General features: G+C 38.4%; 1 protein-coding gene across 1 annotated transcript; it reads left to right on the top strand.

Moving 5' to 3' along the window:
• Positions 1-2,371: 2,371 nt before the first annotated feature.
• FBXO15 (F-box protein 15) lies at positions 2,372-25,134 on the top strand. Its single transcript, XM_009885863.1, has 9 exons — positions 2,372-2,412; positions 5,449-5,553; positions 9,351-9,593; positions 9,861-10,070; positions 11,511-11,640; positions 14,460-14,542; positions 15,734-15,879; positions 21,467-21,591; positions 24,865-25,134. The coding sequence occupies exons 1-9, from the start codon at positions 2,372-2,374 to the stop codon at positions 25,132-25,134; spliced, it is 1,353 nt and encodes a 450-aa protein (XP_009884165.1).
• The last annotated feature ends 37,147 nt before the right edge of the window (positions 25,135-62,281 follow it).

The following is a 62,281-nucleotide window of genomic DNA, read 5'->3' as shown; positions in this document are numbered from 1 at the left end:
GTAAATGGAATGGAAAATTTAACCTTTTTAAAAGACTTTGTAATTGTTAGCTAAGGGGAAGAAAAAACGATGTGAAGACAATACTGTCATTTCTGTTTATCCCCAGGTATGCTTTAACATTTGGAGGAGACAGGTTTTATCACTATTTACAACTTTCTATACCTTCTTTGAAAAGATTTGTTCCCTGACCAGCAAAAAGACCAATAGTCAAGTTGCAAGTACTGCAGGGTATGAAAGTGAAAATACTGGAACAAACCAGAGTCCCACAAATTGAAAGCTAATGAAATAGCAATTGAGGTGGTTGTGCCTCTAAGCCAGAGCATCTCAGTTGGTACTAGAAGTCTCTAAAGAGGGGGAGTAACAGCTGTCATCAATTTTTAACTCGGGCAGGCAAGCTTTGTCACTGTGGTGTAAAAGCATTTTGTTAATACTGTTTTCAAATCTTAGCACATACAATATGTGATTTTTTTTTTTTTTTTTGCAATGGATTTAGTGTTGTTTCTTCATACCTTGAGAATATTTTTGTTTCGGAAGATGCAAAAATCCAGTGCTTTTTTTGAAGTGAAGCTTACAAAGTGGTAGATATTATGTCAAAGTTTCCAAGGCATGTGTAGGCAGCGTTTCTCTTGCTTCAGAAGTTCCTTCCTGGAGTGAAGAAGAGGGGAATGCAAGGAGTGGTTAAAAAGAGAGCAAGAGAGACTGAATACAGGCAATGCAGGTTATGGTTGTACCAGGGAAAGTGTGTTGCAAAATCCAGGAGCCAGTTCCTGATCAGAACTACTCCTGTACGTGGAGTCTGAGTAGGTATTTCACTGTAGAGTATGCCCAAACTAGGTATCTTTGTGCTTTCAGCATAGATGGAGTGCAGAATAGCCTGGGATGTGCTGCCCAGAAAGGTACAGAAGTGGTAGCTCTGCTGCTGTTGAACAGGACTTGTGTCTCTAAGTCCCTTTAATGGCCTTTGAAAAATGCGGTTTGTTTCAGCCTCATCTTGTCATCTAAGTGCACTACTTGATAATAATACATAAGTAAGACATTTGCTTGACCTTAACAGTGTATTTGATACACAGTTACTTTTTTGTAGTTGTTAATTTTGTTAGTCTGTCCGAGATTGGCACCCAAGCTGAAATGTGCGTGGCTCTGGCTTATAACGATTACCGGTAAAACTTCAGGATTTTTTTTTTTTTTACATAGTACAATTGACAATCTAGGTCAGAGCTGTTCTTTTCTTCTGATTTTTATTTTTCTTTGAGCATAAACCAATCTTAAATAAAGAACAGCGTGATTAAAGGTATATGCTACCCATGTACTTCAAAATTAGATATTTTTTTTTCCCCCAACATTGATTGGTTGCTTAGAAACCCAGAGTTGGATTGAACAGGTGTTGGAAAGTCAGCTGGCAATACAAACCATCACTAATAGAGTGTATGGGGAGCTCGGCCTGCTTTGTGGCATCAGTCGGTATGAAGTGCAAGGATTTGATTAACACTGAAATTCCATCTGAATATTTCTATGTGGTTTAATGATAGTATTTGTAATTACAGTTTAAAAGTTCTTACTATCAGAAAGCTTTGAAAAAATGCATGGTCAGTTGGATTGTCAGAATTTATTTGTGTGAGAAATATGCAAAGTTGCTTTCTTTAGTAAGAGAAAGTAATTTGTGTCCAAATTGTTATGTGTTAAGGAGCAATAAAAACATTGATACCCATCTTGCCTGTTGAACTAACATTTATCTGCAGAGTTGCTAGTGTAAGTTTGTTTCAAATATGATTGTGTTGCGTAGTCAAGGGAATTCTTTTTGAGCTGTGTCAGTTTTTGAGAACGTTTCAAAGTGTTGTTTTATTTGATAGCATTTAATAGCTTAGCAAAGTTGGATGGCTCAAAAATGCCTCTGGAGTAATGTTGCAAAACAGAAGATTAATCAGTGAGTCTGACTTACAGCAGGAGCCTATCTGGGGCTGGATTATGGTGGGCACAGTGGTGCAGCTGTCTAACATTAATAGATCTCTACTGGATTGAAACTGGTTTCGTGGTGTGGCACTGTTTCCTTCTGACTACGGTGAGAAATTAATCATAGGAGAGGTGCCTATGAGTTTAAATCTGACATCTTTCTGATGTCAGGTATTTTAACTTTGTGATAATTTGTTCGAATTTGTGAGCTGATAATAATGAGTTACCATGTGATGTGTTCCCTGAATCCTGTCTCAGTTGAGATGTGGTGTCTAGGTGTGCACAATATGTGTATTTCTTCATTTTTTGATGATGTGACTCCTAACAGCTTTTCCTTTTCAGAAATAGATCAAGGAGCTTTGCTGCCAGGCCTGGGGAACGTTCTGAAACTGTAAAAACTGGAATTAAAAATCTGTATTTGATGCCTTCCGTGAAACCAAAACCTAGTTTGTGCATTGAGAGGTGAGTGTGTCTTTAGTTTGGGAGTAAGAGTGCACACTGTAAGCCATCTTTTGACTGCTTACAGTTATTGTGTTCATACCTTGGAGATTTCCATGTGACATGTTCTGAGTTGAAAAGAAAAGATTGCTTTCCTGTCTTGTGATCCTATGTTGACCTTCTAATGTTTTCAAGCATGGTTTTCCCTCGCCTCCTTCTCTAAGTTCACATGAAGTATGTAGGTTTTCCAAGTCATATAAAGCCTTCAACAACTCCTTTGCACATCATGGGCTCTGAAGTTCCTTAAGAATAAAAATTGCTACTGTGTTACTTCAGCAAAAGCCAGTTTGGAGTTAAACTTCTGATGTTTCTCTTGATGCTTTGTTGCTTTGTCTCGCCGAGGAGACCAACTCCAGTGCAGGCAGGTCTCCAGTGGGGAAAGGAATCACAGCCGCGAGGGCCGACAAAGGGTGCTTTTTGGGGCTTTTCGAAGTTTCTGGAAGGCGGGAGGAGGGGCAGGCCTGGGCCAGAGCTGGCAGCGCGTGAGCGGGGCTGTGACGTGGCAGGGGTGGAGCCACACACCCCCGGCGGTACTTATAAACGAGCTGCGAAAGAGTGCTGCTGTGTTGGCCACTCGGAGGGGCATGGGGGAGCATTCAGGAGAGAGCCCGCAGAGCCGCAGCGGCCAACAGGCGTCTGTTCTGTAGAAGGGCGTGCGGGCGGGGGGCTGAGAGCACCGCCAGCTCAAGAGGTAAGATCACTTGGTAGTACCCGGTCCCCCTCCCGTTTCAAGAGGCAAACCAGTAGTCATTGCCCTCCCGGAAGAGGACCCAACCATGGTTACCACTCAGCCAAAAGCTGTTGCTAGAAGGCATGTTGTGACTCAAACGCAGCTCCCACACAAACCTGCAGCCGTGCAGGTCTCTGGCTGCAGAGAGTGCTTGAGCCTGTCCATCATACTGGAGGGCAGCAAAGACAACACCTTTGTGCGCTCTGAGCAGGGGAATGGTCTGTTCCGCATGGTGGCAGAACTGAAAGAGGAGGTGGAAAGGTTAAGGACTATCAGGGAGTGTGAGAGAGAGATTGGTGGAGCCACCCCCTGAGGCCAAGGGAGCAGACTGAGGCTCCACAAGTAGCAGAGGATCCCCTCCCTTCTTGCCATCAGGCAGAAGGAAGTGACCTAAGAGAAGGAGAGGAATGGAAATAGGTCTCTACATAGGGAGGCAGATAAAACCCTCCCCAGCCTTCGTCACCTTCCCAGTTGCCCTTATGTAACAGGCATGAGGGTCTGGAACTTGAGGAGCAGATGCATGAGGACACAGGAAGACCCGTCCAGGGGGTTGTGAAGGGAGAGCCAGCCAGCCCCGTGCACTAGGACTTCTAATATTAAAAAGAAAAGAAGGGTAATTGTTGTGCGTGATCTCCTTCTAAGGGGAACAGAGGGCCCCATATGCTGACCAAATCCATCCCACAGGGAGGTCTGCTGCCTCCCTGGCGCCCGTGTCAGGGACGTCACCAGGAAACAGTGGTGGAGTCCCCATCCCTGGAGGTATTTAAGGGTCATGTAGATATAGTGCTCAGGGACATGGTTTAGTGGTGGGCTTGTCAGTGTTAGGGTAATGATTGGACTAGATGATCTTACAGGTCTTTTCCAGTCTAGGAGATTCTGTGATTCTATAGAGAGGCTTAGGATGGTGGAGTTGGGATAAGAAGGAAAGAATAAAGTGGCTGCTGCATATTTGCGGCTACGTTTTGTAGCTTCCTGTGTAGTCATTTCTTTGTTTTCCATTGTATGGCCAGTTCAATCCCATATGCTGTTAGTTTGGTGTGAAAGACAAGAGGAAAAAGAAAAACCAATGCTTTCTATCACCTTCCTTCACAGAAAAAATAATATGGTTGTAAAAATGACTGTTGAGAATTATAGATCAAGCATATTATTTTAACTAATTTGCAGCTTCTTGAAGGATCATTTCTAAATTCCCTCTGGAATAAATGCACTAACTGCTTTCACCTTAGACTGTGAGTTATTTCACATAATAATGGCAAATTTTGTCACAGTTGCCTCTCTGTTAGTGCAACTAAAATTCTGAGTGTTAATAAAAAATTTGGAGTATTGTTATTATCATTCTATGCTTGAAAGCTATATGCTTCTGGAATAAAGCATTATGAATCAGCAAGTCTTGTTAATGACACAGTAGTAAATTGACAAGAGACACAGCTGAGGAGTTGACTTTCACAGCAACTTGTATTTTCTATGGTGACTTTGATGTTACCATACTATCATGCTCCAAAAAGTTAGAGTATAAAATATATATATATGTATTTTTAAACTCTATGCAGTTACCAGATACTATTTGAAGGGTATGAGCTTTCTATCTGTTAATACAAAAATCATCGTGGCTCATGTCCAGGTTATGTTGTGCTTGTACTTAGGCTGGCACCTGTGTTTCGGGCAGCCTTACAGATGCACAGAAACATGAACGTTCTCAAGATGCCACTCAGCTCTTATTTTGAAGTTCAAATCTTTCTGTTGGCATAAATGAAAACTGTATGAGACCCCTGAGCCCATGTGATTTGAAGATTTTGATGAGGTAGAGTGTGATCTCACTTTTTGACCAGGACATTTCTGTCCTGGTACCTCCTGAGACCTGACACCAGAGTCAGGAGGAGAGTGAGTATTGGCGTTTCTGGCAAATGCTGGTGGTTATGGAATGTTAAAATCATGGTACAAGCAGTGAGAAATTGAAGTTGAATGAGATAGTTTGATGTCAAACTGAGTTAAAGTTAACAAAGTTTAATGAAAATGCAAACCCGTAACTTCTTATGTAATTGTGTGGGTTGAATAGGTTGTGGTGAATAGTTGTAAGGAAATGTTTTAGCTCAGAGAGACAAATCAGAACCGAAACTGCACATTAACTCTTCAGGTGAGTTTTGATTTGTGTATTTACAAACTGGTACTTTTCATCTCTCATTTTGCTCTGGTTTGGGATTAAAATTCTTCGCCATTGTCATTTCTGGAGTTTGCAGGCGAGCCTAATGGTTATTTCTCTTGTTTTCCAGCATGCCATCGGAAATGCTGATGAAGATATTTTCCTATTTGGATGCTGTGTCCCTGTTGTGTGTTGGTTGTGTGAATAAGCACTTTTATCATCTGGCCAATGACAAGTAAGGAAATGGGAAGCATAAATGCTAGTCTTAATTGTGCAGCAGATGATTTTACCTGAGTTATGAGTCTTTCTAATTTAGTTTCACTGGTGCCAGAGCACTGATGCATGTACCTACTCGCAATTACTCTGCTGAAAATGTACTGCATAGCTCACAGCACAATGTGTTGTATAGAATTCTAGCTGTGCAAGCCCTGTTAAGTTTAATGGAAGTTATGGAGTGAAAACTAAATACAGTGTTTTGAAATGTTGCTGTTAGCATTTATTTTGTTGTAAAATTTGCATATATTTGTTTGTATTCATATGCACCTGCACAGGCTTTTTGGTTCAGACAATCCTTAGTGGTGTGTAGCCAGTAGCTTTGTAGAATTGTCATAGCTCTTTCATCAGGTTTTTGCAGACGGCTTGATTTAGTCAAGTGATTTACTAGTGGGTTTTATCTGTTGCTCTTTCTGTCAAATTTTGGTGACTTCTAAATGAAAACAAAAGGGGCAAAGATAAATACTGACACATTTTTGTAAGTGGTTGATTATACAGAGTTCACAAATTGCTCCTACCAGTGTCATGATAATTTTGTGAAATGATGGAGGGGAGAGACTGTAGTTGGTACATGATAACTAGGATGTCTGAGAGTATGGTTTTTTTTTTTTCCTAGGATTCTGCTGCATTAGTGTTATTTAAATGAGAAAATTTCTCCCTATATAGGAAGTTGCTGCATCTGGTATTCATAGGTTTCTCCCTTATTTGCCAAAACTTGTACAGTGATTTGGTTAACATTAGCATTGACACCTTTAGAACTGATGAATTTAAAGGGAAGACCATAATCCAGATTTATTTTGTGAGGCTGTCAGCAGGTGCATGTAGATAAAAATTGTGTAGTTGACACAAGTTATATATCTTAATATGTGTTTTCCACTTCAGGATAGTGAGGTAGGATAAAATCATTGTGGCTCTTCAAGGGAAGCTGATTCATCTGTCTTCATCTCAACAATGTCTGTTTCCATTTTCTAATCTTGGCAGAGATTACTTTATGTGCACAAACCGGATTCAAGGAGGAGATATTTTCCCTTATCTAGGAGACTGACTGGTTCAGGGGGACCAGGTCACTTCTTCCTGCTGGATTTCCATGGACCTTCTCTGAATCTTTTGGTGAATTAACAGAAGTTAAGTCCATGTGACAAATGTGATCTTGGTTTTTTTTAGGCAGATTATCTTTTTGAAGATATTTCTACTGTCCTGGATGTACAGGATGCTGTCCTTGATGCAACGGGACCATCAGCCTTTCATTGTGATATATCTGTGCTGCCTAATGGTATGCTTTGTCAAAGCAAATTCATGCTTCTCTGTTGGATGCCTTTTTGATTTGTCTACCCTGAATTCTCCAGAAATTGAGGATGAAGGGGCAGCAATACCTCCCTAAGCGCTTGTGATTCAAAGTCCCCCTTTTTCTCTCCTCTGCCTCCCTGCTCTGACTGAATTTTTGAGCTTCTTGAACTGATTTCTCATCTGCTTGCACAATGCTGTTTTGGAAAAGGAAGGAGCAATGTGTAACAGAGTGAGGAGAAGGGTGGTAGGTATTGGTGTCGAGTCTGTCTTCATTCAACTTACATTGCCTGAGACTGTACCTGCAAAGCGCAGGAAATGCCTGCTACTGCCTTGTCTTTTCAGCATCATGCAACCAGATGCTGAGTATCTCTCCCCATGAGAGAAAGGATGTCTGTCTTGGGAAGGGGGTTTCTACTTAACAGGTGAGGGTCATATGAGGACGTCTTACTGGACTTTTTAGGGTCAGTAAGACCAGTTGGATAAAACACAGCTCAATTTCCCCAGATGATAATGTGTCAAGGACACCTCTCCTCTGTTTTCATCATCCCACGATTCTTAGCTGCTTTGGAGTTCAATAAGAATTTCCTCCCTCCATCAGAAATGTTTTATACTATCTGATAACTGGGTTATCTTTTATTTTCTGGTCTCAAAATTAACTCTTAAATCTTTGTTTTACTATTCCATATCCCAATTTTGGTGAAAGGAAAGTTGGAAGCCCATGTTGACTGTGAACCCCTCTTTACCAGTCATAGAAGCTTGTGGGTTTGTGTGGTTTAAACAGCTTTGACTGAAAAAATGGCTGTGGGAGATTGTGCATATACCTGCAGAGCAGCAGGCTGGAAGGTTTTTGCAAAATTCCTGAGTATGTTTGCATCAGTAACAAAGAGCCTGGCTCTTGGCATGCGGGGACTTACTCTCAGCAGGTGATAAAGTGAGAACAGTTTTCATGGGTAGTAAGCAGTGTGGGATGGATTCAGTCCTTGAGTGCTTTAATGGCTTAAGGAGGAGAAAAACACGTTACAAAGCGCGTTAGTATAAGTTTGCCTGGGGATAAGTGAGGACTGGTAAAGGTAATCTTGCTGATAAATGGTAGAGAATTTCTCTTGAGAATTTGTTTCTGTTGCTGTTAATTTTCTTTAGTGCAGTTATGTAGACTGTGTGGCTGGCACTTTAAAATGAGAAAACTTATCGGAAACTTTTATTCACAGATTGTTGTTTAAATTCTTGTAACTTCTTGTACTCAATATTTCCTGGACTGTCCTAGAGATACTGGGGTGTGGGGGGGGTGGAAATGTGACCTCATCTTTTTTTCTAACAGGAAAGAGATGAACCCATCATTCCTGTTGCATGTGTCTTTGAGCTCTTAAAAAAGACATATTGTCTCTGAGCTTTTCAAAAGAGAGTGCAGAAGGGATTAAAATGACAGTGATACCACCACCAAACATAGGTGATTCTAATTGTCTTCCTCCACCCTGCTTTCAGTTGGATCTGTGTGTGAGACTTGAGGGGTCCAGATTGTCTTAGTTGAGTAAGAGGTATTAAAACACTGTTCCAATAGCTGATTTTGTGTGAGGAAGATGCATCATTATTTTGGGGTGGAATTTTAAAAAGTAACTGCTTAACTGTAGTTTTCACTTAAGTCACTGAGTACGGCTTGGCTGTCTCTGAGCTTCATCCTGCATCCCATATTTTCAGGCAGACAGACAAGACTTACCTTTTCTTTGTTTCCTCATGATAGCTTTCTCTCAGATATGTACTGTTTTGTTGGTGTGGTTTTTGGTTGTTTTTTTTTTTTTTAAATCTGCTTCAGTGTCTGTGAAGGAAGTAGCAGCATAAAGAGAAGGAAGGCATTTTACAAACCACGTACTCTAGTGTGTTATTGAGAGGCATAAATGCTGGGAGATGCCCATTAGCTGATGATCCTACTTTCCAGAGTGCTAGTCAAACATTTTCTGTGTATGTAGTTGAGATGTTTATCAACCTTACTGGCATATTGTCAGATTTAATTGAATAACTTTTTTTTTTACTTCTTTTTTCCCCCCTGCGGTAGAGCAGAAAGTCTTAAGTGGATCTCATTTGGTATGTATAATCCACAACAAGAAATGTGTTCAGAGATTCCATGTTCTTTGAGAACCTCATGAACCCATGAGAAATGCTGACATCTAGCATCTTTTGGTTCCTGACCCTTCATGTTTGCACCAGGGAAACTGACCTCATATGAGTTGTTGGAAGGTCCAAATGGGGAAAGTGTAGAACTCTGCCTTTGTGTTTTTTGACTAGTACCGAGGAGGCTACAGTTTCTGGTCTTCTATAAACTTAGATTTAGATTAAACCCAGTTTGCTAATAATCTAGGACTTTATATTTTTTTTCTGCTAACATTATGCTCAATGGTAGCTGAGACATGCTTATAAGAATAATTAAGTAACTACTCTTGAAATTTATGTGTTTTTCCTCTTTATTTTTATTTTCAGTGGAATCTGGCTGAAAATCTATTCCAGTTGTTTTAAGCCAAAAAGGGCAATTTGGAAAATGAAGTCTGAACAAACTGAAACTGTTTCCTTGGGCTGTGCTGCTCTACATGATAGAAAGCCTGGATACTGGAAGAAAGAATACATCTTCAAACAAGTAACTGCTGTCAAAACTAGAGTAATGCGACTTGTTAAAGCTGTAGATCCTTATACAGGTCTTCCATGTAAAAACAAAGAAGCTATGAAGTAAGCAATGCCTTGTCACAGAAAATGTTTACTTGAGAACAATGTACAGAATATTAATGGCTTTGGAAATGCTGGGGGGATATGAAAATAGAGCTATAAATGTATATCATAATGGGAAGATACGACAATAACCTTTAAATGACCTAACCTGAGAAAGATAAGTAGCAGTTAGTAGAAATGTAAAAATTCTGTTGGAAGCATAGTTTAAGTTTTGTCACTTTGAGAATCTTTTTTTTTTTAACACCCCTCTCAATTCCTAAATAACAGAGCCTCTGGCTTGAGTTGGATAGTTGTTCTACAGGACAAAAATGGAAAGGAACATGTAATGGAGAAGGCAAACCTATCGTTTAAGGACACATCTGTTACTATACTTTGGGATAGTACAAATTGGCCATGCTTAGACATCCTGTCAACCCTGAAACTATTTGGAGTTACGCCATTGCTTCCTGACCAAAGCAGAGCACCCAGCAAGAATGGGTGAGTTTCAACATAGGAGTTTTGAGGGGTTTCTGGTGTAATTGGTTGATTATGTGTCTGTAGGAGCTATCTGACCTTGGTTTAACTTCAAGTTAATTCTTTCTTGGAAAGGCTCTCTGTAATATGTCTTCCAAAGCCTATGTCCTTCCCTTTATTGGTAGAGCTTTTAGCAAGAAGTAGATATAATCTGGGAAGCTATGGCATTATTTCATAGGTTTATGTAGCTACTGGCATGCAAGATACAAACTGATAGGTCCTGCCTTGGGGAGCTGAATCTAAGGCATAGGTACAAATGAGCATGAAACAAATATGTAAATCTAGGAAAATGTAATGTGAGCTATTTAGATTGGAGCAGTTCATAAACGTCTATGTGGCTACAGTCAGGTAATCTATGTCACTAACATTTATTTTTTCTATTAGATGTGTATGTGAATTTAGGGAACATGGTGTTTGGCAGCGTCTACATGCCAAAAAAAAAAAAAATAAAATCAAGAGAAGCCTAAAGTCAGCTAAACAAGTCTTGCAGTCAAATTATGGGGGAAATGTAGTTGTTTCACCAAAATGATGATTCATACATAGAAAATAGTAAAAGAAAGCTTGCAGGCAATTAGTATATTTATTTCACAAGGGTTGATGTCCCATCCCTGCCCCAAATCTTGTAGTTCAAGGTAATATGATGAAGTTCTTGTCAGTGGCTGCCTCCCGAGCAATGTGTAATGGTAGGTGATACTACTGTGATACTATTGTGAGATCTAGGAAAATATAATAAGAGCCTAAGTCTGTGAAAGGTTTTAGAAAGAGTTATTTCTCCATTCTGAATAGGTAATGCAGACTCTGCTTTCTGCTCTTTTTTTATGCGTTGGTAGCCAATAAGAACGCCTGTGAAGTATGAACTTTAGTAGAAAGGTGTTACAGAGGTAAATCACTTTAATTACAGGCAAAATCGAGAAATCATTTTCTAAAATATGAAAGCTTCTTTTAACAGAAGCTTTTAATTTATTATATATACAGTTTGATCCTTTCCTTGGAATTTTGCTTCTGTGGAGGAAGAATTTACCTTTTCAGTAGCTTGCTTCATACTGACAAATGTTCAGTGCTTCCATCTAGTAGCAACATAGTATTTAGAACAAATTATAAAGTAATTCTTTGGGTATTTTGAAATACTGGGCAAACGTAACTTTTTATTGTTTTTTTTTAAGTAGTATATTAGGCCATCCTATGGTGGCTTTTGTTTCTTTTCTTGTTGGTTGTTGAGATCCTGCTAGTATGCTGTAGTTGTTCAGAAGTAAAGTTTGTAGCTGTGCATGCTGAATGCTTTCAAAACTGTTTTCATCATGTGCTGTTGGTCAGGCGTCAGAGTTAAAAATGAAATTAGGCTAAACTTTCACAGAAATAAGGAGATGTAGTCGTCTTGTTACATTCTGTATGTTCTTTTCAAAGACCTCGTCGGCGTTCCTTAATTGCTGAATACCATCTCGCTAACCTGACTGAAAGTAGTGTAGCAGTTGGTGCTGATAAGCTTGTCCAGCTCTTCCGTCTGAATCCAGGGCTCTTAGTAGGACTTTGGAAGGTAAGATAACATTTTGTTTCAATGCTTTATTATGACTTGAAGAAACAGATTCTTTTGCCTTGTAGTTTGGGATTTGGGGAGTTTTGGGGATTTTGGTTTGTTAGGTTTTTTTTCCATCTTCCTTCTTTTTCTTTGTATTTTGAAAGATCTTGTCTAAACTAACAACAAGAAAATACAGGTAGGGATCACTATTTGACTCTTTATTGTATTCTAAAGAGCTGTTGCAGGAGTATCTGTACTTCTCAAAAAAAAATCCACTACAAATTAAGAGAACAGTTATGTATCATAGTATATTAGATACTGTACTGATCTTATTTCAGTGTTCAATTATATTTATTTTGCAGTCTTCACATGCCAAAGTTCAATATCCTAAAGACATTTTAAATAGAACGTTTTGAGGAGAGATGTGTTTTTTTCCCCTGACTCATGCCTTGCCCTGTCCCCATCACTCAAAGTGATGAATTCCCACAAGGCATCTTTGCTAGTTGTTTAATCTGCATCACCAGGTAGTCGCATCCTGCTCCAGCAGTAGGAACGCTGGAGCCTTTTGGGGATATTCCATTCTTGGTATTAAATGTCTAAGTTACGGGGTTAGTCTCTGTAGGCTGTGTGTAGAGATGCATGTCTTTGGAGAGCAGTGCAGAACATCTGAAGTAGACTTCTGCTCTAAAGGAATCTGTGTCTTTGCACTGAATACACTGGGACCTAGGTGTCTGCCTGAATTTGCATACGGTTAGGTGCTATGGAAGCCTATCTCAGGGGTTCTGCTCTTGGATTGAATTCAGAGGTGGCAGCCCTCCTCCAGCCATGTAAATGTGGTAGACTTACATTATTTGGCAGTGGCAAAGAACTTCCCTCGGGGAGCACGTGAACAGTTGCTCCAAGTTGTGTCTCATTTCCAGCTGGAAACTCTTGCGACCTCAAATGTGCAAAACCACCAAAGGAATGGTTTAAAACCACAGAAGGGATATTTGTTTCACTCTTACTTAAAGGTGTCAATTTCCTAGAAAACTTGAGACTGGCTGACCTGCATGAGCCTATCACAGGTTGTCTCAATCTATGAAAAGCTCCAATAAGTGAACAGCCATTTCTTTTGTATCTTCAGAGGTTTAGCAGATTGGTGTCCCTGTGTTGCTGTTCCTATGGTCTTGCTAGCGCATTACCTCTTCCCATGCTTGGAAAGAGAACTCTTTCAGCACCTGGAAAACGGTTCAACCATAACTAAGTTCCACAAAGTTGTTAAGCATCTAGTGGCTCGCTCTAGTATATTTTTTGTGCTTACTTTTCTGAACAGCTGTTCTTATTCTCTACGTAGGCAGAGTAGCATTAGGCAGTTAACTGTAGATGGGTGTAATAATTGTAAATGGCATGACTTGGTTTTTTACACATAGCTTAGCTGTGTAACAGAAATTGTTGATGCTAGTAGTTTTGTCAGCCAAGGACAGGTTACGTGGGCCTTCTGGTATTGGATAGAGAAAGGCTGAGAGACTGTGATTGATAAATCTCTGTCATTATATCTTTTGTAGCTGTAATTTTGCACTAAAAAAGTACAGGAGTAGCTAAAAAAAAAGTTTGAGTAGGGCATGTAACTTTCTGTTTGGTAACCCAGAGATGAAAACAATAGCTGCCTGGTTTTAAGGACAGTAACAGACCGCTGACAGTGAATAATTTTGCTATTGACTTGTGTGTTTGCAAATGTAGGAGTTCAAAATGCTGAAATCCTAGCATTCTGTGTTCTTGAAGTAAGTAGATACCTTTGGCTCTGTTTAGTTCTCACATTGAGCTCTGAAGTTTTCTTTGAGCTATATAGGCCTATAGAAGGTATGTAGTTTTCTCAGGAGTACATAATCTGGTCAAGCCATGTGGGGTTTTACTTTGAAATTCACTATTTCTATTGAATTGCTCTGTATTCCTCAATGATGATTCCCTCTTTGCAAAAAATTCCTTACACATGAAAATAAGCTTGATGCTTAGGTATTTCGTAGCTGAGAGTAAGGCCTGTTTGACTCTTTTTAGGTGTCTGGTTTAAAGTGGCAAGTAGAAGCTAGAGAAGTACAACTAATGGATTGCTGTTGGTCACTTTGCATTGGCATAGCTGGTTTCTCTCCCTTTCCCCATAGTATAGAAATGTTGTGATCTTTTACATATATTCTGTACTCTTAGAATCATAGAATCATAGAACGGTTTAGGTTGGAAAGGACCTTGAAGATCGAGTTCCAACCCCCCTGACATGGGCAGGGATACCTCCCACTAGACCAGGTTGCCCAAGGCCATGTCCAGCCTGGCCTTGAACACCTCCAGAGATGGGGCCTCAACAACCTCTCTGGGCAACCTGTTCCAGTGCCTGACCACCCTCACAGTGAAAAATTTCTTCCTAATGTTTAATCTAAACCTGCCCTCTTCCAGTTTACAGCCATTCCCCCTTGTCCTGTCACTACATGCCCTAGTAAAAAGTCCTTCCCCAGCTCTCCTGTAGGCCCCCTTTAGGTACTGGAAGGCCACAATAAGGTCTTCCCGCAGTCTTCTCTTCTCCAGGCTGAACAGCCGCAACTCTCTCAGCCTCTCCTCATAGGAGAGGTGCTCCAGCCCTCAGATCATCCTCGTGGCTCTCCTCTGGACACGCTCCAGCAGGTCCATGTGAAAAAGACAGTAGCAGTTATATGAGTCCAAGTGTTAAAGCAAGCCATTATTAAACATTATTACAGTAACTGGCAGAGTAATAAGTAGCAGCATTTATCTATGAATTTTAATGCTCAGGAAGACCCTGTGAAAAAAAGTATTTCCAGATGAAAATACATCTACTTTAATTAACTTTTCAGGAGAAAAATGAAATTGCTTTTGTTATGGCGAGTCTTCATTATCATCAACTTCTTGAGAGAAGCACTTTGGGTTCTGCTACTGTGTAAGTTTTGTTTTCTCCTTTGTGGGTAATAAAGATAACCTTTTGAATAAAGCTTTGAGTTTTACAGTTAAAATTGGCTGCCGGTAAGAGGTTTATATTTAGGCAGTAATTAACTATTCTTGTTTAATATAAACATCAGTTACAGGAACTATATACAAAGCTGTAGAAGTATTTTCATACTAAAATGTTGCCATTGTTATGCTATTAAGGAGAGAATTTAGTCATACAAGTGTGCTAGTATTTGCTGTCTTGAGAAAGTTAGAAATACACTGCTCATACTTTCTCCCTTTTCACAAGCAGTCTTTTTATACCCTCTTCCTATTTGAAAGACCTAGACATTTTAGGAAGTAGGAAAATAATCTTTAGCTGTATAATAGGGGAGAAAAAAATAATCTAGTAAACTGATAAGGTGCCTACATTTATCTTTCAGTGTTATTGAAAAACTAGTTGGATTTCCTATGAATTATTTGTTTATATGTGTATATTGCAGTGTATAATACAATACCTGTTTATACACTGTAAACTGTTTAAAAAGATGGAGTTTTTTAGTTTTAGAGGATGATTTTGGTGATTTATTTTACACCCAGCCCACCCCCTCAGCTTTCTGCTCAGATACTATTGTATCTACTGGTAGTCTTATGTGACCACTATAACTTAGTACGGCTCTTTTCACACAGAAGGTAAGATTTAACATCTCCATTACTACCAGGTAGGATCCTATGTAGGAGCTGCTCAGTTGCCTCTGGGAATTGGGCTTTTCTGGTCATTTGTATGCAGTAGTTTCTCTTTTAGGTTAGGCACGGACAAAATTATTCAGTAACTGCTATTCCAGAGAATTCTGTAGCTAGTTGGCTGATGGGGTTTTTTTTGTTTGGTTTGGTTTGTTGTTTTTTTTTTGCGTAAACAAATCCATATTTTGGAGTTTAATGGCTGTACCTTTTAAAGTCAGCTACCATAGTTTCTGCCTTTGGCTAGGCTGGACAGCTGATTAGAAGTGTTAGATACTGTATTAGACAGCTGAAAAGTATGATAAACTAGAGATGTTTGATTTTCAAAAGCATTAATAAAGAGGAAAAGTTGTATCTTCTAATAATTTTTTCCCTTCTTAAAACCTTTCCTAAGATGATAGTCACAGTGTCCTACTAAGTCATTCCCCCTTACTTAATTCTATTATTATTATTAATTTTAAAGTCAATATGCCCTTCCACCTAATAAACCTGTATTGGATGATATTGACCCAGAATATGGACTGCATGACTACAATCTACATCTTGATATGCACGGTGGAAGCTGCACCTACCTGTGTGGAACATTCAAGAGCCTCTTCTGCAGAAAAGGTAGAGTTTACAGAACAGTAATGTCTGATTTTTAAAATTATTCCTGCGGTTACGTTTTCCCTCTTATATCCAATATCTCTGTTTTAAGAGGAGATTTGGATTTTTAGGAGTAAGCTGTGTTTTTGTTCATTGTAGGATTTCTTTATATATCTGCATGGTGCGTTGTGTGGTGTCGTAAGCTTGCTCTGTATGAAGGCTGCATGCTATTTCATCGACATAGTGTCAGAGATCAGTTCTGCAGATTGTCAAGATACTTCTGTTTGGTTCAGTGCTGAGTTGATAATGAGGTGGCACAGTTTTTGGTGCAGATTGATGTTCCTTCCACTTGTATACTGTAAGGGAGAGTGAGTTTGTCCTCGTATGTTTTGGAGACCTGGTTCTGTAGAATTCTTCTCAAGTATACTTTAGGTGCATTGACAGATTAAATATTTAAATATATTTGTAGAAGATACCGTGAACTTCAAGATTTATAGCTTTTGTTTCAGTAAACTTAAATTTTCCTATTCTGACATCCTTTCATTGTGTAATAAACAATTTCAGTGATTGTTTTTAACTCTGCTGCTTTTTTTCATTTCTTAGCATTTCTTTTAATGAGACATAATTGGCTATTCTTGTTGTTCAGGTACTGCTCGTCTTAATAATTCTAGTGGGGTTTTGCAAAATATATGGGTGAACTTCAACAGAACCCTGCCTGCAGCTACACAGCTGTCTTTCTGTCAGCAGAGACAGATTAAAATATTAAACTTAAAGTTAAACAATTAAAATTAAACACTGTAAATTAATTATAGCTGCCTAGTATTTTTCTGCTAACAGTATTAATGAGCATTGTGTTGATTTCAGAACATACTTTTTTAGGTGAAGACAGTAGAGGGCACTGTTATCAGGCTTGAGTGCTTTTACAGTGTTAGAACAATTTCCTCATGACTTTTTTTTTTTTTAAATTTGTATTTGATGACTCCAAGAACTGTCACTTAGACTGTAGCCTTGTGCACAGTGTGGAGTGTTGTAGTTCTTTGAATTTGAAATATACCTGTTTTCAGATTCCCGAAAAGCTCCCAGCTTGAAATAAAGGAGTACTCATAAGGGTAAAACTTCAGTGAAATTCTATCCATGTATCAATAGAAATCTCTCCTGAGGTGTTGTTCAATACAGGACTCCTCTTTATATCCTAAAAAAAAAATAATAAATTCTTCTGTAAATTGGCCGGAGGGTTAGGGTTTTGGTTTGGGTTGTTTTTTTTTTTTTTTGTTGGTTTGTGAGTTTGATTTTTTTTTTTAGGTGAATGTTATGTTTTGTTTTCTAAAATGAAAATTGTATGCTCCTAGCAATACAGTTGTACAAAAGAAGGCAGTATGTGGCACACTTTCTTTGTTGGTATCACTTTTTTGCCACTTAGAAGCTACTTCTGTAATACATTAAGCTGATGTTTATGCATATTGTAGCGAATGTCCAGGAGCTACAGTTGTGATGCCGTCTCACTTTGCTAGTTAGAGAATCTGTTTTATGATTGCGATTGTTTTCTGAATTGTTTCAGCTTTGTGTCCTTTAGCTCTGTGACAGCCGCTTGATTCTGCTCTCACAGGACATCAGCCAACTGAAGCCATGGTTCTGCAGGCAATAAGCTCATTTGTCATTTACTCCCTTCCATGTACTTGCACAATAATTCCTTTTCGAAAATGCTTGATTTCCTCCATAATTTGTGGTCAAAAATGATGTAGTGAGGCAGCTTATGGCTATCTGCTGTCACATCTTCATGGTAATTTGTTGTTCACTTTACTCTTGCTGGTAAACATGGTGTTTCTGAATGTGGCCAACAGTGTAGGATTGTCCAAGCTAGTTGTAATTGATGGTTTACGCTTTGTTTTTAGGCTCCATTCTAATGAGTCTTTGTCTCATTCTCTGGGAGGGCTCTGAAGCATGGATGTCTCCGAGATAGTGAGAAGTCTTGCTGTTTCTTAAAATTCTCCACCCAATCCAGATCTATTTTAAATTATGGATGTAACACGACAATGGCAGTTTGCACAACCTGGGACACAGATCAGCTATTATACTGGGGTTTTACTTATTTCTTTGTTTCCATTAGGAAGTTGAAGACACTCATAGGTTACCAGGGAATGCCCATTTGTTATTCTGCAGGATAACTGATTTATTTGTTAATGTTTAGTTTTATTTTTATCTGATTTTTGTTAGTGTTCATTAATGTTATGATTCATTTTGCTACTCTATTTTAAATTCTTCCTGCAAAATTCTTAACATTAAATTAAAAAAGTTATATCACAGGTCATTGAACCGAGTGGATGGAGTATATATGGCTTCAGATCTTTCTGTGGAATTAATACTTACACTGCAGTAACTAGCTGTTTTGCCACTCTGTTTTGGCTGTTTTTTAGCATTTTATTTTATGCTTCCTTCCATTTAAACAGAATTGGTGATATGGTCTTGTTGACAGATACTGTAGAGTGAATATGCTAAATACTTTCAAATTGAATTGGAAGTATTAGAAAACTTTTCTTGTTGTCAGGAAGCGGTGACAGGCTTTTCATATGACTCATAGAAGCCATGAATACACCTAGCTTTTTAATAAGCATTCTTGAAATGTATTTACCTAGGCTTTCAACTTTTTAAGCATAGCTTTGTAGCCATATGGTAGTCTAAGCTTGGCTTTTCAATGGTATTCCTTGTTGATGTGAGCTGTGCTTGCAAAATGTGATGAGGTGATTTTTGTGTGTTTAGAGAGCTTTTAAGATTTATTTGTAAAATACCGCATCATGTATTTGAAATGCTTTTGCTTGACCTTGAAGATTGATTCGCAAGTTTAAATGACCGTTTCAGCATGGTAAGGCTGGTTGTTGCTACCAGTATTAGTGTTAGGCACAGCCTTTCCCAGGAAAATAACAATCAAATTACAACTTGCAACAAAGGCTTGGTTAGCAAAACCACCTTTGAACTATTGGGCTATTTGTTTCTTTCCTCTGAAGTTTGTCTACATGATACATGTTCTCTATATTGGTACTCCCTTTATTTGGAAATATTTTTTCCCTGTAACCTATACTGATTCAAGGGCTGCTTTGCTGCTATACGTGCATAAACGCTGGACATACGGGGCAATGAAACAAATTCTAGATCAGGCTGAAGAAAGCCTTGTCCAATTTGCTTCCTCTGTCTCTCCCTTGCTGTGTTTAACATAGCTTGCTCTGCCCTATAATTTCCTTTTCTCGTCTGACTGGGATGAGGAAGGGGAGATTTCGCTTCTTGGCACTTGCTGACTTTTAGGCATAATTTTTCTTTCTTCTGGATATGAGGACTGCAATAGATTTCTTATATTTTAAAAAAAAACCACCCGTAACACTGGATTAACTAATGCATGAATAATTAGCCTTCAGATTCCTGATCTGCGTCTACTATTTCCATTTTGGCTTAAAGTTAAGAAGTAGCTGCAATAGGCGACCCATCTAGCAATGCAGCAGTTCATATTATTAATGTAATGCAATAGTAGTGATGTCCTGGGCTTCATTAATTTATTAGTAGTATGTTTTTTTAAAATCTGTTTTTAGTCCAAGAAAATTACCTTTTTTTTTTAATTTTTGAATGAGTGAGAGGAATTGCTGCTTCCATTCAAACCTGAATTGCAGGTAACTGAATAGTCCTTTGGAAAAAGTGCTTGTTGACTGATGTTGTTTAAAATGTCTTAGATAAAAGCTCGACTTCAAATGCGGGCTTTCAATGTTCACTCAGTAAAGCTTGACTATTTATCTCAAATATTTTTATCTTCAATGAAATCTCGTGATTGGATTTGATTTACTGAGGTTTGGGGATGGAACCATTCAGGTAGGTATCAACTTGATAGCCTTTCTTGCACTTTGAACTGGATCCTGAAGGTGAATTCTGCTTACATTTTCCTCACTGAGTTCTCTGGGACATCACTGCAAGAACAGTGGGTATCACTGTTTGGAGCGATGCATTTTCCTTCACCCATACGAAATATTTCCTGGGCATAGTCATGTTGGTTTCACTGTACTTACGCTCCTATTCCAGACAGTGTCTGTACTGAAAAACCTGCTGCTTCTGTCCTCTGTCATGTATTGGGCAGCCTCCACCACACAGTAAGTATTCTTTGGACTCCCTGCTTGTGAGTGATGTCTTCCCAGCATTGGTTTATGGCCAAGCGATCTCTTGGGAGTTGCTTGGCCCCACAGTACCAATTCAGAGTAGTTTTCTGGCTTCTGTGGTAAACTGGGGGCTCTCTTTCTGTGTCAGTATGCCTCTAGCTATCTGCTTTCAGCAGCCACTAGGCAAAGGCTTTGGCCGCTCCTGCACACAGGCTTTAGCTTTTTAACTCAAAGACAGCCTTTCTGATGTTGCTTCTTCTGTCTTCAGCCTCATGCTGCTGCTTGGGCTTGATTGAAGGAGGACCACAGGCAAAACGCTCCTCTTTTTTTCACTTTTGCCACTTGCATCTTAAACCTCTACAAGCCCCTTCAGAGTTCTCATCTTACCATCCAGGGCCTGCTACTGGATCCTGACAAGCAGTATTTTTCTGGGAATTCCTTCTCTCCCTTCCTATCTGTCTCTGGCAAGTGGTAGACGCTTAGTTCCATTCTTTTAATTTTTTTTTGAGGTCTCTAGGGCTTTTGTTTGCTCTTTTAAGAGAGTATCTCTTGTTCAAAGAATTTTTTTTTTAAGGGATGTCCTAATAAGAAATCTGCTTGTGTCACTCTGTGGTGCTTTTTTTTTTTTTTTTTTTTTTTTGTACTTGGATATCTTGTTTGTTATGATGTACCCCAAATTATAATTAGACCATTGTACTCCCTGGTTAACTTTCCTCCTATGACTGCAAGGGAAAAAAGAACAATTAAAAAAAGTTCATCTCTTCTGAGGGGACAGGAAGACATACCAAAGAAATATGATTATGTGTAGTAATAAAATAAAGAAAAAAATAAAATCACAAAGAGATCTTAATAATTCTGTCAAAAAATGAAACAGCCTTTGTAAAGCTATTTTAAAAATAAACAAAGCCATAATTTAAAAGCTTGATATAGGCATACTGCTTGTCAGTTTAAATGTTACAATATCCTTTCCAGGGAGGACTGATAGTTATACCCTGTTGCGTAGGGTTATTTGAGTTACCAGACAGACAAAAGAGATTTTTTTTTTTTTAAAAAAAAAAAAAAGGGGGGGGGTGTGAGGTGGTATCTCATAATTTATTTCATATGTTTTGTGTTGAGCTTGACTTTTTGGGAGTGGGTAGTGATGGAGGCACTGGTGGCATAAAATTTAAATACTGCATGTGGAATTTACTGCTTGTATCCTTACAGAAATCCTTTAGGTGGCATTCAGATTTTTGTAATCAAATATACCAATTTTTTTTTAGCTGCTGCTTCTGCTGTGGGTTACAGAATCAATGCCCTAAACTGCGATTTAAATTCTGTATGTGCTTGATATCTAGCTGTTGGTGAATGTCAGTGTTCCTTATTGTTGAGTGGGAAGAAACTAAAGACATGGAGAGAAGCAGAAGGAACACTTACAGTGTACTTGGGCTTAGTTTGATTTGTAGTAATATAATGTTATATATTGTTAATATTTTCAGGTGACATTGCAAACGGATATTTGAGGCTCACAGTTGTAAGCTTAAAGGATAATACAAAGCACTTGCCTCTTATTGGGACACTTGGCTTATCCTGGGAAACAGATGTGTTTAAAGGCAATGTAAAGGTTGGTCAGAAATATTTTTTGATTCTGTAAATGCTTATCTCAAAACAGAATTATGTTTATGCATCCTAAATATGCTAATTTAAAAAAAAGTAAAGTTTTTATTTGTGGAAGGTGTCTGTAACTAGAAAAAAAACCCTCAACTCAAATATTGCAAAAAATGATGTGAATTTTGAGGAAAAGAAGTTTTATCTTTCTGTTTTACAGTCTAGATTACATGATAGACCCATTCTGCATGTGTGATGACGTCAGTGCTTTCCACTCAGCAAAAATGCTGTGACTGACCAACACTGTGTGTAAATGCCGGACAGAAAATGTACCGCAGATGTGCTTTCGGGGAGGGGAGAGGGTGTTGTTTGTTGGTTTGTTGAGGTTTTTTTTGAATACAATAAGTCTTGAACCCACAGGGAAACACTCCACAGTTCTGTTGTAGCATGTATGTGCAATGAAAGTTAGAAAGTGCTGGAGAATGTTAAAATGCCAAGCGACACAGGCAGAAACTGCAGTCCACGTTGATGCAGTCAGCACCTAGCTCTTGAGTCATGTACATGGGTCAGCTGGATTAACTGTTTGTCTTTTAGAGGAATTCTCACTTATTCTCTTGTATAAAATTCCTATAATAGTTATTTTAAAGAAAGTTTGAGAGTCGTTCTGTAGATTTTGCAATAGTGGTGAAAGCATATGTTTTTCAATGTATTTCAGCTGCATGAATATATCAGAAGTACCAAAAATTCTGATAAACGTAACTTAAGCACTACTGAAAGATAATATGGTTCAATACTTGATTTCAATTTTGGCACTTACTTTGAAAAAAGTAAAAAATAAAACTGTCATTTCTGCTCATCCTGCATAAGTGCAGAATGGAATACTGTTTGATAACAATATTTTGCTCATAGACAGTCACATACTTATTTTATAGTTTATAGTGTCAGCCAGCTTTCCTGTGAAGTGACAAATATAAAACTTATTTTAAACTTTGTAATCTACTAGGATCTGTTGGGAACATCAACTATAGTTGAACTTAGATTACAATTTCCATTCAGTCTTCCCTCTCTAATTGCTCACAGCGTTGTTTTATTTTTTTTTCTTTAGATTCCTTGTTTGCATAGTAATGAGTTTGTTGACTTGTATTTTTTCTCAGTTTGTACTAAACTTTGAGTTCAGTGTTTTTTTTTCTGAAAGAACAACAAATCCTTCCCCTATGTGTTTTAATAAAAATATTGTATGTTGGTAATTAGAAGGAATTCAAGCCAACAAGAAAATTCTTTTATAGCAATTGTTTGTTGTCTTTCTTTAATTGCTGTAAATATTCATTGAGACCCATAATGCAGAATAGGTGCTTTTTTGAGCCTTCTGAAAAAATTTATTTCCAAATTTTCAATAAAATTTTATTTTCATTTTATTTTTATTGTGTATCCCATTAATTTCATTAGAACTATTTGCATGCTGAAAGTTAGTGGGATGTTAGCACATAATTGCAAGCTATGCATCATTTGCTTGAAAAGCATACGGTTGGTTGCCGTGTTGGGCAGATATCAGAAAATTAAGGCTCAGGGGAGACCTTATAGTGGCCTTTCAATATATAAAGGGGGCTTAAAGGGAGACTGAGGGAGACTTTTTACCAAGGCCTGTAGTGACAGGACAAGGGACAATGGTTTTGCACTGAAAGAGGGTAGATTTAAACTGGACAGTAGGAAGAAATTTTTTATGATGAGGATGGTGAGACACTGGCACAGGTTGCCCGGAGAAGTTGTGGGTGCCCCTTTACTGGAAATGTTCAAGGTCAGGTGGGATGGGGCTTCAAGAACCTGATCTAGTGGACGATGTCCCTGTCCATGGCAAGGGGGTTGGACTAGATGATCTTTAAAGGTCTTTTCCAGCCATTCTGTGATTCTATACGATTTACAGCAGCTTGGCAGAATTTTTTCTTCCATTAAAATAATCATGAGTAGCACATAAAAATCTGGGAAATTAACTGTCAGAGGAAACGGAGAGCTATGGCTGTAGTCTTCAGTTTAGCTCTATCCTATGTCCTTATAGCGTAAGTTGTACTGATTATTTGTTTCTAGGAAAAAATAATAACCTTTTTTTTTTTTTTTAAAAGCCCTTATTTTGTGGTGAGAGATTACACGTGTGAACACATAGCTGTGGGTAGGTTTCAGTTTGGCTTTTTACATAAAACTCTAAAACTCTTAAGTGCAGGCTACATCAAATCAGCCACGGCAGTAGAACATGCCACTACTTTTATTTGAATTTTATTATTTTATTTGAATTTTTTCATTTTTATTTGAGTTTTTTCCGATACTCTAAGGAAAAAAAAAAAGCTTTTTTAGGCACTTCCAGGTATTTTTAATAAAAATTAATTGCTGAACTACAGATAGTTGGAAATACATGGGAAGAAAAAAACCCCAACGCTCAAGGCCACCCTGCTTTACTTTTCATAATTGGCCTTTGATATGCAAGATGTCAGACAGGAAAATAGTAATTCTTTCTTGTTTCAAGTAAATTTATAGCTTGTATAAGCTATTAAATGATCATCAGATTTGGTTTGAATTTTTTATTTTCAGCATAGTCTACAGTAACAAACTTGGGAAAACTTTGTGTTTCACATTAGCTTTTATGTTTGTGCCATCTACTCTGTATTCTTTGATTGAAGTCAGTAACAGTGAAAGAAATGTTAAAGCAACAGAAGCACAACTATGTAGTACTGTGAAATAAAGCATTCCAAATTAATTTTTGGGCATGGAATATGTGATGTTGCTTTGTTTATGCTTTTAGAGCATATGATGCTCCTGGAAGTGATGCAAGTATACAACATAATTAAGATAATCCACCTTGGGGGTGGTCTTCTTGGGTATCTTTGCAAACATTGTTGCATTCACACAAGTTTAGCACCTGAGTTTAAACTTAGGTTTCTTTCTCATATTGAAAGGACTGTCATTATTTGAATGGTCAGATAACCAGTAATTGAGAAACACAGATGTTAAAGGCTTAAAAAATGTTCAAGAGATAATGTCTGATTTAGGTTGGCAGTGCTACCTTCTGTAGCACAGTTTTTGATGTCTGTATGTTCCAATTTTGGTTTCTGTAGGAAACCTTTAAATAAGTATTTGTTGCTTTGCAGTAGTACTGCAGCACTATCAATTACATTTTGAGTTTTTAGCCTTCATACCAAAAATTGAATTCTAAACCCTGGATATTTCTCCTAAAATCACGGACAAATCTACGTACGGCCCCATGGCATAGGGACATGATGTCTTCTGCTTGTGTTTGTAGGACTGCTACGTGATGGATGTTACTCTCTTGGATGAAACTGGAAAGCCGTTCTGGTGTTTCAGTGCCCCAGTTTACATGGAACTATCTTCCAAGGCATCCAGCCTTTATGACTACATGGGTCATATCTATACAACAGACTATGCAGACTCGGAGGGTAAAGTCTGTGTTGAGTTGGTATGGTTGGAAGAAACCAAAGAGTATTTTATAGTTAATTTGGTGCTTTATATAAGCACCAAAAAGGTAAATAACTGGTACGGAACAAATTACTAACTTAATTTGGTCACTAATTTCCTTGCTTCAAAAAAACACAAAACAGCATAAAACACACGAAATTCTTGATGCTTAAAATTGATACTAATGAGCAAGACTGTTCCTGCGAGTTTTTCAGTAGCACATGCAATTGCATAATTGTTTTTATTATTGGCATTGGAGAGATTGAAGAGACTTGTTGATATACATTAATGTTTTTTTTCTCTGTTGAATGTCACATGGTTAGTTTGTTTCTGGTACTGGGTATATTGAAATTATTTTTAGGAATATTTTTCGTTATAGATACTTGTTACTATGGTTAATAAATTGCTTCTTTTGAGAGCCATACAGTGAAGATGCCTTACCTTACAGAAGCTACACTGTTTTTGAGAACATGGACTTTTATACCTAGCAGTAAAACAGCATGTGAGCTGTTCTTTCAGATTTGTTAGTGTTATTGGTAAACAGCAGTTTTTGACAGGTTTTGTTAAATGCAGAAATACTTTTTTTTTTTTTTTTTTTCCCAGAAAATACTTCACTTAAATGTATTCTAGTAGGGGATTTAAAAAGGTAGCAGGGAGTCACAGATCTGAACGATGTGGCAGTTAAGGCATTTGTTAAGAAAATCACATATAATGTCTATTATGAAATTTCTTTAAATTCCTCTTTGTTCTGTTTTCCCATGTTCTAACCTTCTGATTTGAGCCTAATACTTGTGTCATATATTGCCCTATGAATAAGTGTCCCAATTATCAGCACAGCTGAGCTGATGTGTGCTCTTACTGGATGTACATAACATTCAGTTGTTTTGGAAACAACGCATATCTGATACCGTCTATCTAACAATAATTATTCATATAAAATTCGAATGTATGTGCCTGATCTTTCAGGTTCCTTGAAGTAACTTTAGGACCAAATCTTCTACTCCCTGTATAAAAAAAAAAAAAAAAAAAAAAAAGACACGATATGGGGACTCCAGTGTCATTACATAGTGTGTAGTTTCACAGTACTCCATTAAGAAAAAAGCACAACTGTATTGTTGACTTCTGTGACTTTATTATGGTAGTGATTTCCTTAAAAATAGTTTCTCTCTTTTCTTTATTTAAGTTCATTAATTGGTTCATGCAAGCAATGTTCATGTGAAAGCACTTGTGCTCTATACTACAGAGACGCTAGGAGATCTATGCTGCAGTGATAGGGTTGTTTCTTAATGTAACTTTTAATGATAATAAAGTTAAGGCTGATTCAGTTCTAGTGTGACTTGTATAACTTTGCCTAATGAATAATGGAAACATTTCTGTGTTTGGTGGTTAACCGGTGTAACAAGCATCATCAGCTGCATTCTGTCTCCTTTCTTATTGACTGTTGATGGTGATTGGGATCTCTTGAAGTAATATAAGTGTTTTTAACAAGTGGACTGGGTGCGATGAATGCTGGAACAACAGATGCTAAAATTTATGCTGCACAGACACGTGGACAGTCAACATTTTCTTTTGCCTGAAGTTAGACTTTGAGGCACCACCTTTAGTAAGGAAATGGTAGCTCAGTCCCAAAGTCCTCTCGGTCTTTGGCTTCACTGCTAAGCCTGTAAATGAAGATGTAGAATTATTCTGGCTGCATTGATCATTTGAGATGTGCAAGTATGTTCTCTGACTTGCGGTGAAGCTGCCAAAGTCAGTGGGTACTCAGCAGCTGTAAAATGGCAATGGCAGTTCTGTCAGTGCTCATTATAGCTGAATTTTTGTTGCATTTCCAATGTTTGGGTTTGTTTTTTTTTGTTTGGTGGTTGCTTTTTTTTTAAAGTAAAGTATTTCCTTTTCTTTAAAATGCAATTTCTAAAGCATTTGACTGTTTTGTACAATGGAATGTTTTATAGCAAATCTGGTGTCACTATTGGAGATGAAACAAGTGTGTTGTCCCTTCCCTCAATACTCCAATCTAGTAGCTTGAAAATTTACTAGCTAAATTAATGAGGAAGAAGGTAAGTCTTTAGCAGCACCGTCAACCTAAAAAGTGATACAAGGCATAGCAGACTTTCCTCAGGCTATTGCTAACTTGTTTCTAGTGTTTTTAAGCCAGAATGTGTCTATTCAGCAGACCCAAGCACATGGTGGTTCCGAGATCTTCAAAAATGGACATAACTGTTGTGGAGCTGTTCTCGCGCATCTTCACTGAAGTGATGGGACCATAATCTTGTCCTTTCTGAAGATATGAAGACTAAGAATCCATTTTTGCCTGTTCAGATAGGCCTGAGATGGACCTAAACCTGCTGTTGTATTATGCCATGTGTGCACTGCTTTAATTTCCGCTGACAGTTGCTTTTAACTTGCACAGCAGAAGCAAATTCAGTAGCTACCACCTGTATGATCAATCCTGGAAAGTTACATGTGGCTTCACTCAAACTTCCACCGCTTCAACTCCCACCTTCCTTTCTTTGTATAAGTGAGAACATACACTGAACCTCCATAAAGACAAAGGATGACATTAGCTAACTAGGCCTTTTCATGGCGGGGAGTCATCTGTTCAAAAAACCTACATGTTTTGCTAAAATCTTTGGGTAATCTTCTGCTAAGTCCCTTTTTGTATACCTGGTGCAGAAGGTGACAGGATGAGTTGCATGTCTCTTTCTGCGTTAAAAGATTCTTGCTGTATAAAAGACAATTGTTAGAACGAACAGGAAAAATACACAACTGGTCGTGACACTAAACCTTACATCACTTTTTTTCTCTTAATGCCTCAGGATTTCTTGCAGCAGCTTTTAATAATCTTGTTAGCATTCCATGCTGAAGACAGGACAGTGTCTTTGTTGTAATTGCATCATTCATGCAAGTAGTAGGACAATTTCTGTGAGAGAAAGTATAAGCACTTGTAAGTGGAAAAACATTAAAAAGTTAAAGATTTTACTCTTATTTTTGTGCTTTTCAGGGACCAACTTATCCAACCAAAAAGAAGTAACCACCACCAACTTTTAAATGTGTATGTTTAAGTACTCTGCAACAGATAGAATTGTAATATTTTTAAAAGGGTGATTTACCTGGTAAGCAAGCATAAAAACAGTACTTATGTTTATTTTATTGCAAATATAATAGTGCTCATTTAACATAATGAGTTTAAATTGCACTGAAAAGGAATCAGTTAGTATAAAAGAGTGATTTAATGAAAGAGCTTTTATGAGATTATTCTAACAGTGGAGGAGTTGTCTTTTTAATGGAACTATGTCTAAATGTTAATCCTGCCATTTGTCATTGTTTTGCCAGATGTCTGCTGTGTACCTAAATGCTTCCATGCTCTCTGTTCTCTCTCTCTCTCACAAAAAAAGTGAGTTGTTAGTGGAAGATGTCTTCAATGAACAATTCACTAATATTCTTGGGCACTTAATGTGATCTTCTGTTGATACAAGCTGGAGCTGTGTTGGTTTATGAAGAACTGTCCTTAATTTTAACGCTGCCACTGTGGAGTCACTGTTCTTCACTGCATTTGACTTCCTTTAGTGGGAAGCTAACAGCAGCTATGTATTTCTGAAGTCTTTGTAGTGTAAGCCAGTAATCAAACTGGCCTTTCAGTTGTTTTGGGTTTTCTTCCCATCTTTTCGCAATTGCTTTTAGAGAACCAGCTCTACTTTCATAATACATTTCTGTTCCACTGTGCTTTTCGATACATGTGATTTAATACAGAAAGCAGTTGTATGGTGGATAGCCTCATCACAGATATTTTTCTTTCCCTGCCTGGTCTCTCTCTCCCTATTTAGCAGGCATGTTTTGATTTGCATTCATCCGTTGTATATTTAAGTATGGACTTAATTTTGTTGAAACTGTTCTCATTGTCATATGCTTGCTTTTTGAGACAAGTCGTCCCCCCCGCATTCAGCTACATGGCTATCTGATGCTACTGATTACTGTACATGTATTTTTGCTAAGTACTCATAATAAGGTGTCCTGGTTTGAGATACAACAGAACCAATTTTCTTTTCAGTAATTTTACTTTTCAGTTAAGTCTCTTCTAACTAACTGCACTCTCTGAAATTAATGGCATGTTTTTCAGACAGTATCTGCTCCTGGCAGTGATAAGGCCTGATGTTTATACTTAATGCCAAGGAATGGTATGCAGAGAGGCTCCTGCTTATACTTCTTGCTATAACAACCAAGGCCAGCTAACTTTGTTATATGCTGTTGTGGAATGATTACTAAAAATGATCGATAATACAGCATTGGTCACAGCTTCTGCCATAGATCAGCATGGGAAATGGTGGCAACAAGGGTAACTAGTGAGTTGTGTGTGGTGAGAAAAGATTAATTGTACTGAATATCAAAGCATTTCTTATTCTGTTCTTACTTCAAATTTTAAACCATTTGGGAGTCTTTCTCATGCTGTGCCTCTTGAAATGTCTGTGAGAAAGGAGTAATATTATTTTGTATTAATGCTATTACAGTTGTAGAAGTGTTCATTATAAAAATGGAAACTGCATGGCTTTTAAACACCAAAGAAAACTGAAATGTGAGTTATTCTTTCTAGGTTTAAGTTGTTTATCTCCTTTTGAAGAGAGGTGAACCTTTTGAAGAAAAATGCGCTTATGAGTGAGATACTGATCGAATATTAGTAGGTAGGATTACTTTTGTACTGCATACGGACCGCTTGGAATGCATGTTAATAACTTTTTCTGTCCTGAATCAGGCATGCAGAGAAAGTTAAATTCAGCTGTGTTGATGAGATCTTATAAAAAAAAAAAAAAGCAAGGTAGAGAAGAATGTGTAATAGCTGAGTAATGTCTTGTTTATTCAGTGAAATACTATGAATCAGTTTCATCTGCAGGGTTTGGAAAGCATTTAACAATTAAACAGAAAAACACCACCACCACCACCACCAAACCCCTCAAGGTAAGGTAAATGCTTAGCTTATCAGAGTTCAGTATCATCAGTATTTCTTCCTTGCCGAAGATAAAAGCAACATTTTTACAAATATGCTGAAAAAAACCTCTTGATATTCAGAAAAATCTGGAAATAATGACTGAAGATAATGGTCCAAACCACGACAGATAAAAAAATGTGTATTTAGAAATATACTGAAAGCTCTCAGTGTTCAGAAAAATCTGGGAATAATGAATAAAGTCGGTATTTTTATTCATGATTATCAGTGGTTCTTTGTTCATTGTTATCTCGTTTGTTTTATAACACTTCGATTTACAACTTTCCCTTATTTTTTTTCTGTTAGAAATGTGCAGAGAGAGGTGTCTGTGTGTACGTAGTGAATAGGTTTAATAAAATCCTTGAAAGAGAGGTAACACACTCTGAAACTAAATCATTCTATTCCAAGTTGGCTACCTGTATGATATGGTAAGTAAAAGAATGTTTTTTGAGGGGGAAAAAAAAAGTGTCAGAGTAATTAAAACCCGTGTCTTGTTCCAATTTACACGTCTATAAGGAACTTAAAATTTCAGTTTTAACTGTATTGTAGAGTAGATTTGCAAGAGTGGAATATTTGCGCATGAGGAAAGACAGACGTTTGTAACACTGATGTTATGCTATCCTGAAAGGACATTTAATGTATAAGTAATGGAATAATGCAATTACTTAGGGTTTAATGTTTTGCATCTGCTTTCACATGTTGTAGGACGTATGGTGAAGACTGAATTGGAACTACATTGTCTGTAGGAAGTAGTAGAAGTAAGTGACATCCTGCTCCTTTTTTTAATCTTAGCATTTCAATATTACAGCTTATATATACGTTCTTAAAAAAACCCGATGGCACAAATATGCTTGCATGGACAGGTCATTAAGTTTCTGAACACGATCTCTGTTTTGCTCTGGGACCAGCAGATTTATGTTTGAGTCCTACCTCCTGTTGTGTTTTAAGCAGGTGATATTCTAGTGTCAACAGTCCATTTTCTGCTTCACTTCTCCCTCCATGGTGTCCTGAAGAAATCAATTATGTACATATTTTCAAAGTCCCAAACCCAATCAAAGATTTGCAACACTTTGCAGAGTAAAGATTCATCTGATGTGAAATGATTGGTTAAGGTAATTGAAATTAGGCATGTGACCATTATGAAACTGCTGGAAGTGAAGCTTGAGGTTAGGATAGTATAACAAATCTAGCAAGATGTGGGACTGGGGAGGAGTGACATAGTAGTAGTTAGTTTCCCCCAGATAAATTTATGTAAACAGACTTCGATATGTACAAAGCATGAGCAGAAAGTAGTTATTTTGGCCTTCAATTTTCACTGACTTTTTTATCTGTCTAGGAATTTGTGGAGCACAAGGATTCTTGCCCAATTTACTCAGTATTCCTGAAGGATCAAAGCTCAAGTATTGCACTCCAATTTTTTGCAGCTGGAGACCTATACATGTTGGTTGGTTGGTTTAGAATACTCTTTGGAACTGAAGTGCTAGTTTACCTCGCTGTTGCTGAACTGTGTATGAAAAAGTTTGCATTGTTTTATGCAGCTGTATTTCATTAAAAGCCAGGCTACAACAGCGGGTTCTTTCTCAAAAGCATGAATTCAAAAATTTATCCATTACTGATGACTACATTCATACTCATTCTCATGAACTAGCAAACAAAACTGGAAAAAACACAGTGCCATAAAGTTTATCGCTTTTGAGAGACATGAGGCTTTTTTCCTGGCATCTCCCCACAATGACTGTTTGCAAGGACAGTGTGATCTCTAATGTACTAGGGGCCTTCCATTTAAGTTACTAGATTCTTACATGTGGAATTTTAATTTACTGTCCCAGAGCACGCTCCGAGACTCTTCTGATGTGCCTTGATCCCTCATTTTGCACCTGCAGTAATTTTGTGCAAATTGTGTACAGTAATATTTCAGTGCAAAGAGGAAGATGTCTGCAAATTTTAAAGTCCAAAGAGAGGCCCATCTGCAAATCAGACTGCACATCCATATTTGTGTTACATGGGACATTTATTCCAGGATTTATTAAAATTGGAGTTTTCAGTCAGTGCTTTAGCTCAGCTCTTGATGTTTATTTCTACTAATTCAGCAGTAAGGATTTCCAGTGTAAATGTCCTTTATAATCTCATAACTCTGAGACCTGAAATAAATCATCTAGCAGTGAAACTGGGCAGAATTACATTTAGTATAAAGAAGAAAATTTACATTTTCTGATTTGTTTTGGTAGTTTCGCCTTGACTGTTAAAAATCTGATTTAAGGAAATTACCTGTTTCGAACTAATACTCGGGTATTAGCATACAACCAGTCTTGATTCCTGCTTTTTTTTGCCAGAATTTTTATAGAAACTAATTCTCAGATGTTAGCAGACTCCCCACATTTATGACTGGTTGATCCAACTGAAAATAATGCACACTGTTTGACTGTTGTAGCAGCTACTTGTTCCTCTGAGATTCTTCTCTGAAAATGTAATTTTTTCTCTTTTACAGATAAGAATATCAGAAGTTGATTTACCCCTTTTGTCCTGCATTAATATTTTTTGCTGAGTTTTTATCACATTTATGTTCTCATACTATAGACATGCTTACCTAGGTAGAGAGTACGGGTGTATCTGTGTGTGAAAACTTATTTATAACTCCAGGTAATCATAATACATTTTCTAGCTGTGAATAATTTGCTGCCTCCTTTAAATCTGCAATTTGAATCTTTTTCCAAGGACTGAGTTTTTGGAAAACTGTTTTTCAAGATCCAGAGACGATTTTAAGACACTGGATCTCTCCCTCTCTGCCCACCCCCCTACCACCTCCCCCGGCTTTTTTTTTTTTTTTTTTTCTTTCTAGAGGCCTATGTCACATTATTGCAGCAAATATCAGACAGGGTACTTTCTCATTTTACTCCTTTTACTGCTTGTTTTTCTAGCCTTATGGAGGCACCCACCACCTTTTACTAACCTTGTTGTGTATTTGGCATTCCAAGCAGCTCCTGTGTAGAGCAGTATCGTTCCTTTCATTTCCTTTTCTTGTTTCAATGTGATATATAAAATACACACACTAAATTGCACACCCAGTCTTGTTGATGGAGAATGGCCCATGACGGTTCTCTCTGTTTTTCACATGGGCAGCAGCTGGCATCTGTGCAAGGTGACCTGCAGTTAAGCATTCATTTGTCCTACTATTAGGGTGCTTCTTCTCAAGGCACCAAAATAGCTGGTAGTCTGGCTGTCCTTGTAATCTGTTTTCATTGAAGGATTCTGGCTTGCATATGCTTACCTGCTCTCTCCTTCCCTCTCCTGCTGTATTTATTTCTTGTAAAGCTGTTTGTGTGAGGAAGCAAAGACCTCCTTTACTACTAAGAGGGTGTAAGATAGGCAACAACTGATAACTTCTAGTTACTGGTCACTACCAATGTTTCCCATGTAGCAGGCTAAGACTTGAGCTGGAGAGCAGCACTGAATTCTGCTATCTTAGTGGAAAATGAATGCTTCCCTCCCTCGGCTTCACCCATGTACCTCTTTCTTTCCCATGAAGGTAGTAAAAGACTGTAGTAGCAAGATTCCTACCCTAGGTAAGTCACTAAGGTGCATAGAAGCAGGTAAGATAAATCTAAGGCCTTTGAGTCCATAAACTTTCTCGCACCAAGGTAGAGACAAGAGCTTGTTGAAGAGTTCGTCATGAGACAAGTCCAGAAAGAGAGATGGAGTTTGGATGGAAGCAGAAAGTCGATGTGGATGGCCCATGGAACACATTGGTTTGTTGTAATCCTTATGGAGACGTAAATTTCTTTTATTTCCAGATGTCTCTCAGAATGCACGAGCTGGCAATTTACTGCTCAGTGTTTTACTTGAGTTTTGGACTAGCCTTTCTGTGATTTAATTGTGTTACTGACAATACCAGTCTCCTGTGCTATGGATCACTGTTGAGGGTTCAGGAGATGCGATGTAAGGCTAGTACAACAAATGTAGCCAACAAATGGTAATCTTGGCAACTCCTCCTTGGAGAGTGCAAGAAAAAGGTCACTGTATGTAATGACACATACAAGGGTTGCAGCTAAAGGTGGAAAAAAGTGCTATGCTTCAGGCTTCAGCCTCTACCTCTCTTTCTTATTTTATTCCCTGTTGCTTTTGCTTCTTTACCTCTTTCTTCCCGCCCACACTTTTTTACATCAGATACTGCCTCTATCTTGTCTTAATTCAAGTGGTATCCATAGAGGGGATCAAGGGGATGTCCCTCGTTCATTTATCTGCCGAATATTTGGCAGGTTTGCTGCTGGGAGCTGCCAGGACCTTTATTAGCTTCATTAGTGTCAGGCAAATGGTCTGGCCACATAGTAACTACAATAAATCTGGTCTGATCTCTTCCCAATAAGATATTCTCTGAATATCTTATAAAAGCGTGGGGAGATTCCTGATGTCGTTGATGAAAACAACCATAGCTGCCCGGTGTATTAAAGCAACCGAGAGGCAGAAGATTCCAGTACAATCTAAACTTGTAATCCAGCAAAGTTTATAGAGAGTATGTCACACTGGTACCATCTGCTTACTACTGGCAGAATTGGACAGTTTATAGAAAAGATTTCAGCCATTTGTGAGGAAAATGTGAACTGAAGCATGAACTTAATATGTATGGTAGCTGCAATCTGGCAACAGGGACTTAGTGAACTTTCTAGCCTTCTATTCTGTATGGGACATAAATCATAAACCGGCACTTTTCCCTGCCATTTTTACTAACGCTTATTTTCACGTTACACTTTATAACTTTGTGACAGACAGCAAGAGAAGTCACACAGGAATGTGAGATTTGGCTCAGCTGGTACAATTTTCAGGCTGTAAAACATGGAGTGGGGGACAGAGAGGGTCCTTTTGTGAAAATGTTTAGGTTGACTTCTGTTGCAGCTTACAGATTCAGTAGAAGAAATTCCATTTAGCTTTAAGAACCTTAACACATAAAGGAGTTTAATGAGTTAGTTTAAACTGAAAGGAATTTTCTAATTTACACTGAAATTGGTTAATGTTATTCATGGGGTTTAAAAAACTCTTGTTGATATTAAAAGTGATTCTTTTCCTAGTTTGCATTTTAAGTGAATTTTAGGCTGTGGAAAGTGCTTCCTTCAGGCAGACATGTTTTAAATAGATCAAGAATGGTGCATTGTGGATGGTTCGTCAGCAGCTTCACCCTGGGAATGTCACCTCTGGATGTACACAAGTAGCTCAGCAGTCATGTCCTTTCAGCTTTGCTACCTCTGGAGATACTAAAGGTGATGCAGCAAGTTAGCATCATCGGAATATAGAAATTCCACCCTGCAGTAGCATAAACTTGCAGTTTGGTTACAATCCTCAGCTAACTGTGGGGAGAAACAGGTTTTGACATGCAAGCAGTTTATATCTGCGTTACCTGCTTTTCAGATATGTGGTTAATCTTATCCTGCTGCCTTGAAGTAACTATAAAGTAGCATATCTTATCTGGTAATGAAATGTGGCTATGTTGAATTTCTTTGACAGGATTTTAACTGGTGACTTGAAAGGTACCATCTACTACAAAATCTCACTTTGAGTATCTATGCGTACATCTAGTTTGACGTTTTGGGAATAAAATCACCACCTGTTTCTCCCGTAGTCCCAGATGTTTTTCAGTGAGAATATTGACAGAAGCATATCTGTGGGAAAGGGTTTGATCCCAGCAGGACTTATGTGATAAGTGTATTTAAACGTGTGAGCATACATTTGAAAAGACTAAAGTTCTGTCAATACATAATTTTCTTTTTGTATTCACATTTCTCTCATTGCCTTTATGAGAAGGTTTATTCAAGTGATTATTGGAAAATTTCCTTCTCTGTCTTTCCAGCATTACATAGGAAGCACTGTTCTTGTGTTGAAGCACCTGCAGTCATGTAATGAATGGTAAAATGCATCTCCTTGTAATGGTTTCTAATTAGGTTACTGTGAGAAAGATAATTTTTGGGGGTTTTTTTGTTTGTTTTTTTTTTTTCCACCCTGAGAAGTGAAGGTTAACAATTGAAAATGGATGCTTGAAAATAATTCTAAAAGTAGCTGGGGCCAGTTTTGCTTGGCTGAGGAAAATGAAGTTCGTGTCCTTTCCCCTTCCCCCTTCCAGCTAGCGTATCTTGAAACTGGCAGTAAATCTAGGGATAGTCACGCAAATATCCTTTCTTAGTAACTGCTCTCCCCATGTGGTTACACTAATGAGCAATCTTTAGTTTGTAGGTCAGGATTCATTTGATTATATGTGTTTGTTTATCACTGCCCTAGAGTCACTCATTGAAGAGCTAGTTACCGAGTGTGCAGTTCTAGTTTGTGCTCATTGTGACCTTTGGGCTTCTGCACGTTGTGTCTTTAATGATGTTTTTTCAATAGCATTCTAGCTACCATCTAGCAGTTCCTGTCTCCTCAGTGAATTCTGTTCCAGGCTCCCTTTTTTCATCATGCCTGGGTCAATCCCAGCATTTCCTGCTGCATTAATTTCTATAGTATATATGAAGTCACTTTCTTTGGGTGGAAGAGTCAGAATGGTTCCACTGTAAAATGTGCAAGAGGCTCAGAGTTGGACTTTGCTGGTAAGGTTTGCGTAAAAAATGGGTTGTATTTTGCTTCCTCTCAGTTAATTTGTATGGTTGAAACATAATTGTTCATCTAAGCTGAAGCAGGAGATTGCTTTGAAGTGTTTTTTTATGCCAGCAAATCTTTGATCGACAAGCCAAGAATCAACAGCTTGTATAGATTTTAAATCTCTTCACTGCCCATGCTCTGCAAATGGCTTTTGTATTTGTCTTCGATATCATAACAGTGGTTTTTGTCTGGTGCTCCCTTAGAACTGCTCAGTTTTCTGCACAACATGAAGTTGGATGGATTTAGAAAACACTCTGTTTTACCTAAACACTTCAAAAAGCAAAATTTTTAGGAGTATCCTAAGTATTATTTTTATAATAGAGTTTAGAAGATCTGCTAATTTCTATTATGCCTTTGGCAGTGCAACCTTTGGCAATGTGATTCCTTACTCTTCCCCCCCAACCCCTCCCCAGGCATCTGACTGCATGGCAGTGAAAGCAGGCATGAGAGTATGAGTCTTGAAGACTTAAAAATCACAGGAAAGTTCAAAAGTGTCTGAAATACATTATTGAAGACCTGTTACATTGGTTTATGCTGAATTGCCCATTCCTGGGTGGTAAAGTTTTTATTTGGAACTAAAGCAGGAAATGGGTCACCAGCTAGCACCCACCAGACAAGCAGCTTTATCCCTCATGTCCTAAGCTCTCACATGGAAAAGAGAAGTGACAGTGTATATTTGAAGAGTCTTTGGATTGTTTATCTTTTGTTAAGTGTGAAGAACATAACTAACTCATAAATCATACTACTGTCAGTGCTGTTAAAACAGATGTATGATCCCATTTAAAAGCGGATATTGCATTTTTGTTCTGTTTTGTGTTTTTTCCAGGTAATTTCCAAACCCTGTTGTACCTTATTGAGATGCTGTCACTGTTGAAGAGTCATTTTGTGTGGAAGCAATGACTTTTTTTTTCTTTTATACCTAAATGTTGACCTGGAATTTCTGTTACATATTGAGAGTCAGAAGGCTGCTAGTACAAATGGCAGCATCTTAGAAAAATCTACCGCAACTTCTTACTATTTATGATGAGGTAACGGGTAGAACTGTCTGAAGTGCTAAGCTTTAGAAACTGAAGAAACAATTCAATGTGTTCTTACTTGACTGTATTTATTTAACCACCAGTTAGTAAAAGAAACCAAAATACCCCAGAAAGGTATTTGCTATATGGAACAGTGTCCTAAGGAATGCCAGAGTCCAAGATAAGCGCTTCTGTTTATGCAGTTGTTCTGTTTCCTGCTTGTGCAAAAATGTAAAATGTTGGGAAAGTTATATTTAGATGTTTAATATGAGTAACTCTGTTCTATATCTTTCACCATATTCTTTATTCACCATTTCTGTGTTGCTACAGTGCAGTGGAGAAAGACATCTGACTTAGGATGTATAAGCACTGTGTGATGCACTACTGCTTTCAGGATGCAAAACATGACTCTGAGACAGATAATGAAACTCCACTGCTCAAAGACATTTGTAGATCCATGTGCAGGTTTGAAGAATAGTATAGCTATGGCAACACAGGGTTAATGTGTTCATATGGGACTGTGTTGATACAGTTCTGGAACTGGAAGCATAGTGTAAGCTTGGGTATTGTTCTGACTTCTTCTGCATGACATGCAAAAAAAAAAAAGTTAAATGATTTGATTTAAAAAAAAAAAGTAGCCCCAAGGCTGAAAAATGGTGTTTTCAGTTATTAGACAGTTGTCCTCCTGATTAAAAAAAAAAAATAATAAAATCTACAGGCTACACTGCTTCTGGAATTGATGTGCAGCATCTGAAGATAGCCAAGAGCCAGTCTGTTATCTGTGTGGTGAGGTTAAATGGGACACAACTGTAATGTTACACAACTGTACAATATTTCTAATACCTGATGGGCAAGGGTAGCTCAGCTTGTGTTGAAACCCAATAATATGGCAAGTGGATATTGTTTCCAGTAGGCAAATCGACCTTAAGTAGTAGTATGCAGTGCCACAGGGATGGCTGAAAGATGATTCTAGCAGGTAGCAAGAAATACATACTTTTCTGAGACAAGAAACAAGATATGCATTGTAACAGCAAACTTCTAATAAGATGGAAACAGGATAATTCGTTATGGTGCTGTGGAAAATGCTGTGGTTGCTGAACATCTTATAAACTATTATTATTATTCGGAAACTGTGGTAATGGCTTGGCTACAATGCTTCCCAAAACAATGACACATTTGATATTCTAGTGTTAGGGAGTCATTGTGTGCTGTATACTACACTCAATGGAGATGGTTTTAATTGGGCATTCGTGTGACATGATCTGTTTCAAGTGTTCTCTGTTGTGCATGTGAGAGTAATTTATTTTAGCAGCTGGAAAATGCACTTGAGTCTGTGGTATACGTTGACATGTAATTTTCCATTTTCTTACATGCTGATGGCATTTAAAGGCCTTGAATTGTTCACGGCAGTATATGTTCCTTCTAGGGGAGGTAGAACAACATTCTACTTGTCGACTTGGTTGTGTCTCTTTAGTGCACCCTACTGGTTTTGGTATGTGTTTGAATAAATGGGTAGATATGGACAGTGCAGACTCATGCAAACTCATAATTATCTGTACTTTGTGAAACATTAACATTATTGTCTCAGAACCTCTTTGTTAGGTATTGTAGCGTGTGGGAATAAAGATAAAACTGCAGCGCAAAGCAGACTGTCTTTGGCCAACAGGGAAAAGGTCTGCGGTTTAGGGAGAACAAAAAATGGCATCAAAGATAGGGGGATGACTCAACGAAAATATAATCATCTGTCAGTGAAAATTACTGTTATGAAGGGGGTAATCTAATAATGTAAGTATTTTATGCAGTCTTTGTGTTTCTTTATTATGTGAATGCATAGTGTATTTTCCTCGGTGTCCTTAGTAGTCTTTTCCCCACTTGGCAAAAACTAGAGAAGGACAGAGGATCTGCCACCTTATTTTAGACTAATAGTATCTCATTTCCACTTTTTGGAAGACTTTATTTCTGTAAGTAGCTATGTTTAGTAATGTTTACCTCCAGGAGAATAGTGCACATGCTGTTATCCCACAGATTGAATACAGGTAATCTTTTGTTTTGCCACTTGCCTACGATGTGTCTCTCTTCTGGGACCCACGGGAGGAAAGCATCCCTTTGAGAGGAGTGATGAAACTGGAGGTGACTTGAAATTATTTTGTTACAGCTGATCTGAAGTAAACTCCTAAGAAGGTAGTAATGCATGGTTATGGAAAGCAACTGGTTCAAGGCTCTGATAACTGCAGTGCTAAGAGCCAGTCACTGTACCAAGTGGCCAGGCTGTTTTGTAGGCTAATTCTTCCTGTGTAACAGGGCTTCTGATGCTGACACCTTCAAAATGTGCTGGTGACCTCACATCAAACGCCGAGTTATCATAAATCTTTCAAATGGGTAGCTTTGTAGAGTGGTTTGGTGCTTGCCACTTTTCTAAATTTACCATTTTCTGAAATGTCAAGACAGAAGTTTATATTACAGAGTTTCATTTAACATTTTTCAACCCTCCTTTTTTGTTTTCGCAAGGTGTTTTACAATAAAATTGCTAAAATGATTGCTCCCTGACCCATCCAAGAAAAGAAAGCCATTGTAAAGAAGGTAGTTTTTGACATTTTTAAAATCTGTAGCATATAGAGCTATAAAGTGTGGGTGGCCAGAACAGAAAAATACTTTGATATAAGTAGATCAACTTAATTAAGGCTTTCAAATACTTCAGCTGTTAAAAACTGCTCCAGTAAGATGAATTGATTCTAAGATGGGGGGGGGAGGGGGAATCTGTAACATCATCTATGCCTAGTACAATGTGCATGACATCAATGCTGCTCATCTTTTCTTACTGCTTGTATTTGTTACCCTCTATTTGCATAGCCAATATTTCTCTCCAATTAAAATAAGCATTTTAGCAGAGGCAGGGAGGGAAGTCTTCGTATTGAGATAGATTCTCCTTGTGATGAATACTTTGTGGGGTTGGAACCTAATTGCGGGAGTGGTACGTTGACAGAGGCAGGTGGCAGTTGTATTCTCCTTTTTGTCATTGTCATGTAGTAATGGTTGAGGAGAAAGAGTGAACTTGTGGAAATGCTTATTGTTAAGAGTTATAAGTTTCAGTCCAGTTTTTTGTGTTAAACCTTTTAGAATGCAAATATATTAGAAGTAACTGCAAGGATTAAGATTGTTGTGCAAATCCTCTTCCTCTTTATGGCAGTTACTCACCTTTTCAGAATGACTTCCATTACTTTCACCTCGGCATTAATACTTTAGCTGAGGAGTGTTTTGTACTACATTTCCCAGAACACTTATGTAGTGACACCTGAATATTCTCAAAATAAATCACAGTCTGTCATTTTGATGCCAGATTGATGGTTTATGACTTTCTTATGCAGGAGGATTCATTATGACACTACAAAGTAACTTATTGTACAAAACTGCATAAGGTATAAATCTGTGTATTTATTATTTCCATCTTGAGGCGTTATTATTTCATTAACTCTCTGACCTTTTCTGTCAGATGTTATTGTTTCAGCAGAATCTTCCTGCGGTTAGAAGTTTGTTCTCAATATCAAAATAAGTTTCTGCATTATCTTATTATATGCAAATTGAGTTTCCTTCAGTATTTTTAGTAGGAAGTGGGGTTCTTTTGCAGTTCTTTCAATTTCTGATAATATTGTCCTGCTCACTTATACCACCGAGACCTACAGAAGCTTTGTTTAACAAAACTTTTTGCTAAGTATCAGCAAGAAGTGAAGGTCTGCTTGAAGTTACCTCCTTAACAAGGCAAACAAATGAAAATACAAATGTTACGGTTTAGGACTCAAATTCTTCCTGTGCAAAGCAGAATTTTAGTCTCAAAAATTGCTGTTCTAATTCTAGAAGTTATGATTTCTGAGCAGGTTCGTTATTTATGCAACATGATTTTTCCCAACAATAATTCTGAGATTATGCTAATCCACAGAATATAATAACTTGCATATAAAAGATGTAAGGTGGCACTGATACATCATTACTTAGGGCAATACAGATTATACTATGAAGAGTGCAAAAAAGTTTTATACCGCAGTGCACCAGGAAAATGAAGTGCTAGGTCACTGTATTATTGAGTTCATATACTGCACAAAGGTACTGATGTTGCGTGTGCTAAATTATCCTTCAGATACATCACAGCTATGATCTGCACCATTCATAGAATGGGCACTTCAAACAGCTGCTTGTTTATGTTGTATTTTCTCTTTGCAACCGCTTCTGGAAGTATTTGAAGGCTTTAAGGTGGACTGGAAGTTCGCTGGAGCCCCAGCCTGTGAAAAATGAGAACATGAGTTTATCGTGAACCTACAGAATGAAGACAAATGCTGTGATGATCCTTGTATTGTGCTGTTCTTCTCCCTGCTCGAGTTCCCTCTCTTTCCTCAGCCTTGTGTACATCTCTCTCCTGATAGTACTGTTTCCCACAGTCTCATATCTCTGAGGTATAACAGCTTCTCCTGTCTTTCTTGGTTGCTTTCCTGGATGCAAATTGCATCAAGACTTGTTGCAATTTCGATTAAGAAACGTGAGAGCTAAAGGAAAGCTTTATTGTATTTTTATTCCTTTGATGTCAAGTTTTCTGTCCCTTGTTTGGTGGTTTTCCTATCCTTTTTTCCTGGTTTCCTTCTCTTACTATTCCAGGGTCTGTCTGTGCCATTACTTCATCAGAGGACTGCTTTTTTTCTGGTTTCAGACCTTTTTTTCACAGCCACATTTTCCACTGGAGTAAATTTTTTCCTTATATGTGTCCTCCCTCCACAATGTCCTCTCTTCCTCAATTTTTTCTATGCTCTTTCTTATTCAGAATTCAGATGTTTATAAATAACTGGACAAAATTTGACAAAACTGGAACATCTCAGTTGTGTGTGGTTGTCCTAGGCACGTCATGCATTTTACTCCTTCCCAGTCCACTTTTCTAACACACAGATGCCTACATAAGATTTTTAAGTCTAAGGCAAATACGTGAGGTTACTTTTTGCCAAGCAGTCTTCTAAGTTCCAGTGATTTGTGTTATGGATATCTTAAGACAAATGTGTTTGTCTCTGTATTTAGTAGTCCTGTCTTGGATATACTTTTCCCCCTCCTTCATGAGTTTGTCTACTCTGTTTTTGACTGCAAATTTCTAGTTTTCATGATAGCTTGGGGTAAGAAGCTCCACAGCTGAATCACACAAGGTGCTCGTGACATCAGTAGCATGTTGCGTGGTATGTCCTTCATTTGTTTTTGCACTTACCATCTGCTAGTTTCATTTAATGCCCATAATTAGTTTTGGAGAGAGCGTGTCCATTCTACTTGCAATTTTATAGACATCTCTTGGATCCCCGTCAAAAGCTAGCCAACATTTGACTTTATTTTTTTGACTGACAAAAAGAAATGGGCTGATATTTTCATAAAAAGCACAAACTCTACTATTTCTGAGTGATAATTGATTCACAGCTGATAACTATGTATGCAAAACTTTTTTTTTGATGTGCCTCACTTCATGTTGAGTTAAGTACACTGTCAGTAGCATCCCTTTGTGGTGAAGGAGGTTGAACCATGTACTGTGGTTTATTTGCAAGACTGTGGCTAGCAGATGAATGGAAGTGATTGATCCCCTATATTTAGCACTTGTGAGACTGCATCTGTAGTATTGTGTCCAGTTATGAGTTCCCTGGTATGAAACAGGCAGATATTAAAGGAAGCCCAGCAAAGACCATGAAGACGGTTGGAGGCTGGAGCATATGATGTTACAAGGAAGGGTGCTAAGAGAACAGGACTAGTTCAGCTGGAAAAAGAGAAGGCCCAGGGGAGATACCTTATTTGCTGTCTTCAGCTATGTAACAGGTGGGTGGAGAGAAGACAGAGCCAGAACCATTTCTTGGTGTTTTTGAACAGAAACAATAGCTGCAAACTGAAACACGGGAATTCTCAATTCGAGACCTTTTTTTCTACACCCCCCCCCCCTCCACAATGAGAATTGTCAAACAGTGGTTGTGGAATTGCAGTTCTTACAGATACTCCGAACTAAACTGGGCAACTCCCTGACCCTCCTGATCTGGTTGACCTTGCTGTGAGCATGGAGTTGGCTTGGATAATCTCCAGAGATTCCTCCCAACCTAAATGATTGCATCATTGTGTTAGTTCATATCAGCTGTTTTACTGTTTGCTCACATAATAATACGAGTTTTTTTGGAACTACTTTCTGTTGGCACTTCCCTTTACTGTCTCAATTTAAGCTAACATTGCTAGCAAGCTTTGTTGTACCACTTCTTGCACCTTGGCTTTTTTTCTTAGGTTGCTTGGGAATGTATGGAACTGCAAGGTGTTTTCCTTCTACTGAGTTATTAGAGTAGGCAGGTAAATGGCTACTTTTCTGTCTTTTAATGTTTACTGTTTATTCTTAGCTTTTTAAACCATGGAAAGTTCTTCCTATGGCTGTTTATTTTCTTTACAAATTCTTCTGAAGGGCCTTCAGCAATCTGAGTATATTGTATCAACTGGATCTTCTTTGTCCACCTGTTTTCTGATTCTTTCCTTGAATGTAGAAATCTGGAAGGTGTGACTCCCCTTGACAAAAGCTATGCCGATTCTTCTTCAGTGGGTCATGCTGGTTGATGTGTCTGCTAATGCTGTTCTGAAGAACCACGGATGCCAGATTTATTTGTCTGTAGTTCCTGAATCTCACTTGGAAGACTCTTTAAAATTTGGAGCATAATTTCAATCTTATTTTCTTCTGGTACAGAGGCGGTTTGACAAGGAATGAGAGTTTGAGGACTATATGCTACATTATTACCTCTCACTTGTCGTTTTTGTTGTTGGGTAGCAAAGGGATGGGTGGTACACTGTGAGTGAAACAAGGGACTTAATGCTTGCATTCTCCTACTTGCCTAGGGAAAGGTATGAAAAATTCCTGTTCTCATGAACAAACAGAAAATTTGCTTTTTTAGTCTCATTAATTCATGTTATTGACTCAGTGACTCACTGAAGCAACACAAAAATACCTCCTGAAATCTCAAGTAAATTTTTTAGGTGTAAGCCCACTTCTGGACTATGCCCACTTCTGTTTTTTACCAGCTACAGACTCAATTAAAACTTTGAATGTTAAAACCATTCCACTTTCCCAATATCCCCTCCTTCCCTCGGCTCCTTTATTAATTAAAACACTAGAATAGAAAAGATTTCTACCCATTGGTGTTTGTTACTTCTAATCTGTGGTTATAGCACATTTCAAAGTGTCTCTTGTGCGGAGAGCTGCTCGTTCATATGCTTGCTTTTATTCTTGGTTATTAATACAATGTATTTGATCTTGTGGGAAGGTTATTTTGTCATTTACAGAAGAGCTGATATGAAATCTCACAAATAATGCTTATGGGGGATTTAAAAAACAGATTGTACTGAAACGAGGCTCTGCAGTGCCATGGAACTTGCAACTTTCCTACTGAATTAGATTCTGTAAACAAGACGGTCCAGTCACAGCTATACTAGATAAGCTACAGTCGCTTCCTTCAGCATTACTAGGTAAGGTTAATTAACTAAGTGGGGCTGGGAAACTCCCTCAAGAAAATGCTAAGCTTTACTAATAGAAGAATTGATAGAACTTTGATTTTTAAATGGGAGAAATATCAGACCTAGGTTTTCTTACAGAATTTCTGTTTTATATGAAGTTTTGTTCAAAAAGAAAAGGCAAGTGCCATTTAAATATTTATCACTTTGCTTGTATCTCTTGCACTTTTTAATGAGAGCATGGCAAACTTCCCAGTGATTGGGAAAATCTGCATTTTTAAGCATTAGGAAATGGCAAAACTTTCCAGATCTGTTTGAAAAACTTGATCAGTTCAGTAATTCTGTGGAATGTCTGTACTCTGTTATTTTCTTATTTGTTGTTTTTGGGTTTTTTTTCTGTTAAAAGATTATTTAAAAAAAAGGTAAGGCTGTTTTGAAAGTACAGGACCATTCACTTGAGGAAGTGTTTGCTTAGAAAGTAACTGCCATGTCTCAGCGTGTCGCTAAGATTGCCTACTGGAGCTAAATGAAAAATAATCAATTAATGGACTTGCATGTCCTGAATTGTTTCCTCCTTCAGCCCTTGTAAAGTACTCACTGTGATGGCAGCGTTTCTGCTGGGTTTAGAGTCCTCGAGCACTGCTGAAATGCAAGAGAATCACACGAGTGAAAGGTGTATGGAAGCAGACAGACAGATAGCTCTGAAGTTTACTTGACAGTGTGGTAGGACTTCTTCAGAGGTGGAAGAGGATTGCAGAAATGCTGTTTATAAAGCTGTAGGTGAGGCTCTGTCAGCTGCTCTCACGAATAAAACCTGGCTTTGGAAGTGCAGAACTTGGCTGCAAAACCTTGCTTTGGGCTGAATTTTAGTCTGAGTTTGACCTGATCTTACAGCCTGTAAATACTTACTGTTGAGCCTGTAAATACTTATGTTAGAGCCTGTAATACATAGAACCCATAAATACTTATTTTCTGCTGGTTTCTATCAGGCCTGCACAAATTGCATTCCTGTGTCTTGATTTTATTCCTTTCCTGCTCAGCTTGTTTGTTTTCTGTCTGCTTGCATAAACTTGAACTAAAGAGTCTAGTGTGAGTTTTGTATTTTTTAAATAGTTTAAGGCAAAAATCCTTTATCCAATGTTTAGAATTTCTGATCTTATAATTAATATCTTGTTCATGCATCACAATGCTGTATTATGTGGTACCTATGTACCCTGTGCTAGTGTAACTTGTTCATTCAGATTTTACTATAATACCTGTTAAATTGTAGTAGCGAACTCTTTGAGCTTAGTGCTCTCTCTTGTAGTAAACTTGTGCCATGACATTTAAGGCACAAGTCAAATGTCTTAGAAGGTAATGGCAAAAGACAGAATTTCTATTCCTGCACAGCATTTATTCCAGAAAAAAATACAATTTCTGGTAATAAGCAAATGAAAACTATTAGATGTGAATTTAAAGACATTAGGGTGGTGGTCACGGGGTAAATTGTTTGACTACAGTCCAAGTCTTTTTCAGCAGGCTGTCTTTGAGACGTCTTTTTGTTCCTCCTCGACAGTGGCTAAAAGAAAACTTTGGGGAGAGCCAAAGGCTAGAGCAAGCCTGTAATGATTAATTGACAGAATATTCTCTCACCTGCTAACTGTTTTCATTCTAGGACTTCTAAAGCTGAATTTCGTTTTTATTAATTTGAGTGTCTTATTGTCAGGGAAGTTGTCTGTGGAGGTTCTGCTGTCATTGTGCCTTCTGCTGCAGATTTCCCTGAGTCTCTGCTGCGGTGCAACCTGGGAGTAATTGCTTAAGCAGCAGGAGCCACCACCTTTGCTTTCAGGGTGTCTCTGGGGAAAAAGACACCAAACTGATTTGCTCTGATACTTAAAGCCTCTCTTGTAACTCCTCTGATACCAGTACATACATGAATGGATGAAAAGAAAGAGATAACAATAAACATGATCAAAAGCATCTTTCCAGTGAATGAACAGTGAAGCAGTTATTTATGCCTTGTGTGCAGCACAGTAGTGTATCCTGCTCGTGTTCTCTCATTATTGTAGTAGATAATTCTGTGCTGGTGCAACTAGAGCAAAGTTGAAATAATAGGTGTGCCTCGTGTGCATTTTCAAGGAGAATGAACCCTGTGTTGAGTTAGTGAACTGAATTCTGTTTCTGGAAGAAAAAGAACTACAAGAATGCTTTACTTTAGGAAGATGAACAGGTACACTAATTTCTTTTGGTACTGAGGTCTAACTTTTTATCTAAGTAATAAGTGTCATTAATATGTTCACTACTACAGTGGGTGGTTTTGTGTTTTGTTTTTTTTTTGTTTTTTTTTTGTTTGTTTGTTTGTTTGTTTTTTCTCTTTGCCCTGTGAGGATGCATATAAACTTAAATGATTGTAATAAACTAGTGGTCTGATTTTACAACATAGGCATGCCAATGTCTAAGCACACAGACTTTTTGTTAAAGTTAATGGCTCTACTAATTTTCTGAAGTTACATGCATGCTCTTTGCTGGATAGTTGGATGGTAGCCTCAATCTTTCTGCTTAGTGGAACCAGGGAAGTGTTGTGGGGTAAGAGGGACAGCCACAATTTGGCATCTGTGCAGCGCCAGGTGCAGGCCCTATGGATCATTAGGGTTAAACAATGAAATGGACATCTTCCTTGCAAAAAGTTTAAAGTAGAAAGAGAGAGAACTTTTAAAGTACTTAGCGTCTTTTGAAAGCAGTTGTAGATAACCTCACTTAAAAGTTAGCAATAATTTACAAGTTCCCTGTCTTCTCTGAGCGTAGGATTTTCTGACCCTTAAAAAACAAGCTGTGAGAGATGGAGGAAGGAAGCATGAGAAGGACATTGTTTTAAAGATAGTGTCGTATTTTTAAGCTTAATTAAACTCAGAATTTCATGTTGGTATTCTGCTTGAAGCAATATAAGAACAACTAACATATGTTCCAGTTTAACGGGGTTTCCTTTGAAAAATATTTTGTGTGAGCTCAAGACAACCGTGCATTTGCTAGTCAAGAAATAAATGAACCCTCTTTCACTTGTATTCATTATCCTGCAGATCACTGCCAATTGGTAGGGAAGATAAAAGGCACCAACACAATTTCTAACTGACAAAAAAACCCCTCCCAATCAATTAATTTTTTAGACTAAGCTCTGTTTATTTTTCTCTTTATCAGTGGCATGCTAGGGTGCTGTGTTTATTTGTTTAAATTAACATGCAAATTTTACTTAAATTAGTTTGAGTTCAAATAGTTCAAAGAACACTGTTCATTGTAGTACATTCTGGCTGGTCTTTGTGTTGGCCCCTCTATAAAGAAAACAGCATACCCCCCCTGTGTCCTGAAACCTCTTATGTGAGAGGAATTAATAGTTACTAGATCTTTTTTGTTTAAAAAAAAATAAACCCCCTACCCCAAAAGTTACACAGCTGCCTTCTTGATTACTGATTTTGGGGAAGAAATGGCAATGGAAAGGGTATTAAAATACTTCTTGAAACTATTGCTGTTGTTTACAGAAATATTTTTGGAGCTATTTTTTCTCTTTAGAACGTGGTTTAAATGTTTCAAATAAGTAGTTTAGTTTGGAAAAATCTGGTATTTACCTCAATTGTTGCTTTCGCGGATCAACACTAACAGGGATCACCCTACTTTTTTCCTTGCCAGTTTAATTGTGATTAAAGATGGACTAGAAGGACTTCTATTTTTTTATTTTTTATTTTTTTTTCTATCTGGTTATGCTCTTCATCTGAACTTGAATTGCTAACTTGCATGTACCATTTTTCTTGCCTTCTAAAGAAAAGGTATTTGGCAGTCCTAGAAACTGAATTAACTAATTAGTCCTAGAAAGTAATTAATGAAGCAATGGTGGTGGTCGTAGTTGTATATTTCTCAGTGACGACCCACCTGTCTTTGGCCTTACCACTGTTTGGAGAAGGTAGTTTTCTCTTTGGCCTTCCCATTTATGGCTTCTTTAGCAAGTTTGCCAGCTGATTTGCTAATTATTTCCAAGTTTGATGATGCTTTTTGTGATGTTAGCACTTGTACATGGGGATTTAATTGCAGGGAGTTCAGCAATCTTGTTTCAAATAGGTTTTTGAGCTCTCCTGCTACCTCATACAGATGTTTGGGAACCTGTGACATGGGCTCAATTTAAACTTTCCATTTATATATCCCCCAAGGGTTGAAAGAAAACAACAAGGATACCTCTCAAAGGAATCGAACATAGAACCAGCATACCGTGTGTGATTGCATTATAGTTTCTAGAACAGACACTGCAAACAGCCTTTTCCACTGGGCACAATGTTGGCTGAAGCACAGGTTAGGGAACTGAACAGGCAATTTGCAATCAATGGAAAAAAAAAGTAGGATGCTAAGCTTCAGTGAGCACTCAGATGATTATGGATCAATTGTGCAGAGAATCTGAGGAGACTTAAAACAGCTTTTAGTACGCTGGCTGTTTACACAGAGTTTAATGCAGTGGATAAGCTATTGACAACTTTGGCAGGTTGTGTTAGGCCGTGTATCCATCCAAGTCTTCTCTGCCTTACTGCAAGGATCAACACAGACGTGTTTGTGTCTTCTGTAGCACTAATCTTAAAATGGGCAGAGTGCGTGTGTAATGAAGGGAGTGGGTCTGCAGCTGCCCTCGTACAGCGTGGGGTAGGCCTTAACTGGTAACCCAAGCCTGTTGCAACTGGATGTAGCTAGAACAGCACTGTGAACATTTATTCTTTGAGAATCCCAGTAGATTCTGGTTCTCTGAGAGATGTGGAAGGAAGGTAAGTGCTACTACTTTTGTAATTGGTTTTGGGTTTTTTGTCAGCCTTGGATTTAAGACAGCAATGTATTGGAAATACCTAATCTATTGCAGTAAGGCTTAATTTACAGCTTATATTTTAATTACCGTGTGATTATCAACTCACTTAAATCAGGAGTTTATTTCTTCACAAAATCTATGCGAAACCATAACCCCTTCCTGGAACCTCATGGAGGATTAATTACCTAAATTGTATAATCTTACTGATCCTTTTCAGTGACTATCCTCTACTACCAATAACAATAATGGGTTTCTTGTGAGAAAGTATCATCTTGCAGACTGGAAAGGTTTTTGGTTGGTTGTTTTTTAAGCAGCTGTTGTGTTATTGTTGGTTGCTTTTCTCAGTAGTCTTGTGCTATGACAGCTTTGTTCAGATATGTAGTATTTGTGGGGTTTCTTTGTGTCAAGTAGCAGGATTTTTTTTTGGTCAAAATGCTAACATGCCAGAATCATAGAACCATAAAATGGTTTAGGTTGGAAAGGACCTTAAAGATCATCTAGTTCCAACACCCCTGCCATGAGCAGGGACACCTTCCACTAGACCACGTTGCTCAAAGGCCCATCCAACCTGGCCTTGAACACTTCCAGGAATGGGGCATCCACAGCTTCTCTGGGAAACCTGTTCCAGTGCCTCACCACCCTCAAAGTGAAAAATTTAATCCTAATATCTATTCTAAATCTACCCTCTTCCAGTTTGACGCCATTCCCCCTTGTCCTATCACTACATGGCCTTGTAAAATGTCCCTCTCCAGCTTTCTTGTAGGCCCCCTTCAGATACTGGAAAGCTGCTAAAAGGTCTCCCTGCAGTCTTCTCTTCTCCAGGCTGAACAACCCCAGCTCTCATCCTGTCCTCATAGGAGAGGTGCTCCAGCCCTCGGATCATCTTCATGGCCCTCCTCTGGACCCGCTCCAACAGGTCCATGTCCTTATGTTGGGGGCTCCAGAGCTGGATGCAGTATTCCAGGTGGGGTCTCACGAGAGTAGAGTAGAGGGGCAGAATCACCTCCCTTGACCTGCTGGCCACACTTCTTTTGATGCAGCCCAGGATACGGTTGTCCTGGGCTGCAAATGCACCTTGCTGGCTCATGTTGAGCTTCTCATCCAACAACACCCCCAAGTCCTCCTCAGGGCTGCTTTCGATCTGTTCTCCGCCCAACCTGTATTTGGGCATGGGATTGCATACATCCATACTTATGTTTGCAGGTCTTACCGCTTATCATGAACCCACAACTCTGCTATTGGGAACAGTGCACATAACTGGCAGTTAAAACCCCCTGAAAAAGGAGAGACAAAGTGTCCCCCAAATACTCTTTGTATTAAAAGCTTTTCTTGTCCGAAACAAAAAAGTGTTTTTTACTGCCTTGTTAATATGCATAGACTTAGTCTAGAACTTGTGCTTTTTCTGCTTGACTGGACTATAAGGGTCTACATTTGTATTGTCAGTAACAGCATATAGCATCCTGTTGGTGATCACAGTAATGACCGTCAAGCAAGTTTGTTTCTGAAGTGTAAATCAGTCCTGCTGTGGATATAGTACCTTATCATAAACGATGACTGATATGTTCACCTGCTGTTCTTCCTGGCAGAGTGTCCCCACAGCCCAGCCAGTCTTCCCTTCCATTAAGAAGTTCTGGCTTGCATGCCTGTAAAACAACATGGATGAGCCCAGAGAATAACGAAATACAATAATTGTGGGAAACCCTTATTCGGTACCCCAGGATTTAAACTGATTTCAGCTGTCAGGTTTTGGTTTTTTTCCCTGTCAAATTTTGATTGTCTTTTTATCGTCACTGAAGGGTGATTGTCACTGTTCATTTGAGGCTGTTAAATTTCCAAATGTTTTTCAGGCTTCTTTGTAATGTGGTTCGTAACATCTAAGAGTGAGCATCTGAAGAACCACTTCTGCCTAGATTACAATAGCTAGTGATTTGGACAAAATACATTTGTGTGTTTGGGCACACATATATATAAGTAGTTGATGCTTCTCAGTAAATATTTATTAATCTTATATGCCTGGATTATTTTGTGAAAAAATTTTAGTTCGTGGAAATTCATGAATTGGACTGTTCTTCATGTGAGCAAATATCCCATGGGATTCACTCTGTATTAAGATACAGTACTTGCTTCTCCACTGCCTTGCACCATATGTTGTTGTTTTGTGCTTGCATAGGGTGGGTATCAAGTGGTATCAGTGCAAAACGATATGGGCAATGGCAGAAGAATGGACGAAAGCAATATTCAAGACAAGCATGGCCCTAATTGTTTCTTGCAATAGTATCATGCTCATCAATGTAGTAAATCTATGTCTCCTGCTAAACAAAACAGAGGGATTCGTTTATTTCTTGGGATGCAGACATGATGGATCACATCTCAAAGCTTCTGATGCTGCAACAAGCTTAGTGATTTATAGTTTGTCATCCATAATTAGGAGATCCAAGTAGAGGTATTTATTACTCTTACATAGCACCATGGCAGTAAAGCAGCACCTCTACATGGTGGTTGCACAAGTATATGGCTGAGATTCTCGTTTGGCACAAATGAGCTGAAAATCTAGCTCATAACTCTGGCTTTTTTATTACCTTCAGACTGAGCTTGTTTTCTTTGTCTGTAGCATGCCAAGATCAAATTAGTGTACTTATCTCTTGTTGTTCTAAAGCTTACTGACACAAACCCACATTTTTGCTTTTGGTTTTGGGTTGGCTTTTCTTTTTTTTTTTTTTTTTTTTCCTCCCCATATTAAATGTGTTGGGAAAACTTTCTTTTCTAGTCAATTGGGAAAATGCTTTAGAAATTCAGGTTTCTGTAAGATTAAGTTTTCCTAACTCTTTTATCCACAGTCTGTATCTTCAGATATGCATGTGAATTTCTTACTTGTTTTGACTGCCTTTCCACAAGTACCTAGGTGAAATTGATTTGTATTGGTACAATACTCTCTGCAGCTACAAATCCAAACTTGGTGTATGAATTTAAAAATCAGATTTTTTTGTGTGTGTTTCTTTGGTGTCTTTTTAAAAAATACTTTAATTCTTGCAGTCTTTTTCTTTTTTTCACCAAGTATCAGTCATCTTAAATCCCGTGTGATTAATCATAATAATTTTTAATATTTTAGCTGCTAACATTTTTTTACACTGGTCTCTGATCCTTCAATTAAAAGCCTTCAGGTACCTCACTAAACAGTTTGTAGGTTTTCATCTTGTTCTTGATTTTCTTTGTTTGTTCTTGGTCTGTTGTTTATTAGGGTCACAGGAAAAAAAAAACCTATTTCAGTTAAAACAGGAAAACAGTGGGATCACAAAGGAAAAAAGGTACAGGGAAAATGCTGTGTAATGGAAGTGTTTTAAATGAGTGATTATGTTTGATGGGAGTGAAATTTATTTCCAGATTAGTAGGATAGCGTACTGTTACTTTGATTTAATTATGTATTCACAGCTTGCTACTATTCTTTATTCAGAGTAAATATTTAAGAACCCACTGTTTCAAAATGTTTAAATTTGCCCTTGCATCCAGCATAAAATAAATGCTTTTCCTGCCTAATAAAATGGATTTATATTTACCTTTGATTACATAATTTTGTCGGTGGAATCAGGTGTAAATATGAATTTATGGCTAGGGAAAAATCTAATGTGATTTCTGGAGATACCAAATGTTCACTTTCTAGGAAGAATCAATTATTTGTCTTTCATTTATTGAGTGGTAAATGGATTTGTTTGGACTGTATGTGACATTCACCCATGATTATTCAGTTTGGTTCCCACCCTTATAAACTGCTAGCTTGTCTTCGGCTCTTGGAGAGCAGCCAGAAATGAGGATTTAAGAAGAGAATTAAATAATACTTTTAATTTATGGGAGGCTTCCTACGCTCTGACTACCTTTTTACACTTTTCAAAATGTCATTGTGATAATAAATACCTGAGACTTCATCCTGAGACTTTGTAAAGGTTTTCTGTGGCCATTAGTAACTAATATTACTGCACAGCACAGTTACGACATCTGGTTGGAGGGGTAAAACAATACTTTTTTTTCTCTCTTTAAGGGGAGGAGGTAGGGTGGGAATGTAGAGCTCATGCAGACTGTGAGATAGAAAAGTTTAATATTAATTCTATTGTTTTAAGTAAGGCAATGGTGTAAACAAAATGGCAAAACCAGCTTGAAAACACTGAGGCTGCTCTTCGTCTATATACAGTGCAAAGTGGGTAGGTTTTTTGTTTGTGGGTGGATTTGTTTGTTGTGGGTTTTTTTTTGTCTCCTCCCCCCTTCTTCCTTCATGTGTCTACTGGGTTAGGATTTTACATGGTAACAATGTGTAAGTACAGAACCACAGAATGGTAGAGATTAGAAAGCTTCTCTGGATGTCATCTGGTCCAACTCCCCCTGCTCAAGGAGTGCCACTGAGACTCAGTTGCCTATGACCATGTCTAGATGGCTTTTGAATACCTTCAAGGACGGAGACTCCACAATTTTCTGGGCAACCTGTGCCAGTACTTGGTCACTCTCACAGGAAATCAGTGTTTCTTCATCGTCAGATGGAGCCCCCTGTGTTTCAGTTTATGCCCATTGCCTCATGTTCTGTCACTGGGCACCACCGAGAAGAGCCTGGCTCCATCCTCTTTGCATCCTCCCTTCACGTATTTGTGTGCATTGACAAGATCCGCCCCAAGCTTTCTTTTCTCTGGGCCGAACAGTCCCAGCTTGTTCAGTCTCTCCTCATAGGAGAGATGCTCCCATCCCTCATCATCTTTGTGGCCCTTTGCTGGTCCATGTCTCTCTTTTACTGAGGAGCTCAGAACTGGACCCAGCACTCCAGGTGTGACCTCGCCAGTACTGAACAGAGGAGAAGGATCACCTCTCTTGACCTGCTGGCAGAACTCTTCAAAGGCTTTTTAATATTCTGCTCCCTTACTGCAGAAGGCCCCCGTCTCTCAAAGTCTGTCACCTTATGCCACATAAAGCAAAGTTCTCTGATTCACACATGATTTTGATTAATTCAGTTCTGGCTTTGAGGACTTCTAGGTTCTGGTTTCATATCAAAGCCAGATAAACTCAGTTTTACCTTGGCGTTCTCGATTTACTGGGAAAATAAACTCCTTTGCACTGACAACTTCAAAACGCTAATGCTTTTTCTGTTATGAGTTCTGCCTAATACGGATGGTCTTTAGCAGGGCTTGTGAAAGGTGCAGGAGTGAGAATAACCAAAATGTCTATGAGTGAGCTGAGCAAAGTCAGGGAGCAGAGAGCATCAGGTTTGTTATGAGAGAAATTGAATTCAGAGTTGCTTTTAAAGTCTCAGTAGAGCAATTTTCTGCACAGAAGTGCTTATTCAAGTTCATTTTGAAATATTTTGCAGTAAGCTATTTCTAAAAAAGCTTTTGGTAGGTAACAGTCATTGTATTAGGATTGATATAGAATAACAGTTTGTGTCTAAAATATGCATATGAGAGAGTGACTGTTAGATTCAATTTATGAAAAAGCCTTTTCAATAGGATTTGAGACAGAACCAAGTATCAGCATTTTGCAGTGATTAAAAGTGCATTTATATATTTGCCATCCCTTGAGGGTTGTTACAACTCTCACAACAGCAGTGACTGTCACTACTGGGAGTGAAAATTTTCACTTCATAAGAAGTCTGTTTTTTGCTTGATACTGTTGAATAATTTTATGTACTAATTACTCTCTGAGGCTACAAGAAGTGTAGCTGTTGTTTACGTGTGCCCTGTTCGTGTCCCTCTGCTCATGGTCCTGTTCTGAGCCTCCTGCAAGTTGTTTGGTTTTCCCTTTGTATTAGTTATTAGACTGAAAACCTAAAAATAGGTAGGGGCCTGTGTTACAGCTAGGTGCAGAATACAATCTGGATCGTGACAGTTTCTTGAAAAGACAACTGTATAAAGGGACAAGACCTTCCCAATGTATTTATTAGCCTTCCTATAATCAAAATGACACTGGGGGATTGCTGTGTTGGATCAGGATGGTCCCCATCTATTTCAGGAGCTGTTTCTGTCAGGGGCAGATCCGCTTGACCAAATAGGGCAAGAGCATCTTTGCCAACAGGCTGGCCAACCTGGTGAGAACTGAAATAAGGAACAGTGTGGGAAGTGAGGATGCGGAGTGACAGGTACAAGAGAAATCTCAGGAGTGATAAAACAGGGCAAAAGACACCTGTGTAAAATGTACGTACATGAACGTATGCAGCTTGGAAAACAAACAGGAGGATGAACAACTCTGCTTATGATCACAAGACCTACAGCCAAGCTGCATTAACTGCCGAACAAGGGGAGTGATTATCCTGTTTTACTTGTTGCTCGTTACGCCATATCTAGACTACTGCATGCGGCTTTGGGCAACCCCCTTCCCCAGTGCAAGAAAGACTGATAAACTGGAGCGAGTTCAGCAGAGGCCACAGGATGGTCTGGCTGGTTCAGCCTGGAGCAGGGACAGCTTTGGGGGAGCCTAGCAGCAGCCCTGCATGCTTGTGGGGAGCTTATCAAGGAGAACGATCAGCCGTGCGTGGGCAGGAGGTGAAAGGCAACTTGGGAAAGTTGAAATAAGAGGCTCAGGCTGCGTGTGAGGAACATCAGGAACTCGGCAAAAATTGGAGCAGCAACAGTTAATCGCATTTATACCTTGGCAATCTAAGGAGAGCCAGGAATGATTGAAATGTACCTAGCTGGTCCTGTCTTCATGTGTGTATCAAACGTGCAGTGTCATCTTGTGGGCTTTGAGGGTTAACGTCATGAATGCTTTATGCTTGCTGTTCCTTTCTTATTCACATACGGAATTGACAGGGAACATAGCGCTGGTCTTTCTGAGGCCACATCATTTCCGTTCACAAACCCAGCAGATGTGCTGGCCTCTGTTAATACCTTAGAAGTATTCCAGTTTTCTGTTTTAGGAGAACTGTCGGTGTCCATATACTTGTAGAAGTCTATGGAAGCTGGTTCAGCGTGGGGCTCCCTGCAATTATAATCGGGTTACTAAAGCTCTTGTTTCTTGTTTGTTAATGATAGCTGTAGAATATATGAATTCATTTGGCTCAAATAATAGCTGAATATGCATATGCAGAGATTTTATCTTTCAAAATAAAATATTTTTATTTTCCTGTAAGTGACACCTATATTCCTGTTCTGGAAACAGTGCCTTGATTACGCGCTTCACACACTTAGCATGTTGTAAATTATTTAAACAATTCCATTTTAACATTAGAGATGTGACAGTTCTAACTAAAAAAACCTTCAATACAGACAAGAGTCTGTCAGCTTGGCTTTAGACCTCTGCCTAAAGCTCTAATTTAACAGCTTGTGATGTTTCAGCTCAATTGTAGAAGAATACTCCGTGGGGTATTCAATATAAGAGATTATAGGATGGACATCACAGACTGCTCCAACCATATCCAGTCCTCACACAGTACTTTGCTCGTCTCAAGTATAAATTCAAGTTAATTTTTTTTCCTTTCAGAGGAATAGAAACTTCAGAAACAGCTTCTACCTAGCTTATAAATAACAAAATTTACTTCTGCTCTGTGCATACTGATGAATCCACCTGGGATGTTTTGGGTTACACCAGCCAGTGAGCCAGGGGATGCAATCAAGGTTCATCTGTCTCCTTTTTTGGAATGTTAGGGTGAAAAAAATGCTGATTCAGTTCATCTCTAAAAGATGGGGCATCATTTCGCTGGTGAATAATTTTCTATATATTTTAATGTATTTCTCTACAGTACAACATCAGTTGTTGCAGACCTATGGTTTGAGGTCCCCACTAGTTCAAATCGGCTTTGGGATGTTTTGTTGGGCTGTATTACTTTTCCTTGATCACTTCTTGCAGAGATTTATTTGCTAATTGCCCACTTGACAGTAGACTTGGGTATTTGATACTGTGGAAAAACCTGAAGCAGACTTAATGGAATACTTCAGCCTGCTTTTAATATAGCTTGCACTTCACTCTGTTTTTCAGATTTATCGGAAGAATTCATTGTGTATTTTTCCACTCCTTGTGGCTGTCTTTAAGTCATGTTTTGTATGTGGTAACTGTTGCTATACTCTGTCTAGAGTCATGTATAGGTGAGTATCATTTTTAAAGGGGTTCACACATTATTTCTTTTATAAATCTATTTGGGGTTTAGACTGGGTTTATATTTTTATTTTAATATGAAAGCTGCCTAGACATGCGTAGGCAGTTTATATATATGCTGTACTTAGTTTAGGGAAAAGGGTCCTAGGGACCACATTATGATACCGAGCTTCTTACTGTGCAGGAACATAAGAAATGTCACATGCAATAAGGTCACTGATTTACCTGTGAGATGGTCTCTGCATTAGGCTATAAAACATAGCTAAGGAATTAAAAACTGGACCACAGAAGTGGCTGAAGAGCTGAAGCTTCAGTGGACATGGCACGCAAAAGGCTGAAGAGCTGTTTTGGGCCTCTTGCTTCCACCCTGCGCAAAATCCCCCGGAGATGAAAGAGTTTTGTCTGATCTTCAATAATTTTGGCTTCAACATTTCAGGCTTGTATCTGGTAAACATAACATAAAAGCTTTGAAGGACAAAAAGAGCTGATGATGTAGTGAGAATGTTAGAAGGCTCAATGAAAAGTAAACCCAACATTTGTGTAATCAAGGTGCTTTAAAAACTTTTTTCCCCAAAAGAATTTGAAACTATGAGCATATTTTGGCTTTATGTGTTTAAACATGTATACTATTCTTATGTGAATGTACCATCACCTAAGAGTGCTGTGCATAATAGGTTTTGGGTTTTTTCTAGCTAAAGATTGATGCAAATGTAGTTAAAAAGTGTGAATCAATATCTAAAATCAGTATTTTGCAGGTGTTTGCCATCTCATTTTGACTGTTCAGCCGTCTTGATGTTTTAATTAGTGGGCTGAAGATGTTTTCAGTCTGAACATAAACATGGATATGTACCTTGCTAAATTCAGTGGGCATATGAGTGTCCTCACTTTGTGAGGACTGCTGACAGGTTAAGCATGTTCTTGAATAACTTTTGCAATTGCAGCAAAACGTGGACCAACTTTTGGTCCCTGATGGATTTTTATTTTTTTTACCTGCACAGTGGGAAAGAGCAAAGGCGATCTTCAGTTTCTAAGATGATAGCAGTTTGCCTGATAAAAAAAGTGAGGAAAATGCAATCTATCATATTGGGGCATATAAAGACCTCTAGATAACCAGCTTTGGACGGTAAAATGCAGTATTTCTTCTGTGGGAATAGCCTGATGGCTTTAGCATAGGTCACCAAGCACTTAACAGGTGGAGATTTGCAGGTGGAGCTCTGAGAGCGTGAGCACTGCACAGACCTCATCTGCTCCCAAACTCTACCCTGACAGGGTAAACCTAGTGCCGTATTTTAAATCGTCTGGAATGTTTATGTATGAGTAAAAATAACTGAGTTAGTTGTATTGATTTGTGACTGAGTCATCTAGCTATTGATTTAATACGTTATTGGCAAGTAACACACCTTGCGTTGCAGAATTATATGCCTGTTAGTCAGCTCTGTTTGTCACTACTAACCGATTCGTCTTTTCCTTTCTAATGGAAACTAAATCCCTAGCTGGCGAAGGCTGAGAAATTATTTCCGTTGCTACCTCTAAGTTTCTGTTAACTCTGGTGCGACACTTGCCCTTGGCCTGGTTTTTGCCGTGCAGCCGCAGGCCACGAAGCAGTGCAGTTGGTGTCACAAGTTTCACTTGGCTGCTGAAGTTTAGAATAGTTTAGAAACTTCAGAATTTCCTTCTGAGAGAAAGGTCATGCTTCTGACCAGCTGTGTACTGCACAGCTGCTCTGTCCACCTGGCCCTCATCCGGCAAAGCATGATGCTTTTGGATATGCAAGGAGACAGAGTACGTGCCTTAGGGCTGCCTGCAGGTGGAGTGTCTCTGGGTAGATGCTTCAGGGACTCTCCCTCTGCAGGTGTGCTGGAGTGCGCGGCAGCTTTTTTTCTGACTTATACCGTTGGATAATAAAATTCAGGCAAAAGACAGAGTGGATGTGCTATCTTATACAAGCACTGTGCTTTGTTTGTCTGGCTGCTCCCATGGGACTTCTCCTGTACTTTGTTTTTAAGCAGGAAGGTAAAGGGGCAGCCCCCTGCTGAGTTGGTGTGACCAGCATGGAGGAAGAGGGTTTAGAGAACAGTGATCCCAGCCACAAGCCAGGGATAAAACTTTCCTGTAGTGCTTTTCCACATCACTTAAGAGGGACCAGAAACTTCAGATAAATGATTTTTTTTTTTTTTTTAAGCTGGTACATTTTTCATGCTTTGCAACAATTCGGCTTCTATAAAAATAATTCCATGTTCTGTACTGTGGTGTTTAAAGGCTGACTTAGAGAAGCCACGAGATACCACACTTCTTCTGGCTCCTGCACCACTGCTTTTCTGAAAGTTCTCTGAACGCTGAAAAGGGTTTCATTGGAGGGAGGGACTTGCCCTCAATCAGCGTGTTTGGCTTTCCGTAAGGCTGTTAAGCTGCTAATACCATGTTGAGAGGCTGGGGCACAAATCATGGTATGTTACTGCAGGCATGTTGCTCTTTTGCATATGGGAAGGCTGCTGCATCACAGAAGTACTGAAGTGTTTTAAATAAAATGGTATATTAGGGGTGCAGTATTAAGCCTGTCCTTGTTTCAGTCTCAGTGATTTTGTATTGAGATAGAATTTTAACAATTGCCCTTGCATGTCTCGAATTACCACAAAATGGACATATAATAGGGAATTTAGAAAGATTATTACCCCAGAAGCAAGATGTCTTTTAACAAACTATAGTGTTTGGGACTAGAGGCATTTTTGTTCAATGAAGTCTTTGTAAAACACAGGTGTGTTTTTTTTTTAAGTACAAGGTTGGCTTTTTCTTCCCTTTTTTAGAAACTTAAGATCAATGTTTGATTCAAATAGCTGGACTTCTAGAGATGAAGCAAAGAGGATTTTTATTATGCTGAATATAATTTTAGAAGTGCAAGGTTGTCATAGTTTGAGAATATATTTAAGTATGGAATGGTTGAAAGCTTTAAGTTTAGTTCAAGCTATGTGTTCTAGCTAAAGTGAAGTTGAATTAGTAACTGGTGGATATGCAATAGCAATCTAAAGCGGGTTTTGATTTTTTTGTGTAAATACTTAATTCTGAATTTGTTCTTCTCCAGCTGTGATGAAAATGTGAGGAGCTGAGCAGCAATTACTGCAGTTGATATAAAATTAATCATTAATGTAGACAGGTGAAGTGAAAATTGCATTTTCAGCACTTTCTCTCTGGACTTAAGGATACATGTTGCCCTCTGCAGTGCTGGATTTTCCCCTGGCTTGAAACAACAGGCATGAGCTATAGAGTTGCTGCTCACTGGTGAGGGTTGAAAAGCTTAGCTTTTAGAGCAGGACTGTGAAATTAACATTTTTTTTTTTTTTGCCTCTCTGCCAGAGAGGCAAAAAGAACGAGTGCAGTTTTCTGCTTCTGAAAATAAAACAAATAGTTATTATTAGAAATAATAGCTATATCTAAAGCACTTGGCTTTGACCTTATTGATTTATGGAACTAGGAAGAATGAAATTCTCCAGTGAGAGCACTTAAATAAATTTGTTTATGTTGGTGGTTAAACACACACAGGTAACTTGCCTCTGGGGGAACCCTCACTGTCGATGTATATGTTGGGAAGTAGGGGAGCTCATTAACAGTGGATCTTGAAGGCAAAACATTTGGTGCAGAGGATCCAGTACCCGTGCTGCACGTGTCGGGAGTTTACCTGAGACTGTTCTAGTCATCCTGTGGACTGAGTTGTTGCACCTCTGGTTTGACTTCACCTGAAAGGAATCCAGCTTATGTGCTCTACGACCGCTTCAGGAATTGAACCAAAGCATAGAAGGTGGGGGTGACTGGGCTGTCCTGTTCAAAAGTGAATTTCTAGTGTGATCTCAGTGATGACATTGACTCAGTGTAGTGCAGTGTTGTCTAGGGGTATGTAGACCGCTGCCTGAAAACTTGGTCTGGAGAGAGAGACGGAAGGGAAACACATATTTCTATGAACTCTTTGTCTTCACAGTCTTTTCTGTGACACTGCATGAGTTTAACCTTCTCACCCTCCTTATTTTCCTACTTTATTTGAGCACCTCTTAAAAATTGACTTGGTGCTTGTGGAATGGTCAAATTTTTCCAGAATTCATTCAGGCTTTCCTGTGATAATTAGGATAGCACTGAAGCCCCTAAGGTTGAGTGGTCTGGAAAGAGCTGGTCATGTGAGAAATTATTTTTTTTTTAAGTTTGAATGATCTCAGCACAACTTGAAACCATTTGCTTTTTAAAGCCAGGTTTTTCCATTGCGACATTTTTAGATGGAGTC

This window comes from Charadrius vociferus, unplaced genomic scaffold (genome assembly GCF_000708025.1).
Source record: "Charadrius vociferus isolate BGI_N301 unplaced genomic scaffold, ASM70802v2 scaffold195, whole genome shotgun sequence".
Classification (NCBI taxonomy): Eukaryota; Metazoa; Chordata; class Aves; order Charadriiformes; family Charadriidae; genus Charadrius; species Charadrius vociferus.
This window is presented reverse-complemented; position numbering and strand designations above follow the sequence as displayed.

Coding starts and splice junctions, on each gene's coding strand:
- FBXO15 (XM_009885863.1), top strand. CDS start 2,372: ATGCCTTCCGTGAAACCAAAACCTAGTTTGTGCATTGAGAG. Junction 2,413..5,448: donor CCTAGTTTGTGCATTGAGAG/GTGAGTGTGTCT, acceptor CTTGTTTTCCAG/CATGCCATCGGAAATGCTGA. Junction 14,543..15,733: donor ACTTTGGGTTCTGCTACTGT/GTAAGTTTTGTT, acceptor TTAATTTTAAAG/TCAATATGCCCTTCCACCTA.